Source organism: Drosophila persimilis, unplaced genomic scaffold (assembly GCF_003286085.1).
Source record: "Drosophila persimilis strain 14011-0111.01,24,50 unplaced genomic scaffold, DperRS2 tig00000606-arrow-arrow-pilon, whole genome shotgun sequence".
Lineage (NCBI taxonomy): Eukaryota > Metazoa > Arthropoda > Insecta > Diptera > Drosophilidae > Drosophila > Drosophila persimilis.
Genome location: NW_020825324.1, coordinates 2,581,004 through 2,631,800, shown reverse-complemented (window position 1 = coordinate 2,631,800; position 50,797 = coordinate 2,581,004). Strand labels below are relative to the sequence as shown.

Here is a 50,797-nt window from a genome sequence, read left to right as displayed (position 1 = left end):
TGCCGGCAGGACAATGGCGGTCTCTCTCGCTCTCCCTGTTCCTCTGGCTAAGCAACAACAATGGCCGAGCCGAGAACCTGGCTAATATGCAGCCAGAGGCCAGAGACAATGGCAAAAATGCAAGGCCCCCCCCCAGGGGATTGCCTCCAAAGTGAGCAAAAACAAAACGAAAAGAAGCAATCGAAGAGCCGCCAGATGTTCCTCCTCCTCCTGGCGCTGGAGCGGCCACCGCAGCCCCATTCGCAGCTCCCTCGAAAGGATGGTTAATTAGTTGGCCGCAGATTCGACTGGATCGAAAGGCTTTTAGCCTAATGAGCAGCAGGGAGGCGGCCAGCAAGGACCCATGCGGATCAAAGGATCAATCAAGCAATAACAAATCGAAACGAAATCCCAATTTGCATGCAACGAAAAGGGGTCCCAGGCAGGGACTCCGACTCCCGGCCAAGTGGGAAATGCATCTCAAATCCAAATGCATCTCGAGTGGCCGTCGAACATCAAACAAAAAGGCAGCGCTGCGAGAGAGGGCTTTTAGCCCATGAAGTGGACGCCTTCCATATGGAAGGAATATGGAATCCAAATAGTCGCCCACTCGCCCACTCACGGGCCCTGCCACCGGCAGTGGCAGTGGCAGTGGCAGTCACAGTGGCAGTGGCAGTCGCAGTGGCAGTGGCACGCCTCCATTTGTGTGTGATTTATGCGACGTCTCTTTGAGGATGAAGTGCAGATTACATTATAAATATGAAATAATGCGACGGCCCTTGAGGACAATGCGAAACGGAAACTCCTTTTATCGAACCACAGCCGAAGGGGGCAGGCAGGGCAGGGCAGGGGCAGTGACAGTGTCCCAAGGAAGGCAGTCCATGAAGGAACCAATTAGAACCCATCGGATCCCTCCAGATTCGAAGGAAATCCAAGAAAAGGCCAAGAAATATCACAAGCCTGCTGGATAACCCATCAATAGATAGTCAACCAATTTTGGAGGCCTTTTTTCGAGTCAAAAATGGTGGAAATTGCATCGATAGGGTTTCATACGATCCCTGGTCCCCCACGAATAGAAGACCGTGTGATCCTCCTCTCTACGCAGCGGAATTGTCCTAGAAGGACCCCGATAGGACGGTGCATTTTGGGGCTTGTGTGCGGGAGGGAAAGTGCCTCCAAACAGAAGGAGAACGCCCCAGGCCCTTGAGGAGAAGGTGTTCTGTAGGTAAGCCGTTCTCCTAGATCCCTAGAAGCCCCTACGATCCCCATATAGTCCCCATATATCGGACAAATAAGACTCTGTGGCAGATGGAGGACTCGCAGAAATATGGGAGGGACTTTCCTTTGCAATCCCCTAAGTAAGCCACTAGCAGATCCTCAAATAGAAGACGCCTCTATGGCCACTGGCCATCGTTTTGTCTCCAGATCTAGGGCCATCTCCACCTGCAGGGAAACACCTCTTACATATGGATGACCCTTCCTGCTGGAGCACATATTTACATTTTATGCAAATATTTTAGGAGCTGTAGAAAGTTTTCGGAATATTTGTGCTTTGCTTTCTTTCATCGAGTCCAACGACTGGCCGGTGGGAATGCATTCTGCCACATGTGTGCCCCGTGATTGTGTCTCCCTCCCCGCCCCCAAGGCAGGTCCTTTTGTCAATTAGATTTATTTCATCTGCGACTGCGGCGTGCACGGGGCGTGGGGGCGTGGGGGCGTGAGGGGGGGGACACTTGAGACTGGCTGAGGAGTACAAAGCGGGGAAAATAAGTCATGGATGGATGGAAATCATTGAGAATTTTCAGTTTTAATGTGTTCCCTGTGGAGTGGGTAGAGGGGGGAGGGGGGCTGGGGAGAGGGGAGCAAGATGAAAGCAAAGTGCTAGAGATCCATCAGTAAGGGTTTAATAGGGAAGCATATATCTAAATCTATAGTAATATGGGTAGATTCCAGTGTTATTCGGGGGAAGACCCGATTCCCAACGAAATTTCTGTGAAATTGATGGACAGTGAACCCAAGTCCTGGGCATCGAGGCTCCACTGTAGTTGCGTCTGTAGTTCTGGAGACAAGTGTGCTAATTGAAATGGCATATTGATTATGCAATTGTTATGCAATGCGACTAATTAATGTGTGTGCGAGTGCCGTCAGCCGGGAGAGACGGAGAGGCGGCTAATCGATGGGCGAGAGAGAGAGACAGAGAGAGAGAGAGAGAGAGAGCGCAAAGGAAAAGCTTAATTAACATGACCAACTTTGGCCCGAACAATGCCTGCAATTTGTGGACGGATGGACGGATGGACGGACGGACGGACGGAACGTTTAGGAGCGAGAGGACCTCTCGCCGCCTCCCCTGGATCCTTCCAGGAGAGTGCCGAAAGAGAATTTCCATAAAATTCCAATTCCGAATTCCAATCGAAAGTTCAGTTGAAGCTTTGCTGCCACTTGGAGAAGTCTTTGAATTAAAGTTCCCACCCTCCCCTTCCCCAAGAAACGCATGGAAATTAGTTCTTGGAGGGCAGTCCTTGCTCGCCGTTTCCCTCTATCGGCAAACAGTATGTGTTGACGTTTGCCTTGGCAATGCAACCGATGAAATGTCATAGTTTTGGGCCATTATTGAGCACAAAAAGCCAAGCCAAGGAGCCAAGGAGCAGAGCAAGCACGTAAGACCCATCTGCCGCACACACACACACACACACACACACACACACAGGGACAGAGCGGAGGACACAGGGTAGCCCAGCGGCCAGCCAAATTGGCGGCGGGCGCAAAACAAACTGAAACCGAAACGCCGTCGAGAAAGCACGCAGGGCAGTCGCCGCATAATTGCCGCACACGTACGGGAGGGGCGCACACGGACAGTGTCGGTGAGCGGTCTTCCAGGGGCGAGCGAGAGGGCCAGAGCGGGGCGCGGCGAGTGCGAGCGGGACGGCTGGGCTGGAAGTCGAGCGCTTGCCCCTGCCAGTGGAAGGGCCGTGAGTGCGCGAGGGATGGCAAGCGGTCGACAGTGGTGCCATCCCGTTCGCTCGCAAAGATGGCGTAGCAGCAGCAGCAGCAGCAGCAGCAGCAGCGCAGCGCAGTGCAGAAGCAGCGCCACAGTCGACAGTTGAAGCTGCGCCGAGGTGTCGTCGTCGCGCGCGGCAGCGAGCGAGCCACCACCGAGCGACGGCAAACGAGAAACGAGAAACGACAAACGGATCGGAAATCCCACTCCATGCGTTGGCGTTGGCGTCGCAGCCGGCGCGGGCAGTGACAGCGGCAGAGAGACAGCGACGACGCTTTTGCTCGCGTGCAGCGCCCGCTATGGTTTCAGTTCGTTTTCGCACGCTGTTCGCAACGAACGGCTCATCTCTCACACACACAAACAGCAGGCGACCAGCTTCAGCAGCAAAGAGCCAAAGAGACACACAGGCAGTCGTTTACCGTTAACAGTTAACCGTTGCTCTAGCCCGAACCGAATCGAATCGAATCGAATCGAAAGCCAAAGCCAAAGAGTGAAACAGTTACCATTCGATATCCCGATATCTCGATATCTCGATATCTCGTGCGTGTTTTTTTCTCATCAAATGTCCGAGTGTTCCGATCGCACGGAAATTGTTTTTTATTGTGTCCCCCAGCTGTAACTCTAACTGTGCCGGCCATGACCGTTCCACGAGTGCTATAAGAAGACCCTCCTGCTCTGCCCCTCTCCTCCCACGAACAGTTGCCGCAAGAGCGCGTCCGCCCGGAGAGACAAAGCGAAAAGCCGTCGGCACAATGCAGGCCACCAAAATGCGCACCCCCTTTGCCATCCAGGAGATCCTCGGCCTGGGCGTCGGGGCCGCCGCCTACCAGCAGCAGCAGCAACAACAACAACAACAACAGCAGCAGCAGCATCAGCAGGTGGCCGCCGCTGCAGCCACGCCCAGCTCCACGGAGGCGCCACTATCGCCGGCCGCCACTCCACCGCCCCGCAATGCCAACACGCCAGCCAGCGCGGCCTCAGGCGCCTCCGGACTGCAGCAGCAGCAGCAGCAGCTGCAACAGCAACAACTGCAACAGCAGCAACAGCAGCAGCAGATCTCCCAGGAGGCGGCCGTGCGGGACTCGCGCTCCCTCTCGCCCTGCCCGGACGTGACACGACTATCGGCAGCCGCGGCCGCCGCAGCCGCTGCCGCCGCCCACTGCCAGCTGCCCGTCTTCAATCCGGCCAACTTCTACGCGGCCGCCGGCTATGCGGCCGCCGCGGACCCCTCGAACGCGGCGGCGGCCCACCACCACCACATGACCACCCTGGCGGCGGCGGCCTATCTGCGCGGCTTCCTGCCGCCCGGCTTCAGCACGCCGCACGAGTTCCGGGGCCACTTCCAGCAGCACTTTGGAGCCCAGTTCGCAGGTGAGTGAGTCCGCCGGAGATCTGTTGCACGGCTAATTACGGCGCCTGCCTTTGAACCGAGTGCAGCCAAGTGGCAGACCGTCCGGAGGTCGCGTAGGCCCGCTCTCTAATAAGCTCAAGGCGTGAAAAGGGGGTTGGCAGGCAGGGCAGCCAGGGCAGGGCATTGAAACAAAGGGAACAACGGTAAATTAAGCACTAAGCACGAGTGGCAACGCTCAACAAAGCTTATTAATAACTCACACAGAGAGAGAGAGAGAGAGAGACAGAGAGGGAGAGGGAGAGGGAGAGCGTAAACGAGGGGCAGGGGATGTCAGCAAAGTGTGAAATCTCGCACACACTTCATTCCATGCCCCCCCTTTGCACCGTATTCGTATTCGTATTCCCATCCGCGTGAGTGTATCCCTAATTAAGCGCATAATTTCCATTCAAATTAGCGACGAGCACTCCTCCACTTCGGGACAGGGGACAGGGACAGGGGACAGGGGATCATCACTCCTTGAAATGCGATAGCCCTGGGCCAGTCGGGCCTCCTTTCAGGGTCCTTCCGAGATCGTTCTTGGAGTCTTCCATTTGTATATCCTTTCCTCAACATCTTCGGAATCGTACAACCCATGGGGCTATCCCGAAAAGCTCTTGTTTCCTGAGAGTCTTTTGTTCTCTCTTCTGATTGGATCGTTCCAATGGGATTCCACTCTGATTACCATCTATTCCTGCCGAATCCCTTAGAGTTCTGTATGCTTTTGAGGCCACTCTTCCATTGGGTCGTATCTTGGGTCTGGGATCAGATCTTTCTTGATCTATTGATCTATATCTACTTTGATGCAGATCTGGTTTGCTTTCCCACCCCCCTCTTGGCCGCGTCATGGGGCAGATGGCCACGCCCCTGGCTAGAATCTTCATCGCCATCCCTCTCTGGCCTTCGGGGCAGTGGGCCGTGCGCTCGTGTTTGTCTAGCCATCCCACTCTCACAGCCTCAAAGGTGCGAAGAACGAGACACCAGATACAAATGTATCTGAGAGTTACACGCACTTAATTTGTTAAATTTTCACACTCCACATCTGTTTATTTGCCGTTCCGTTGTGTGGTTTCCGTGCCCGCTTTCACTGTTGACCTTTCCGGGAGCTGTTTTTCCAGCCACTTCTGCATTTTCACCGTCTTCACCGTCTTCTTTATCATCTGCTGGCCCTTACTCCTGTCCCGTCCTCTCCTGTCCTGTTCTTATTCTTATTCTTCCTCCAGTTCTTGTTAGTCATGCCCAAGCCCATGGCAGGGTCCGTCCGTGTCAGCGTCCGTGTACGTCTCCGTGTCCGTGTCCGTGTCCGCTCGCACATTGTTTGCACAACAACAGTTGGAGGGCCTCGGGGCCCCTTTTGGCCTGGTTGAGCTGTAAAGAAGGCAACAGACGGACGACGACCAAGTCCTTTTCAGCTTTCTTCTGCCCAGGAGCAGGACACAGGACACAGGACACGGGGCGTTAGTTTTCGAGGCAAATTGTGTACAAAATAAATCGACTCGAGTGGTTAACCGCAGAGGCAGTGGCAGTGGCAGTGCCAGTGGCAGCATCCTTTCAATTTCTTTTCTATTCCTTTTTGTTGTTGGCTCCGGGAAAATTGCTACTTTGCCAGGATGCTCCAGTGCTGTGCACGTTGTTATCCTTAATTTGAGTGGCCATCGAGGAGGCCATCCAGGCTGCTGCCTCCTCTTCTTCTAATAAATATTTACCCGAAAGTCGTGCAAGTGCGCAGATCCTTTGGGATCGCTGCCAGCTCGCGTATCGCTGTCTGGCTGCTCTTTTGTTGCTCTTTGTGTCCACATGTCTCTCACACACACTCAGGTCTCCCGCCCCACTCTCGTCCCTGAGGCACGGACCTTTCACAAATTGGGGGCTGGCTTTGGGCGCTGGCAGAGCCCGGTGCCTGATAAATCGGATAATTGCCGGGAAGCCTCCGATCTGCCACACGCGTGTCCTCTGACTCAAAATCAAATCAAAACTGCAAAAAATACTGAAAATGAAAACGGAAACCTCTAAAAAGTGCAGCAGCAGCAGCAGCAGCATCGATAGGGATCTCTGGAGGGGCCCTACTTCCGAAACATTTCCTGCCAGGGGTAAGAGGTAACTCGATAGTTTTTCGCACATTTTCCCAAAAACCGACAATGAAAGGAACCCAAAAACCCGGCCGACAAATTGCTGTATCAAGTGTTAATTATGTGACAATGAGTAGGCCGAAAGAGCGGAAAAGAACAGCCCAAAACACGATCACGAGGGGGCGACGGAGGACGGAGGGCCATCGGGCAGTGGCAGGGGGGGGCCCATTATTTTCTTAATAATTTTTTAATTGGAAAAACCTCCGAAAGGCAAACACAGCCAAAACAAAACGAAACGAAACGAAACGAAAACAAATACAGAAGTAGATAATTTTCCCAACAACAAAAAATAGATATATTTCCAACGAAGTGGCATGCAACCGGCCTGTGGGAGAGGCAGAGATGGGGTCTGGATAAACAGCAGGCGAGGAAGAGGTAACCAAGCCACAGAAATTGATGACAACAAGTGGCAGCGGGCATTGAAAGGAGCTCCGAGACTTTTACCAGCTGCCCTGCCCCTGTCCCTGCCCCTGTCCCTGCCCCTTGGCCGGGCTGCATGATCATCCACAAATGCAACAGCCACTTCAGACGTCCGCAGACTGCCACAGACTGCCGCAGACTGCAGGTTGCACTCGCAACGCTCGTCATTTTCTAGGAAGCACTCGAGTGCGCGGCGTGTAAACAACTTGCACAGATTTTCCAGCCTCTCTCGACCAGCCTGGTGCCCCCCCCTGGCCCCATTAAGTGGCTTTGTTCGGCCGTTAATGCGGCTCGAGCTGCTCCTCGAGCTGGAGGCCCCATCTTGAGCAGTTTCTGCATGATTTGGCAGTCGAGCCGCTGGGAAAGTGCATCGGACCTGCGTAAGGAGGCTGCGAATGCCCCGAAAACGGATTCATTAGAACAGGGAGTAGCCCCTACGAGTGGCCCCATCAATGCCGCAATGCCAATCGGTTGTGGCGCTGCGGAAATGCTGCGAATTTCCATTTCATTTCATTTCCCGCAAAGCAATTACCCGGACAGCGAATTTTGCCACTCAAAAATGGCATTAATCGAATCAGAGATGCAGAGTAGAGCCGGTCCCCCCCCCCCCCCTGCCACCCCTGTCCCCCGGGCACTCACATGGCGGACTGCGTGCCCAAATTGAATATTAAACGTGTTAATCCATTTTATGGCCAGGCAAAGAACCCGAAAGTTAGAGCCCACACGGCCCCGCCCACCCCGCCTGGAAGGGAGTCCTGTTTTGCCGATCTTAACGCTTAACCCCCCCCTCCCCCCCTGCCCCTGCCCCCCTACCAGGGCCCTGCCTTGTGGGTAAAAGGCGTTTGACTTTTTATTAATTTCCCTGTTGACAGCAATTTGCAACGCTACACGAATTTGTTACCACCAGAAAACACCCAAAACACACACACGGAGAGCCCCCCCCCCCCCCCACACTCCCGCCCACCAGGATGTGGCAAGTGGGAGGAGTGGGTGTTGAACGTGCCACGAGTGTGTCGGTGTGTCGGTGTGAGTGTAACGAAACGGCCGGAAAAACGAAAACTTCCGCATGTGTTGATGGGTTAATAAATATTTGAGCGCACACAACACAACACTACATGTCCCTCTCTCTCTCTCGCTCTCTCTCTCTGTCTGTGTGTGTGTGTGCTTTTATATTTACCGCTATTTCCGCACAGCATTTACAGTGTTGTAAAACGTTGCTGGCAACCGAAATGGACAGACCACAAAAGGGTTGTAGGTTGCAGCCGTTTTCTGGTTACGAGTTAGTTGCCCATTTAAATGGAACAGCATTGCCGTCCATTCCGTCCGTTCCGTCCTTACGGGCCATTCCGTCCGGTCCATTCGAGATGCGCCCAGGCACGGGTGGGGGTGGGGGGGGGTGTGCTTTTAGGGGGCAGTGCCGTTTTATGGCCCAATGAATTTTACAAAAGTAAAACATACCATTTCGCTTGGTTTCTGATTCGTTCTGTGTGTGTGTGTGTGTGTGTGTGTGCTCGGGGGCATGTTATCGATAATTCAGTGGACGGGGCAGGGGCAGGGGCAGGCACAGGACGAAGGAGCCACCGTTATTGATGGCCAGTAGATAGTCCAGGAGTCCAGGGCAAAAGATAGACAATAAACTGGCTGAAAAATCATCATCAAATTTAATCGAAGCCAAAGCGATAACAAGTCGATAGCACATGCCTTGCAAATAGATACAGATACAGAGCCTGAATCTCATAAGCTAATAGCCACCTGGCCCACAGACGCCGCCGGGCAACTACAAAACGCAATTGAACGCGAAATGATGTCTAATTATAGAGCAGCAAAAGCAGCACCTCTCACTCGAAGAGACGCCAGGGAGAGGGCGAGAGAGAGAGCTCTCTGTACGGACTAACTACCCAATTATTTCATTTAAGCTTCACTGCACTCTCTCTCGCTCTGCCCCTCCCCCACCCCGTGCATAAATGGTTGAATGGCTCGAGGAAACGTCGTCGTCTAACAACGAAAATAACAAAAAGGAAAAGAGATGCCAACAAACAAAGAAACAAGAGGAAAAAGAAAGGAAATTCTGGCATCGATAGCCGACGCATTTGATGCCGCACTTGGGGTCCCATCGGATCCGAATCAGGGCCAACGTCTGGCCAAAATCGTCATACCCTCTTCCGAAGGGGAACGGGAAATCGGCTTCAAAATGGGAATGGAAATAGTCGTGGCACAAGCACTGCCAGGGCCAAGTGGTGGAGTGGGGCGAATAAGCCGGCGAATCAATGGCCTGCCGCCCTGCCACAGCCCCCTCCAGCATCGCCCGCCTTCGGGTACAGTCGCCAAGGCCTGGCTGTGGCTTTGGGAAGGATCGGGGCTGGCGATCCATCCCGCAAGGCCCCTGAAGACTGTGCACTTGTACTCATGGCATCCACTGTACCCCCGAAAAGCTGTCTATCTGTCCCGCTCACACAGAGGTGGGGGCGTGCCGCCATTTTGGAAAAACAACGGGACTGCTCTCCGCCTTTTCGTATTTATTTCCAAAGGGGGAAGGGGGGTGGGAGCAACAAAGGGAAATGCGAGCGCAAATCGAGTTAACGAGCTAACTGCGGGGCGTCCAACCCCTCCCCCCACCCCGCAGGCACTCAGCACCACCCTGCACAGGCAAACACAACCCAGCCACCACCCACCCGCCACCCACCCACAATTTGGGAGACATATCCCGTAAAGCCACCCCCAAACGCCAGAATGAAAAGGTTCTGTGGATTGTACAACAACTAACAACTTAACCACCACCCACCCAGCCCCCACCCAGCCACCCACTCAGGCCGCCCGCCGCCCGCCGCTTGCCTCTTGCCATTTTTCTTTGCCACTTTGCTTCTTCAACTTATTTACGTCTCCATTACAAATAATTGCGCGTCATATTGGCTCCCACCCGCGCCAGACACAAGCCACCCCCCGCACACCCCCCCGCCCTCCACCCCACCCCACCCGCACCATCGTGTGGCCCCATTTTGCCTAGACAACCCTCCCTTCCCCCCCGTTCCCACCACCCACCACCCACCACCCAGCACCGTGCTAGCGTAAGTAGTAAATACGCTCGAGTATTATTAACGTAAATGCAAAATTGCCAATTTCGAGTGTATTTCCTGTCAACAGAAATTTCCTTCACTCTCGAGGCCGCCCCTCAAGGTATTCCAGCAGAAATAAAATTAAGAGGAAAAAGAGAGAGGCAGAGAGAGGGAGAGCCTCCATCGTGGTGGCTGGTGGCACCCTGGAGGCCCATCTCTACGCAGTGCTAGGCAGAATCCCCCCCTCCAGGACACACAGAGAGAGAGTGAGAGAGCTCCCTGCCAAGTGGTTGGTGGTGGGCTTGGCTTTTATTAATATGTCTGGCAATTTCAATTTGAGTTTATTGGTAATTTTACATTTCGTCTGTGGATGGTGCGGGAGGGGGAGGGGGAGGGGGAGGGGGAGTGAACAACTATCGAAAAGTATCGATAGGCCGAATGCCGCCATTCGATCGAAATATTGCTTAATTGAACAATTAAGCAAAGGACAAAGGCAGGACCTGGACAAAGGCACGTATTTATTACCACTTGAGAGCCAGGAGCAGGGCGGAAAACATATCAAATTAATTTAGGCGGAAAACAGGCGAGGAAAATGGATGAAAATGGATATGGAAAAGGGCAGAAAAGGAGCCTGCTGCTGCCGGCCACAAGATATCGCATGACACCGCACTGACCCAGAGGCAGACCTCCTCCATGCCGCAAATCAAATTAGTTGAGACGACATCGATAGCCGCCCAAAGTGGCTGACCATTCGCTGGCATCTACAGAAAGTACACACACACACACACACACACCCAATACCCAGTTTATTGTTCATCATTGTGGCTATTTATAAGTGCGCTGTGCCGGGGCTGGTGCCTTTAAAGCACTTCTGCCGGGGGCCCTGGGCTGGACATTGGTCTGCTGTCGCTGCCCCCCCCCCTCGGGCTCCCCAGCTAATTGTTAATTGATGTGTGTCTAATTGTGCCGCCAAAGTGGCCAGGCAATAACAGACAGACTATGAAAGGCTCTCTCCCTCTCTGGTGGCTAGGAGCAGGTCTGCTCGTTGTTTGTTGCCTAATTCAATGGAAAGTTGAACAGTTTTGCGGGCCCAAACTGTAGACGAAGTGGAGATCTTTGCAGATTCCATCCAATGCCCGTGTCCGACTCTCTGCAGCCCCTCTCCAGCGCTAAGGGATCGAAGGTACCTCCTCCTCCCCTCCTCGAACAAGATAATTTGGTCAGCCCGATAAGTGTGTGGCCGGAAACCGATGTGGGCCCTCGAGAGAAAAGCGAGACGCGCACAATCGTCGATCGGGGGCATCACAATAGAACGCCCCTTGCGACACGCCTAAGCCGATTCCCGTTTAATTTGAGACGGCAAGACGGGGGTAGGAAAGGGCTAAACCACTTAACACCCTAACACCCTAATTGTCAAAACAAAGCCGCAGCCGAAGCCGAAGCCGAGGAGACCTCCTTTCGCCTCCGTCTTTGCGTTTTCCTTTCCTGCCTGCCAAAAAAGAAAATATTTCCATTTCTGGGAATGCCACAGAGGGAAAGGAGGAGGAGGAGGACATGCGCTTAACCCTTCGCTGCCTGACATTTGAATACAAATCCAGGCAACTTGTCAAAATCCGCACGAATCGGGTGCTAGAGGAGTCGGGGGGCAGGGGCATGCAACTATTTTCAGCTGCCGCCCGCCACGGCGTTATCGTGTGCGAAAAATCACTGAATCACGGGGAACGGGGAACGGGGAACGAGGACTCGGCTCGAATGTCTCTTGGGTCCTGCGGCATTTCCATTGTCCTCCGCTCAAAGGGAAAAGGGAAAAGGGAAATGGGAAAATGGAAAATGGAAATGGGTTCTGTGGCAGCGAGACATGCCTCAACATCGACATCCACGACATGTGTAGAGCAAGCGCCTGGAATGCCACTCAACTAATCCCCCCCTCTCTCTGCCACCATCTCTTTGCAGAACAAGCGGCCGCACGTGGTCAGGAGTACGCCAGCAGCCTGGCCAACGCCAGTGGCGATGAGCAGTCGCCCAGCAAGGCCGGCGGCAGTGCAGGCTCGGGCGCCGCCCCGGGCAACGGCAACGGCAACGGCAACGGCAGCAGCAACGGACATCTCGGGTCTCCGCCCAGCAGCAACGGACCCGCCGGCGAGGCCGGATCGGGGGCCTCCGCCTCCGGGTCGGCCCTGGCCAGCGCCTCCGCCTCGGCGGCCGGGGCAGCCTCCGCCAGTCGGTCCTCGCCCGCCGGCGGCGCCGCCAGCCACCATCACGCCGCTCTGGCGGCACATCAGCATGCGGCAGCCGCTGCCGCTGCGGCCCATCACCATGCTGCCGCTGCGGCCGCCGCCCACCATGCCCACCACGCCCATGCCGCCCACCACGGCCACCCCCACCTGCACGCCCACGCCGCCCACCATGCGGAGGCAGCCGCCTTCCTGGGCGCGGCCGGAGGGGCCGGCGGCAACCCCAACAGCCTCCTGGCCGGCCACGGCGCGGACGTCCTGGTGGGCCCCGGCGGCGCCGGGCCCGGCGGCAAGAAGAAGAACAAGCGGCGCCACGGCCGCACGATCTTCACCAGCAGCCAGCTGGAGGAGCTGGAGAAGGCCTTCAAGGAGGCCCACTACCCGGACGTGAGCGCCCGGGAGCTGCTCTCCATGAAGACGGGCCTGGCCGAGGACCGCATACAGGTAAGAGTCGCACTCCCAAATCCCATCATACATACATACATTCAGGCTCTCCGTCCGGTGGTGGGGCAGCTCGCCCTGGAGTCACGTCGCAGTCCTTCGACTGATTGTGGATCCTTTGACTTTAACGGCCTGCTGGCGAGGATTTATAGCGTTGGCGAGAGGGGGGGGCGACTTTTATGGGTGCGCCATCGTAAAGATTGAATGCTTCGATTTGTGGCGGGAGGGGGCTGGGGGCGTGTGCGAGAAGGGGGAGAATGGGACCTGCCACTCGGCAAGTGTTGCCACACTCGGGGGCCGCCGTAATGAGGCCTCCGCTGATTACATAATTACGAGTGCACACAATTGCAATTGCAACAGAAACAGAAGCAGCCACAGAAGCACACAAACGGGGCATGAAGTAAGAAAACGTGGCAAGCGGCACTCGCCGACACTCCAAAAAAAACACGCGAAGAGCCCGAGACGGGGACGAGGACGGGAGGGGACGGGGACGGGACGGGAGGAGAGCACAACAATTGCAAAAATTGCAAATTGGAAGGCGAGACGGAACGGAACGGAACGGAATGGCAACTAAAACAAAGGCGATCAAAAGTCAAAGAGAAACAGCAGCCAAGGAAGAGCCTTGCATCCGTATAACCCACAATTCCATCAAGAAGTGGCACAAAATTGCACTCTCAGAGGTGTGGGATCCTTCATTTTGGAGGAATTTTACTTCTAGGCGAAATAGATCTGCAAAATGGTCTGAAAGGTGCCTTTTACGCCGATCCAATGGATGAAGTGGCTCGAAATTGCACTCTTTGAGAGGCAGGATCCTCCGTTTTGGGGGATTTTTGCATCCAAATGCATCTGCAAAGTGGTCTAAGAGGTAACCTAAGAGGTACCCCGAACCAATCGATGGAAGTCCGAAAAAGCTAGATCCCATCGATTGAAGGTGCTCTTCCTTCGTACAACCGCGGCAGGATCCTCCATTTTGGTGGACGTTTGCTTCTCTTGGGCGACATGGTCTTAAAGGTAACCTCTTACCTTCCATAAATCCCCAAAATGTGGCAAAAATTTTCATTCTTTGAGATGTGGGATCCCATTTTGGAGGAATTTCACTTCTCTTGGGCGAAATGCATCTGCAAAGTGGTCTTCAAAGTAACCTTTCACCTCGATCCAATCGATGGAAGTCCAAAAAAGCTCCATCCTGTCGATTGAAGATGCTCTCCTTGAATATCATTCGTATAATCCGGAATTCCACAAAAAGCGGCACAAAATTTCATATTTTGAGATGCAGGATCCTCCATTTTGGTGGATTTTCTCCAAGAGTGGTCTAAAAGTAACCTTTCACCTCGATCCAATCGATGGAAGTCCAAAAAAGCTCCATCCTGTCGATTGAAGATGCTCTCCTTGAATATCATTCGTATAATCCGGAATTCCACAAAAAGCGGCACAAAATTTCATATTTTGAGATGCAGGATCCTCCATTTTGGTGGATTTTCTCCAAGAGTGGTCTAAAAGTAACCTTTCACCTCGATCCAATCGATGGAAGTCCAAAAAAGCTCCATCCTGTCGATTGAAGATGCTCTCTTCGAATAACTGGCGAATCCAGAAGGTGGAACATTCAGCTAGATCAAAAAACAATCACAGAAAATGATGAATTATTCGGGAATTATTCGAAGAGAAGGGAAATAGAAGTAGCCACACTGGAAGGGGAAATGGAAGCAGAGAAACCCTCAGGGAGACGTAGAACACGGAGTGTTCCAGATGGGTCCCAGGGCTAATCCTCTAAGCCAATAAATAGCGAATTTTTGCCATCGTTCATCTACCATTTTGGTCGTCCTCCCTTGGGGGTTTTGCGTAGCGCACAACTCCCGCTATTTCAATATGCACTTGAGAAGCCGCAAGATGGCGCTTACCCAGGGTGCAGGCCTGGTGCATCTCATGCGCGTGTGTGTGTGCGCGTGTGTGTGTGTTAATGTTCAGAAATCAAATTAACAAACACAATTGGCTGAAAAGTGGAAAGTAAAAGAAGAAGCAGAATCAGAGGCAAAAGCAGAACCAGAAGGCAGTAAAACGCACAAAATAATTCAAAAGCACTCACTCTCACTCACTCACTCACTCACACTCTCTCTCTCCCTCTCCCTCTCCCTCTCTGCATCTCTCTCCAACACACACTTCAATTAAGTGCAAATATGGCGCAGCAGCGCAGCAGCGCAGTCGGCTCACAGCTTGAGTCGGCGAGGGCAATGGGCGGGCAGCGGAGGCAGTGCCGTCGTCGTCGTGGGGTCTCTCTCTTCTGGTGCCGAGGCGAGGCAATCATTAGCAGCACGATAAGAGGCCGAGGACAAAGATGAAGCTCGTCGGCGGCAGAGGCGCAGGCGGAGGCGGAGGCGGAGGAGGGAGTGCCTGTCGTCGGCAGCCATGCAAATTCGTTGAGACAAGAAAACACGGACTCGTGCAAATCGAAGCCACCATTAAAAGTTTTCTCTCGCTCTCTGGCGCTGCCGCTCCCCTCTCTCCGCCCGCTGATTGTTTTCTGCGTGTGTTTTTTTGCCTGCCGTTTTTAATTGCATTCCATTTTGTGTGTGCGAGTGTGTCGTGCATGCTCTCTCTCCCCCCCCCCCCCCCCCCCCCCCCCCCCCCCTCGCTCTTCGGGGCCCCTGCAGCCTGCCCAGCAGCAAACAACAAAAAGAGAAAGAAACATGGCTGGCAAAACATGTTTTCGGCTCGCCGCCTGCCCGCCTGCTCTCTCTCGCAGCAAAGCTTGCTCTCGCCGTTCGGCTGCTCTCCCGAAAATGCTGTGGCCGCTGTCAAAAGTCAACGACCAGGCGACAAAGGCGTCGCTGGCGAAACGTTTCGCATTGAAGTGGCCGCCCCGGCCAATCAGCCTCCAACGGCAGTCCGCGGAATGTTCCGCACCTTCGACACGCGACACACTGGTCGCCTGGGCGAGTGCGACAGGGACAAAGCTAGCAGCTCCGACTCCGACTTGTTGTGGCTGACGGCTCTGCCTAGATAGTGCTCGCAGCCAAATCCGCGAAGATCCCCCTTCAAGGGCATTTGTAATGTCCTTCTCTGAGTCCAATTGAGGACGTGCTCGAAGGCTCTTTGTGCTCTTAAAACAATCGAATTAAGACAATGAAAAGTGCACTGTTTTTTTTGTATTTTCGGTTTTTTTTTTGCCAGTGCATTAAATGCACAATTCCAATTGCACTCCACCGCATGTTCCGATTGCCGATTGTTCCAATTTGCCGAAAAAACCCGTGGCTCAGGAGCTGCCACAAAAGAAACTGCCAAAAGGAAATCGCTGCACTTGCACTTGAGCTGCCAACAGTCGCAAAACACTGCTAGACCCTCGAGCACCATTGAGCAGCATTCCCAAGGCTGGGCCTGGCCCCCACTACCCAACATATAGTAGGGGCTTCAAACAGCTCGTTTCAATTAGTTCCGGCTATCGTACTCTTAGTGGAAATGATCCTTTATCCGCATCCCATCCACGTCAAGTGCTGGCGGAATGGAACTTCATCGAAATTCAAAGTAGTCTTTGAGAGAGAGCCATGGATCTTACTCCTTTTTGCACTTGAAACACAGACCTTATTAGCGGGCACTTACAGTCTCTTTTGCAATCCTCCCTACAAAGGATTTCTCTCCAGACCACTAGAGCGTTTTGATCTCCCTGTAACGAATTTCCCTATATCGAATTGTCCTTGACTACGACTTTTTTCTATGCCCGTAACTCGAGCGTTCTCATGTTTTCTCGATCATAAATCATTATTTTTCCTGTAATTTTCACTGGGGTTTCCCCCCAAAACAAGTCCCGAACTTAAAGGGGGCGATAACAATTTGTATTTATTTATTAAATTAACAATTATCTGCTAATAATGGAAATTGGTTACAAAAGAAGGAAAGGAGCAGAGAAGAGAAGCTAAAAGTTTGTTAAATTTAGGCGATCATAGCTTAGGGATAGCTTAGGGATAGCTTAAGGGATAGTTCAGGGGATAGTTCAGGGCATAAGGTATGACAGGGGGAGTTAGATATGTATGTAGGTTCATGTCGGAATCGATAAACAGAATGCCACCTCCATCTATGCCTTGTGGCGGATGCAGAGCCAGAGGTTGGAATCTCGAAGCCGCTACAGCATTGGGGTACTTGGAGCTAGAGGCAAGTGTGGGATGGTTGAATAAATCAAAAACAATATATTTTGTTTGCTTGCCCAAACATCCCCGAAACATCGTTTGTTTCGAATTATTTTAAAGTAAAACAAACTTCTTTCTACGCATCTTTTTGTTGCTTCCCTTGAGAGTCGCTATAAGGAAGTTCGAGAGAAGAACCCTCAGCGACATTCTGCCTGGTCGGCAGGGAGGCAGACCCTCAAGATTCCCTTTTCGAAGGCTTCCGCGGCGTGTAACAATTTGCTGGCACCATAGTTTATGTTTTTTGGTTTTGCATAATTCTGTTGCTGCATTAATTATACACTTTTGCACTCTCCCTCCCTGGGCTTTCTCCTGCGCTTTTAATGAGCTGTTAACGCGCACACCCACAAAGCAGGTGGACGGAGGGACGGGGAACAAATGGAATTAAAAATGATTATGCATAATTATGTAATTAACATTTAAACAAAAGAGGTTATGGCGGGGAACAAAAGCATTTAAAAAAATTGTTATTTGCATTTTTCGCTCACTCTCCCAGCACAGGAGGGCCTACAAATGTACCCAGTACACCCTGTATACCAAGTACACCCTGTATACCCAGTACACCCTGTATACTCTGTATACCCAGTACACCCTGTATACCCTGTACACCCCTTCCTGCATAAGTAGTAGAGGGTATTCCTCTGCCTGGCTCAGAAAAAGTCATTTATCAACGCATTAGCAACACTGATTGAGTCTACCCATCCACTCTCTAGCACTCTCTCTCTCTCCCTCTCTCGAATAGATAGCACTTGCTGTCGCTGCTGCTGTCTCCCTCTCCCTCCCCCCCCGCGCTCTCTCTCTCTCGCTCCCTGGGGAGGTGGCGGGTGTTAAGTGTTGTCAACTCAAGCAGATTTAATTTGCCATGTTTTTGCTTTGCTTTTTGTTGCTGTTGTTGCAAGTGCAACAATAAACAAGGCAAACAACTGTAAATGCAAATGTTGACATCACACCAAGTGGTGCGGGGGCGGGGGCGGCGGCGGGGTAGGGCTGGGCCCGAGGCCGCGTGGCGCACGAATTTAAAGTGATTTCCACAATTTGATGGCCCCTGGAGAATTGCGGCACATGTTGCAGGAGCGGCAACCCTGGGAAAAGCCCGGCACCAAAATGAAGTTGAACTTTTCACAACAGCAGATTAAGTTGTCCCCCGGGAGGAGGGGAGGAGGGGAGGAGGGGAGGATGGGAGGACAGCAGCCTGTGAAATTGAAAATTGACCGTTTAATGTTGCCGCACACGGGCCTGGGCCACGGCGACGGCTGGCAACATTTTGGCCCGTCTTGTGCCACTAATAAGTACTCGAAATCGGAAGCGCAGGGGCAAGACGGATGCGTGACAAGTGCTGTCTGCCGCGAGCCCATCCTCGAGCCCATCCTCCACCCACTTTTCGGTCTGGCGTTAATTTAATTAGTTTTTGGTCGCTTTGCTGGTCGTGTCGTGTGCCGCCCGCCCTAATCGTGCGCCCTTTGTCCTTGTCCTGACCCCGTCACGATTCGCGCTCTCCCTCTCGCTTGCTTTTGCCACCACTTTTTGTGCAGACTGTACACGGAAGGGATAATCCAAGCCAAGGCCTAGGCCCCAAACGATGCCTGCCAGGATATAGCTTTAGCAGAGATCTTTGCCCCATTCTCCTCGCTGTTCAGTGCTCTCCGAGGGCCTCTCCGAAAGGCATTTTCACACTGGAGCAGCCAGCACTTATTTCTTAACGAATTTCTGCCAAAAATATGTGGAAATCCCATCGGTATTCGGGGGCTCAATTAGCGAGAAGGAGAGAGATGCTCCCTCCACACATGCACTGCGATGCAATCCCTTTGACCCACATCTGGGTCCAGTTCCACTCCATTTCCCCCGACCCAAGGCAGGTTGCGTGCATTTTTAATTGCATATTAAGTTGCATTATCCAGGCCCCCCACAAACCAGAGACTGACCATCCATCCACCCATCCACCCATCCATCCATCCACAGCTGATCCATGCTTTTCCGCTTCTGTTGCAGGTGTGGTACCAGAACCGGCGTGCCAAGTGGCGCAAAACGGAAAAGTGCTGGGGCCACAGCACGAAGATGGCCGAGTACGGGCTGTACGGGGCGATGGTGCGCCACTCGCTGCCGCTGCCGGAGACAATCATCAAGTCGGCGAAGGAGGACGAGTCGGTGGCCCCCTGGCTGCTGGGGATGCACAAGAAGTCGCTGGAGGCCGCCGAGCTGCTGAAGAGCGACGAGAGCGACCGGGAGACGCCCACCTCGGACGACACCAACACCAGCTACTCGGCCGGCAGCACCCACAACTCCCCCATCTCCAGCTTCTCCATCTCGCGGCTCCTCTTCGACGCCCCGCCGCCCGCCGCGGGCAAGCCGAGCAAGCACCATGCCCACGCCCACGCCCAGGCCCAGGCCCAGGCGCACATCGCGGCCGCCAATGCGGCGGCAGCCGCGGCCGCCGCCGCCCACCACCATCACCACCACCACCACCACGGGGGGGAGGCGGCCGCCGCAGCCGCCGCTGCCGCTGCCATGCACGCGGGCATGGCCCAGCAGCACCATGCCCACGCCCACGCCCACGCCCACTCCCACTCCCACTCCCAGCCGGGGGCGCACCACGCGCAGCCAGCCGGAGCGTCGGGCGCGAGCACGGGGGGCCAGCACCAGCACCACCCGTACAACCAGCAGCAGCACCTGCACCACCTGCAGCAGCTGCAGCAGCAGCAGCAGCAGCACCACCAGCAGCAGCAGCAGCATCTGGCCGAGCGGGAGCGCGAAAGGGAGAGGGAGCGAGAGAGGGAACGGGAACGGGAGCGGGAGCGGGAGCGCCAGCAGCAGCAGGCGGTGCAGCACGCGATGCACATGCACCACCACGGCCCCGCCGGCTACGCTGAGGCAGCCGTGGCCGCTGCCGCCGCCGCCGCTGCTGTGGCAGCCGCTGCCAATGCCCGGAACGCGGCCGCCGCAGCCGCTGCCTCCGCGGCCGTGACCGTCGCCGAGTCGGAGGAGGATCCGGACGAGGACGAGGAGATGGACAAGGACTGCGACCCGGAGATCGACGGCGACATGGAGGTCGCGGCCGACGCGGACGGAGACGCCGACGGCGACGGCGACGGCGACGGCGATGCCGACGGGGAGATCGACATCTGCGACGACCACGACGACGAGGTGCACATGCACGAGCAGCTCCTGCTGAAGGTCAAGCAGGAGCAGGCCGCGGGCGGCTCCTCCAGATGAAACATGTACATCGATGTGTTGTTCTAATTCAGCAGACAACCGGCAACGAAGCGCAACGGGAACGCCCCGGAGAGACGCCTCCGGGCGTGGCAATGAACCCTTTTCTAAGCATAATCTAATGACATTATTCATAAACGTAAACGTAAACGTAAACGCAAACCTTAAAACGGAACAAAACATTTTTTTTCATAGACCTAAGAAGCACCCAAGCATAAATTCGCGTAAATCGTATCCTACGGATCGCACGGATCGCACGGATCGCACGGATCGCACGGATCGTATACACCTAGATACTATAGTACCATATTCAATGGAGTTTGTTTGCCCTTTTTTTTGTCTAGAGATTGTAAATATCTAAGAGGTGGAACCCGTTCGGAGCTACGATTTGCAAAAATTTCTAAAATACGCTAAATGTGATTTAATTTAGTTATCGATTCTGAACAAGGCTTTTTATCGTTTAAGATCATTTTTTTTCCTCGAAAATTAAGTTTTAAAAATCCCATATTTTTTTTTTTTTTTGTGTCGCATCCTTCCTGTAAAAATTGTACATACAAGCAAGGTCCCACTTCAAATGGGAGATGCGAGTCCTTAGGCCCTGCTCCGCATTCATCGTATCGTTTGCATCAAAGACCTATCGAATACATGGAGGACGCATCTGTTCTATAAAAGGATCAGCGAACATTCTGTACATACGAGTCCCATTCGAGCGTTGAGCCCCCACCGCCACTCCCGCTTGAGACCCCCCTCCTTATGCTCTTACTTTATCCTTTGCATACTCGTAATTCAAACATTGTACTGGGCCCTTTGGGAGGCCCGAAGCAACCACAAGAACCACATAAGTAAACTCCAAATTGTGTAATTATTGAGCAAGACAAAGCAAATACACAAATACAATATATACTTACGAATATATGAAAGTTAGATGAAATAAAATGGATGATATGAAAAATATTCGATTGCGTTTTTGTTGGGTCTACAGCTACGGATTCAGTCGGTTATGGAAATCTACTTAGAATTATTGCTAAAGCCTTTCGCAGGAGAATAAATTCTTCGTTATTAAAACAACTGGTTTTATATCTAAAAAATATTCAAACATGTTTTTGGGTTCTGTCCCCGCACAAAACTAGAGTTTCGTGGCACGAAAAAAGACACGGGCCTTGTCCATCTCTACTCTACATAACAATCGCCAGAGGCGCCGCCTAGCGGTACTATTTCGATGAGTTCCACAAGCTCAAGTATCTCCTAGTGTCCGAGTAGAGGCGCCACTGCATCAATTTTACATGACTTTCTTTTTTACATGCATTTCATATAACAGTTTTACAAATGTAAAATAAATGTACACACGACACGAAAACGACTGCCAGATGGCGCTAGTGTCATTTTCCGGCCGATCTATGTGTTATATTATATAATTATAGTTATAATAATATAATTAAAAAAATTCATAAAAAAAAAGAAAACAAAAATAAAAATAGTTTATAATTTTTGTCCATCCTCGGTGGGAATCGAACCTGTGCCATTCCGGCTCCCTCCGAACTACCGCGAGCTGTTTGCCATAGCAGAACGAGGTCGGCGTGGCATAGCTCGCTGAGGTGCTGGCATGCACCGCATAGAATGGGGATTTAGTTGTGTGTAGAAGAGTTCGAGGCCCCGGCTTGGTGGAGCCAAGCTTGTGTGTTGTTTTTCTCTCTTTCTGTTCCGTATACCCCTGCACTCGCCACGCGTCACCTGTCATTCTCACGACATTTAGGCGTGCCAAAGTACAGTAAAGGGGAGAATAAAATGCCTCCAAAGGAAGCTGAGCAGTCGTCGAATCTAATTTCAAGACTCTCGGTGTCAATTGTAAAGAGGCACATTTTCACTTTTTATTTTTTTATATTTTAATTGGTAATATTTTTGAGTATTTTCTGGTGGGTTCATTGATCTCCTTCCTGATTTCAGCACGAAAATAGTGCATAAAAGTCGGAAAAGGCTAGGTATAAATCTTTAAAAAATCAGTAAAGATGATATGCTTATTATGCAATTCAGATGATTTCTTTCAGTTCTTGTAATTCCTGGCCTTAAGAGCTCTGTTCCTGAGCCCATAGCTACCCCATAGAGTATCTAAAGGCTGTGTGCCCCAGACAACCCAGATAATAGGAATAAACATGGGAAACGTTTGGAGAGTTTTTGGTGAACTGCCAGCTACCCAAAGGATGCCCAAAGGGAGTGCCTCCTGCTGCAAAGGATCCATTTAGAATTCCGTTAGAGCCATGCCCCTGGCTGCGTAAAACGAAATTTCGGTTGGGAAAAATTTACATAAATTGCTGGGCGAAAATCGCAAAAATGGAGGCAGACCGCAAGGCCGTAGCCAACGGAGGAACAAAAGGATGAGGACAAGGCAACGGCAACGGCAACGGCAACGGCATTTGCCAAAAAAAATCTGCTGTGAATGTATTGCAAAACAATAAGCAAAACAATAAATCAAAATATGAAATAATAATGGCTTCGGCCTCGCTGGATGATACACGAGTCGAGGTCGATGTCGATGTCGATGTCGAGGTCGAGGTCCCTCCAAGGAACAGCTGTAAGTCGGCAGAGCGGGCGCCGATTGTGCAGCGAAGGAAGAACGAAGGATGAAACCCGAGCAGGAGCGCCGTGTCGCGTCTTGCGGCCGCCTCCTGTGCGCGCTCACATTTTGGCAAGCTCTCACTCTCTCACTCTCTCACTCTCTCGCTCACTCTCGCTCTCCCCTGTGCCCCTCCCTCCGCGCGCTGAAATATAAATCTTAATATGTCATAATTCGAAATAATTTCCCAAAACCGCAAGAGCAAGTAGTTCGCCCCGAGGGGCCGAGAGGACCCACAGCAGGACCCGCTGGGCCAACGGAAACTGAACTCTACCTCTGCCGCGACTCTGCCGCGACTCAGCCGCGACTCTGCCGCGACTCTGGGGGTAGCTCTAGGTGCGAGTCCGAGGCCGAGGCCGAGTCCAAGTCCAGCTCCTAATCCCACAAATTATTACCCTAATAGCCGATATTGTCGCGGCTTAGCGACATCGTTTATCATCTCTGGCCCTGGGCTTCGGGGCTTCGGGGCTTCGGTGGCACGGGAGCGTGCGCGCCTTGTGGAAAAATATGGAAAAGCAAACAACAGATGACAAAATATGAAAGCGCGTTTTCCTCTATTTGTTTAATTTATTAAAAAACGAAAAAAAAAACAGACAGCGGCACACGGAATGGAAAATGGTAAACAGAGAGCTCTCTGTTCTGTTTCTGTTTCATTGTTTGCCATTCGGGAAAGTCAGCTGCAGATGCAGATGCAGATGCAGTTGCAGATGCGAGCGTGTCCCCTTTGACCCCAAGCACGCGCTCACAATGCGGTCATCCTTGCGGCCAGCAGGTCCAGCGGCAGCTTAGTGGTGGTGGTGGTGGTGGTGGTGGTGCTGCTGCTGCTGCTGCTGCTGCTCCTGTGACGTTGTTTGCTTAGGTCTGCCAACAATCCACCAAACAGATACAGCAGCAACAACAAATAGAACACCAAACTTAACGGACTTTGGCCGCGGCAGAGAGGCGATCGCCAGAGATGGCGATGTGTGGCGTGTGTCCCCACCGATCCATCGGCCGACTGTCGTATTAGGGCTTCGATTTGAATCACAAAAGCCGAAAGCCAATTCCCAACTAATTCACAATTCAAATTCATATTTAAATTCATATTCATATTCCATAATTATAAAGCCAACCCCTCTGGCAGTGGCAGTGGCAGTGGCAGTGGCAGTGGCAGCGACTGTGGCAGGGGGGCGCACACGCATCGGGGCGGTGAGATTTGGATTATAATTTGATATTTTGTTGGGCAAAGTATTAGCATTTAAATTGCCTCATTAGCAGAGGCTTTCCGAGTGCAATGTTCTTTTTTTTCCAGCGAGAAACTGGAGTGCCCCTGCCCCTGCCCCTGCTCCTGATCCTGCTCCTGCTCCTGCCCCCGATTCTGATTGAGATTCCGATGCCGATTCCCGCAAAGCTCTATATAATTTGATTAATCAAAACAAAAAACAGCAACACGCAAAGGGGGGCCGAGTCCCGGATCCTGGCACCGATCTCGATACCGATTCTCAAGCCAATCCACGCCCATTGCCATGGTCGTGTCGATAATTTAGAAATTAAATGTAGCTCGCAGCAGCATGAACCGAAAAGGGAATAGGTCCTGGAATGGGATCCGGAAATGGGCATCGGTGTGGCAAGGAGTGGGAATGGCTATGGCGATGGCGATGGCGATGGCGATGGCGATGGCGAAAGTGAAATGCCACAAATACACAAATCAAATCTAATCAAGCAAAGAAAGCAGCGCCAGAGCGAAAGACTTTCCCAAGGGGCAGGCCGCGGCAAGAGGCAAGGGGTAGCTGTGCCGCAGCCACAACGGGGGTAGGGGCATGCTCACCCCTCGGCGCTAAAAGAAAAAAAAAAAAAAAAAACACACACCAAGGTCCTGGTCTAGTTTTCTTTTTTCCCATTTTTTATTCTTCTGTTGTTGCAACTGCAATTACATTACATTTTTTGGGATTTCGATTTCGTTTCGTTTTCTTTCGGACCGAAGACCGAGCCGGGGACTCACGCCACGGCCAGGCCGTGGTATGGTATGGGGTGTCCTTTTGCCATGGGTGTCAAGGATTTGTCCGTTTCCTTATTATAGTGATTTCTGTGTTGTGTTCTGTTGTTGTTGTTGACTGGCTGGCAGGCCTTGTAATTATTTAGTTTACGTTTTTTTCTTCTCTCTTCCATTCCTTGCCTTTCCTTTAATTTCCTGCCTTCCTCCCGACCCGACGAGTATTATTTTTGTTTTCTTGCCGCACTTTTTGTTCTCTGATTGAATTGCAGGAATCGCAGGAATCGCAGGAATCGGACCCAGTGGCTTGGAAACTTTCAATTTCATGCTTAGATTTTATTCCCATTTTTGTTGTGAAATTACAAGAACAATGCTTGGAAGTGTACATAAGCCTATATATAGTACAATACTATATGGTATATAGTAGAGCTCCCCATAAAATGCCCCATTTCCAAGCCAACAATCATCGAGGATACATATACGATAGGGGGCGGGGCCATATAACAGGAGTCTGGGCAGCACCAGCTCTAGACGGACAGAGAGACGTGGCTCTATCGACTCGACTATTCGTGGTCGGAAACGCTTCATCCTGCATTCCTTCCACACCCTTTTTCAGTATCGGGTACAAAAATCAAGTGCATATTCCCTTAAAATCATTAAATAAAATTACAATTTCTCTCTCACTTACCAATAATCTTGTTCCGTTGCGTTTTCCGAGCTTGCATATTAGGCATTCGTTTATTAATTTAAGGTGAGGCACAAGAGGGCGGAAGTTCGTGTCAGATCAGCAGCATTGGGAGTGCCTCACCCCTTCATGAACGTCACTTGGAACGAGAGCACTCATTCCTTCTTGATTCTCTTCGCACTGCATCCCACTACTACTCGCGTGTAGTGGGAGGGGGAAAGGGACAAGACTTGACACACACACGCACACACACATTGCTGGAACTCACGTGATCAAACGGAAAAAAACACAAAATAACGAAACAAAAACACATTTTTGGATTTTTACACATGAAAAAAAGAATTTATGCAAAAATAGCATGTCTATCTACAAATGTATATATCAAATAAATCAATAAATCAAATAAATATATGTATATGTATATGTTTATCACACTTTGCCGCACTTTTCCTTCGCCGAGCTGCCTTTTTGTTGCCATTTTGCCTCTTCCCGTACACCCGCCCTTGATCAAACACATTTTCTAGCATTAAAACACACTTTTTTGTATTCAATCACCGAACCAATACACTGAACTTCACTTCCCACACCTGCGCGACATTTTTCCAGTTGGATTTTTCACCATTTTCCCGATTTTCCCGGATAAAAACGCGGAGCGGACTCACGACGCGCCGCCTTGACCGTGGGAAAAAAATTTGAGTGAGAGCGGTGCAAATGCGTCCATTCTTTGATCTACTCCTTCTCTTCCAATTTGCACTCACTCCCACGCTCTCTCGAGTATTTTTGCCCATGATGAGATTAGGCAAGGCCTACTCTCTTTCGAGACTTACGCTCAGCGGTACAGAAGGAGAGAGAAGAACAAAGTTTGCTGGTGTGATGACCAAAACAAGACGGCAGCGGACCACCTTGCACGATTCTATCATGGATTAGCCAAAGCACTCGGAGAGGGAGTGGGAGAGCGACCAAATAGGAAGAGGAGCAGGAGATCAAAGAATGAACGCACTTGCACGGCTCTCACTCAAATTTTTTTGCCGGCCAAGGCGGCGCGTCTGTTAGTCGGCTCCGCGTTTCAATTGGTGAAAATCGGGAAAATGGAGGAAAATTCAACGCGAAAAATATCGCGCGGGAGTGCAGTGAAGATAGGAGGTGTACAAAAAAGGTGTTTTGGTGCAAGAAAATGTGTTTGATCATGGGCGGGGGCGCAGAAATGGGCACGAAGAAAGTGGCGACGAAGAAAAAGTGCCGCAATTTGTGATATGTATATTCTCTTAAATAAATATACATACGTAGAAACACATATTATTTTTGCGTAAATTGTTTCTTTTCATGTGTAAAAATCTAAAAATGTGTTTTTGTTTCGTTATTTTGTGTTTTTTGCGTGCGTGTGTGTGTGCTTGAAAATTCGTCAAGTTTTGTCCCTTTCCCCCTCCCACTACACGCGAGTAGTAGTGGGATGCAGTGCGAAGAGAATCAAGAAAAATGGTCGAAAAGGCAGGAAAATGCAAAGCCATATGTGAGGAGAGCCAGAAGTTTGGGAAAAATTAACAAAAGATCGCAGCAAGTGTGAAAATAGCACAAGAAAACATTTGAGCGAAATACTTGGATGCTACCTTCTAGCTTGTGTTTTTTATTTTGCTTTTTTTCTGCGTGAGTTTGAGCGAAGCAGGTGGTCATCAATACGGCAAGCAGTGCAAGGCGGAAAGCGGTGCCAGGCGACAAGTAGTGCAGGCGATATGCGTAACAAGTGAGTGAGCTCTTGATATCATAGATACATTCATATTTATGTTATATTGAGATCCAATATGATCTTTAAAACACATCTCCATACGAAACTATTATTAAAACACTTTGTATACTTTTCAGGTAAACTCCGACTCCTATTTTCCCTAGATGCATGCATGTATTTCATAATAAGGATCGTCCACAAAATGCTTCAATTTCCATTGACAACCGAGGCATAAGAACACCCAAGAAGTGGGTGCAGCCATCGGAGAAGACCTGTAGCAGGACACGTCTTACCGAAACAACGAAAACTATTTTTAAGTTAAATCTAGTGGAAAATCCTTTATTTTCCTTGTCTTGATCTGAGCTTTTCCTTAGCCTTGCTCATATCTCAATCAAAGTCCTCGGGTTGTTCCACCTCAGGTCTGGTTGCCTTCATTCCACCCTTTTCTAATACATTTGTAAAGGTTTCCTAGTCAAAAGAAAACCCCTTGAGCAATCTCACATCTTAGTTTAAGATCTAAAACTTAATCGAGCACGAATTACATGTGACTTTTGCCATCTGCCAGGATGCCCGATGCCTGCCCCAGATCCAGTCCCAGTCCCAGTGGCAGCTTCCATTCCATTTCCTAAGCAAGTTCCCAGCCCATTCCGCTGGGCTGGCAATTAGTTAATTAAGCGCAACTTCAAGTGTCCCACTCGGAGATATATCACACGAGAATCGTTTCTTGTTGACATTTCTGCAGCATCATCCGGGACATTTGCATATTTAATTGAAGAAGAAACCAGGACAGGACAGGATTCAAAGCGACAAAGCGACAAAACGACAAAAAAAAACCCAAAACTATTTTCATAATAAAACTACGAAAATGTCAGGCGAAATATTAGAAACCGAAGAGGAAAAAATCAAATTAAAATCAAGTAAGAGGCCGGCAAAGAGGAGCGTAGCGGAGCGGATCGGATGAGGAGAAGGAGGAGGAGGAGGAGAACCACGTTCTCCGAGAAGTACGCAGAGTCTCTGGCTGGTGACGACCGAGTGGAAACCCCGCGGCGGCCATCAATGGAAAAGGGTTAAATGCAAATGAAAGGATACGAATACGCTTTTCTTCTTCTTTTTTTTTGGGAACAAAACTGAGTGATTCGGGAACAGGACATGTACGGGAATCTCAACCCTCGAAGCAGTTGTCAAAGGCTCTTGATAGATCAGTCGCCACTGGAAGAACTGGAACTGGTATTGCGGACGGTGGCACATGGGGCTCCGTCACCTGGGACGACCAGAACGATGGTGGTTCAACAAAATAAAGGTTCCCTCAACTTGATGCGAGATCTTCTCTACCTACAAGTAAGGTAAGTACTTACCTATGAGATATTTATTCCTATGTAAGAATGTATACGAATTAAGAGCTACAATCAGTACATGTTTCTGTGCCACCTTTATGGGATTCTCAAAACGAAATCGAATATCAATCAAAAGCCAAACCTGCTGCTCAATAAATAAGAGAGAAGAATGAGTACCTTTCCTACCCAATGAATCTAGAGAAGAATTCAAATGCAAAACCAATCTAAAGGTAAGTAAAACTATGAAGATGTAAAGCCCTTTCTTTGGCTTCAACCTCGAAAAGGTAAGTGGTTTAGTTCTCTTTGTTTTCTCCCATAGATTGGGGACACGACTCTGTCCACCAAAAACTAATCGCCCGGAAGCGGTTTCCCTGGCTGTCATATCGCGGCTTGCCTCGTGATTGATGCTTCAATTGTTGGGTGGAATCAAGGTCCAGGCACTAGCCCGTTGTGGGCTGTGGCCTGTCCTCTGGTTGTTCTGTTTGCTGTCCGCTGTCACAACACAGTTGTCAAAGGGTTGGAACAATGGCTGAGCGGCCACTGGCCAGGAAAAGCGCGTGCCGCTAGCGTCTTGGGAAAATATTGAACTTGCCCGAAAGGGAAAACCTACTCGGCCTGGCAGGCGGTCATTTGCAACCCTTGCCGGCTGCCCGCTGGTCAGCAGAAGGAAAACGAGCCGAGCAGCAGCAGCACCGGAAAATGCAGCGTGAAAAATTCGAAAGGAAACATAAAAATCGACGCATTTGATGAGGGTCGATGAGATGACGACAGACCAACATACAGAGATAGGGAGATGCCCAGCAGAGGAGGGGAGGGGGATATCCACTTAGCATTGTCATGCGGAAGGATCCCGGGGCTATCGTCCTTACGACGAGGATCTAAGGACAGCAGCAGGAGCAGCAGGTTGCTCCTGGAGCCACGCGCCACTTATGTAAATGTCAGGAAAATGCCATTGATGGCACCTGCATTTGGGGAACAGGTGCTGGAGGAGCGGCTGCCACAGAGCGCCATAAAACTGATCTATGATCCTGTCGTATTCCTATCCCCATTTCCATTTCCATTTGCTCTTCCATTCCCATCCCTATTCCGATTCTGCTGCTGCTGCTGCTGCTGCTGCCCAAGAAATGAAAAATCACCGTGCCATATTGCCAGGGCAAACAATTTGAATAGCCATTCCCTTGGCCACTTGGCCCGGGCAAATGTTAGATGTGGAAAACCAACTGGAAATGTTGGTGTCTGGAAAGAAAAACTCTGAAAGATGGAGATGGAGATGGAGGGAGAGGGTGTGCGGCATGTCCTGTTTTAGACGAGGCAGGAACGGGATATGCCGCAATTTATGCGTCAGTTGCAGCGAAGCGGAAAACTGGTTCGCATTCGACACAGGATACAGCGAAGGAATCCTGCCTCGGGATTAGCACTTCAGGCAGGTATAGAGAACCAGAACCACAACCAGAGAGGGAGAAAGAGAGAGAGAGAGAGATGTCTAATGAGCAAATGATGGAACCTCTTTGCTATAGCCCGATGGGAACTGATCTGAATCGGAATCGCAATCGGGATACGTGACCATTTACTTCTAGAATTTATCGAATGCTTCAAGAAACCAGAAATAACGCTTTACACATCTCGAACCGGAGCAATATGGACTGTTAAAGCAAAAGATCAGTAGAACCAGAAAGTATTTCCCTCGCATTTTCCGCCTCCAGCCTGGTCCAGACTTCGGAGACAGCAGCTGGAGATGAATATGGAGCTATAGAGGGACCTGTACCTGCGACAAGTGGCCTGGATTAGGCCCAATCAATATGCAAAAGCCATTGGAATTATGTGTACAGCCCTAAGGGAGCGACTGGCTGGATACAAATTGGAGCAGGCAGCCAACCAGCCAGCCATTTGCACCTGTAGACAAACAGACACTGGCTGACTCCTCGCGTTTCCCTCTATTGATTGCTTATCGAGGGCTCCGAAGGAGAGCAAACTAATGAAGACAGGTGCCACGAGGCAGCAGAAAAGGATACCCAAACAGAGAAGAGAATGAGGGAATGAGGGCAAGGAAACACTCGTTTTCTATACTGTATATTGTATGTTTTCGATGGTACCCCCATAGTCCAGGGCCCAGAGGCAGAGGCAGGTTGATGCGAGTGCGAGTGCGAGTGCGAGTGTGAATGCCTCATAATTTAGGATATTTCATTTGCAACCAGCATAATCAGGCTCTGGCTAATTTCCCCACTGAATACGCTAATTTCCGATTCCAATACCGATTCCTTTTCGCACATGTCCCGACGACTGCACAACGACAAAGCGAATGGGAATTCGAATATGGATATGAGTATGTGAATGCGAATGCGAATGGGAATGGGAATGGTATTGAATGGAGGAAGGGAAGGGTAGGGAGGTACGAGGGACCCGCATCAGCTGCCATCGGACCAAGGTGCAATTTTATGACTCCGTTAGGATGCGATACCGAACCGATCGCTGGCTAATCAAAATTGTAGTCCCTCCTTCCTGCCTTTCTCTCATTGCCACACGCCCCGAAGGTTTTCCCGATTTTAATGACAATTTGATAAAGTCTCTTGCGATTTATGTGTGGATGGATGAAGTGAAGATCCATCCATAAAAATTTCCATCCCGCTCGTAAAAACACCAAATCCATGAAGAGTTCTCGCATCTCCCAGCCTTTGTTCTTTCACTTTTACTGCACTTTTACGTACGGACGTACATATATCGATTGCAGCCCCACCCCACGAATTTTTTGGGGTTTTACGACCCAAATTAAAGGGAGAAACAATTCATTAGGCATACACAAGTACACACTCGTATATTTCGAAACTTTTTACACGTTTTTACGATCCATCTTTGTGGGCAAACATTGCGTGTACCCCAGACCCCAGACCTCAGACAAGGATTATCTGCGGAGCCATAAATGCCGTAATGGAATGGACGGAGAAACGGAGGGGAGGACATTCATTAGAAATATTTCAAGCAATTGTGTTTTGATAACGAAATGTGTACGAGTATGGGTAGCATTCGGCATTGGTTTGGGTCTTATGGGTCCAGTTTATATAGTAAATAATTATATTGCATATTTAAATTAAAGTTAAAAGCTCTGAAGGACTGAAGGTCTTAGGGTACTGCTGCCATGGAAGCTATACCCGTAAGTCGTCACAGGATTGAACATGCAAATGTGGAATAAATAGATCTATGGTCAAAAGGGGATCAAATGCGATGAGCGAAAGTCCATGACCACATCTAAGCCACAAGACAACAGACAAAACAAACAACAAGTTCACTTCAAATTGGCTTAAGTGCTCAAGATCGGGTCCTCGACTCGACTCGACTCGACTCACTCCTTTCATGGCTCTCAGGAGTACTCTCACTCCTTTCCATTGCCTTGGGTACACAACAGAAAAAAGAAAGCAATCTGCGTGCGGCAGCATCCTCCACCTTTGGCCCTTTTGGCTGACCGTAAAGATGTTTAATTACCCCGGTCGGAGAGAGACCCTTTCTAATCCCGCCCAAATCGCTATAAATGTATCTATTAGTTTGCATTTGGCATTGTCTCGAGATAAAGTTTGTCGTGCAAACAACATTTACATACGCAATCGGAATCTCAAACGGAATCTGTAGCCGAATCTTGATCGGGATCAGCAGCAAGGAACAAGGACCAGAGACAACCCTTTCGACTTTACGGGCTATGCAAATCGATTGGATTGTTTGATCTTGCGGTCTACCCCTGGCCGGCTCCTCTGACCCGACGACAACCCTTTCACACAAGCGATGGCGCAGGACACAGACAGAACCGAACCGAGGCACCACCCCAAGCCGAGAGTCGGAGAGAGACCCAACGTGGGGGATATCCAACATTCAAGTTTAAAGCTAAATTGAAATGAGAAATAAAACTAAATTGCTGTCACCGAAACGGATAGAGCAGGGACGCACAGGACAAGAGCGAGGACATTTCTTTGGCGCGAAAAACCAAACACAAGATGTCCCAGAGCCGGAGAGGGAGAGTGCACACACACACACGTCACATTGATTAATCGTCGAGGATCAGACGTGGTCCTGCCCTCGCGACAGTCTTCCTTGAGCCGTGCCTTGAGCTGCCGTGAAATCAGAGCCTTCTGACAAATACAAATAGTTTTAGTTGGCAAAAAAGCGACTACTTTCCACCGATCTTGCTCTGATCCTCCCCTGATCTGCTCTGCTTTTGGGCTCTGGTCTCGGGGGCTACTGTTCCCATTCTGCCACTTATTACTTATTGCTCATGTCAGATGGGATTAGGGAACTACTGTCCCCTCGCCAGTGCTCCATTTATTGACAGTTGCGATTCATTCCCGCTCCCCTCTGACGTTGATTGAGTTGCTCGGAAGGAAGGAAGGCATCTTTCGGCAAGACTTGAACTCTATCTTTCACAGCTCCGCTAATGATCGTTATCAGACTAGTTCTTCCTCCCATTCCTCTCTATTTGAGGGCAGCTGTTATCCTATCCTGTTAAAACAGAGAGAAAGGATGGGATATAGATTGCTCTTTAGATTTCCTTAACTATCTTCTGCCGATCAATCGGTCGTTTCTATGCAGATCTTTGCAGATCTAACGATCGTTAGTCGCTATCTTGTCCTTCTTTTGGCGGATATATGATATAGTTTCAGACTGGAGGAAATTCTTGTACATAAAGACTGGCAAATATTTTGCGCGAATTTCTCTTAACCGAGTATGTACATCCTTTTTGTCGGGGTAATTTCCGGCACTTAACCCTGTTAGGCCGAAAATTGCCCCAATTTGAAGCGGCAACATGTGGCAAGAGGCACTTGAAGCACACAACTCCTCGTGCCACTATGCAGCGACTCCCACTCCTATGCCAAATACTCAAGACGATCCTCGATGCGTTGGCGGAATGAGTGTATCACGTGCCACAGGAGACGACGACAGCTGTCCCCGAGGGCTGGCACTGGCACTGGCACTGCCCCCGCCCTCGCAGGACGCATGCCACGATGCGATTTTGTTTCCTTTTCCTCGCTGCCTCGCTGCCTCATTCTTCATTCCCATTATTCCCATTCTTCCATTGACTTCTTGCAGTCCCTTTTGGCGCAATTTTCGGAAAGGTGTTCCGGCTACCGCCGACGCAACGTTCGGGCTCTTATGTGACATTTAGCACAGCCGAAGGACCGAAGAGCCTCAAATCAGAGCAGAACAGAGCGATCCTCAGATCCTTAGCCTCACATCCACATCCACCTACTGGGCAGCTGGCATGGCCGGGCGGAGGAGCGGGAGCGGGAGCGGGACCGGCTCAATTGAGCGAACAGAAGCCGTGCAACAATGGATGGGATACGATCCGATGCAGACAATGCCCCGTTGCCGTTGCCGTACCATTCAGAGGCATTTACTTAAAGGCATTTAATAGACATTTAAAAACGCAACAGAGCCTCGGGGAGCAACAGCCCACGCCAACAGCCAGTCCTCGGCGGCAGCTGCTGGACCCTGCCAGGATCAGAGCGAACAACTTTCCATATGCCTCCTCCAGAGCTTGCATAACTTGGTCACGGTCTATGTGTTGGATCGTACTCTCTCGAGTACAGCTAACAAGGACCTTGCCGAATCCCGTCCTGGCCACAAAACAAAAACGGAAAAACGGAAAACCAGCAGCGAAACCGAATTTTTGTATATTCTATGCAAATTTATGGTAATGCCAAACCGTTTTGTAGTCCGCTGCCTGGCCATTTCGTGGTGGTGCACAGGTGCGTGATAAGTGCCGTGTCGAAGGACACACAGGATATGCCGTATCACTCAGCCAGTCGCCCAGTGCGCGGGGGGTGGGTCTCTCCCAACCCACACGATGTCTGTGTGCCTTACCGTCCTGCAGCGTTCGACTAATCGGCAATGTCCGATCCGCGTCCTCACGAACTCAGGGGCGGAACGGCTCTGACTCCGACTGCCGTGAGAACTGCACTCTGCGGATAGTCGAGTGCCATGTAGTCCTAGCAGGGAAGTTCCTTTGTGCGAGATGCTCTAAGGAACCCACTGGATAGAGCCTTCAGGGAAGTATATCTGCCACTTCTCATTGGAGATTTGTTTGATTGAAGGAGAGCAATTTGATGTCGATATGTGGCAAGGACAGTGACACTATAAGACTTGGCTAATATATCCATAGGGGATCTATAGGGAATATCTGGAAGATAACAGCCTCGTTCTGAACTTAATATTGTATCTTCAGCCTCTTGGAGGCCATAAAGAACTCGATTTGCATTTAGATGTTCTATGGATCTTCAACTCAACATAGGACTCCTCCTTCGGGGTGGTTCTTTCTTTGTACCCTTTCCACACTCCCCAGTAGAAATACCATATTATTTCCGATGATTATTACCCTAAAAAGTTTTATTTCCAAAAAAAATCTTAATCAATTATAAAATCTGTTTCAACATATCATTATTTTCTGGGGATATACATATATGGTTATGGATACCAAGGCAAGTCTGCGCTTTTAGCCACATTCTTTCTAATGTTTAAACAAAAATACTCCTCCAACCAAAGTGTAACGAAAAAAGTGGGAAAAAGTGGAACAAACGTTATCTGTCGACAGCCAAAGATGAGTCTCCTCCGAGTCGCCCTCCCTCACTTCTCCACGAACAGATCTTCCTGGAAGGAGAAGCTCAGACGCCGCTTGGTGGCTGCCTCCAGACCCATGCCCAGGCCCAGGCCGCCACAGGCGCCCAGCGATGACAGCGAGTCCACTTCCTCCTCGAAGTCGCAGTCGCTGGTCGAGTTGTGGCCGCTGTCGGGGCTGATGTGGCGGATCTTCTGGGCGGAGCGGGCGGCCGCCAGCAGCTTCTGGGCCGACTGCCGTACGCTGGAGGAGATTCTTGTCGCGATCTTCCGTTTGCGCCGCACCACGCGCTGCCTCCGCAGCTGCAGTGATCGCCTCTTCCCCTGGGACTGGGACTGCGACTGCGACTGTCCATCGACGGTAGCCGGCTGGGGGGAGCGCACCTCCCGCTCCTCGTAGCCACTCGCGTGGGGTGACCTCCAGTACTCGCAGAGGTCGCTGGCCGGGTCGAAGGCGGGCCGGTAGGTGGGCGAGTGGGTGGCGGCAGCGGCGGCGGCGGAGGAGGTGGAGCTGCTCAGGGGGTGGTGTCTGTGTCGCTGGCGCAGACGCTGACGCGGCTGCCTGGGGGCCGGCGCCTTGCGGGTGCTCTCCAGAATGGCGTCGATCATCCGCTCCAGGGTCACGTCTCCCATCTGGCTGGAGCTGAGCGTGGTCTGGCCGCTCTTCGTGGCAGGGGCCTGGGGCACGGGCACGGACAGGGGAAGGGGAAGGGGCAGGGGCTTCTGCTCCAGGTAGCGGGGCTTCTCGAAGTAGCTGTCGGGGATGCCCATGCCGCGGAGTGCGAGCAGCGGACCCGGGATGATGGCCGCGCTCGGGGAGTACTCCGCCTCGAAGGTCGGCAGCGTGGAGGCGTAGGCGGGTGGGCGGAGTGTGGGCGTGGGCGTGGGCGTGGGCGTAGTCAGGGGCGAGGACATGATATTGCTGAGGTCCTTGAGCAGCGGGGTCCGTGGGTGCACGGGCAGGGAGCTGGCTGGCAGTGGCGTCGAGGTCAGCTGGTTCTCCTTCCCCTGTCCGTGGGCGAGGGCTAGGCAGAGGGACTTGCGCTTGAGCTTTCCCCGCAGGGCATGGAACTCGCTGTAGCTGCTTGCCCCTGATCCTGCTGCTCCTGTTGCTCCTGTTGCTGCTGCTGATGTCTTGGGGTTGGTGGCAGCTCCCTCTGGCAGCTCCTTGGCCAGGTACGAGGGTCGGGGCTGGTTCACAGCCCACTTGAGCATCTTGACAGCTGCGATATCTCTGGATATAAGTTGTGGATCGGGTTGTGCGTGTCAGGATCTGAAAGTAGCAAAGGAAGATCGGGCTAGTTAGCAATTGTCTGCTGGGGTTCTTCGCATTCGATTTAGAGTGTGGCAGAGTGTGCGAAACCCGAACGAGAGGGACATGTGAGACGGGCAAACCCGACTAACGTGTCGCAGGGAACGGGAACGGGTTTCGGTGGGGTTTCGGCATGGTTTCTGCAAGGATTTCGCACTACTTCGCTGCCGGCAGCCGGCTGCCCCTGATTCCTGCCCCTGCCAACAATGAGAACCGTGGAAACAATGGAAAAGCGCGCAAAAGCTTGCAACTAGGTTCTGGTTCAGGCTCTGGGCTCTGGCTAGGGCAACGGAAACGGCAACGGCAACAGCAACAGCTACTTCCAGCTGCGACTCGTGTTTTGGGTGGTAGGAGCGGCCAAAATGGTGGCACTGCCACACTCTGCCCATCTCGGGCCACTCAAGACCCTGCTCGGAGATGCGGAGATCGGAGAGAGCAGAAATGGAAGGAGGAGGAGGAGGTGGAGGACTCCGATGCGTGCTAGCATTTTGCGCTTTTTGCAGCCGCTCTCTCGTTTTGGTCTGAAGAGCACTTATCTGCCACTCGGGCACTTGGCCCGGGTAGCCCACAAATAGCCCAAAAAACAACAACAAAATAACCCCGATTCCGTACCCCCAAATCGCAATCGCACGCGCGCGAATTTATGAATTTTTATGCGATTTTTATGGGGTGCTTTTAATTAATTTTCTCACAGACCAGAGGCCCACCACTCCGCCACTCCACCACTCCCCTGCTTTAATGCATCTATAATGTTCTTCCGGAAATGGGAGTACGAGTCCGAGCACGAGCACGAGTACGAGTACGAGCACTCGTATTTCCACTCGATTTCTCTTTCACTTCACTTTATCTTTACCTTTTTTCTGCCGTTTCTGCTGATATCCAAAGTTGCAGGAATTTCCTTGGTTTTTCACAGTCAAAAAAAAATTCAAAAAACTTTCGTTTGCTTTTGCCTTTGCGAGAAAAAAAAACAACAGAATTTTCCAAAAAATCTAGAATTTTGGGCAGATCGCGCTGGAGACGGGTAACGAGTACGTCCCGAAGGTGCAAGAGGTGCAAATGTGACTGATTCTGCCACTGCACGCCGCATGTCGTGGTCGCCTCGGATCGGCTTCGGCAGCGGCTCTCCCTGCTTCGGCAGCGACTGTCCCTGCTTCGGCAACAGCTCTCCCTGTGCTCTCCCTGCTTCGGCAGACATCGGCTTGCCTCGGCCAACGACTCTCCCCGCCACCACCTTTGGCTCTCTCTCGCTCTCTGCTCTACCTTTGGATGTGAGATTCTGCATTCCTGTGCACTCTCTGGCGCATTCCCTTGGAAACCCCTTTGCACCGTTTTGAATATTGAAATTTAAGTTCGGATTTCAATCGAATATGCCCTGACAAATAGCCCATCAGCATATTAATGGCTCTCACGGGGTTCTCGCTTGCCATTTGGATATTGAGTGGTAATTGATATACATTTTCCGAATATTGATCGTTTTCTGAAGCAATCATTAGATGACAGTATTTTGTGAAAAATTGGCTCAAATCTCTTTGGAGACATACAGGGGTTCTATCCCTAGGTCTGACTCATCTGAAATTAAAGACATTCGCTTAAGGAGACATTGTGATGATAATCACCCAATATAGGGGGTTATTCCGTTAAGAAAGTATATGGTATCCCCTCCTTTGAGCCTTGAGCCTCGAGCCTTGAAGGCTCGAAACAGAAGGCTTTAAAACAGATACAAAATACTCACCTTAGTAATATTGGAAGCCAGCCAAGGGGGTTTCCAATCCATTTAGTAGCATATCATGCGTTTCATGATTTCTTCCTTAAATTTCCTTAAACGAAAAAGCTCTTATATAACATTCTGTCCAATCATTTCATATGCACGTATGTCCCTCCATCGAAACTTTGCCGTGTCCTTAAGATCCGCATTCCTTAAGTTTCGATTACATCCTTGGATTTCATCTCTCCGCCTGGGGCTCCTGAGTGGCACATTCAATAGTTCAATAAATCCCAGCACTTCACATCGGATCGGGCATCGGGCATCGGCCATCGGGCATCGGGCTACCCAAATCAATCAAAGTAAATTATGAAAGGCGAGCGCCTACAGTCACAGGATCCTGTGGCTGCATCTGGTCTCGGCTTTCTCCCTGCCCCTCTCCCTCCCTCTCTCCCTTTTGGCTGCCTTATCAAATAAGACGCCGGGAGTCGGGAAATGTCGGATATGCCCGAAAGGCAGCAGTACAAATAGCTTGCCGGCTAAGCGGCGGACGGGGGTCCCGTTCAAATTCTGAATTATGGCCCATAATTCAGGGCCGTGTTTTAATAATTTTGCGTGCGAGTCCAGATAGGAGCAGAAGGAGCTGTGTGCTAATCCCCGAACAGCTGTCCGGCCAGGGATTGTGGATTGTGGGTCCCCGATCCCCGATTCCCGATTCCCGATCCTGGCGCTATCAGTGCGGCGTGTGATTCAAGATTAGTTTTCTTCTGTCCCTTACCTACTTTCCACTTTATCTGATGTCCTTGCCGCCGCACGTCCTTCCAGTGTATGCCCTTGTGGAGGGGGGTGGGCGACTGGGAAAGCGACAGCCAATCCCACTCTGAGAGGCAGAGCCTCTAAGAAAAAATAATAGTGATTGGAAAAGGACAGCGAAAAATCGAAAACGGTAGCAAATCCGAGCGTGAAGTCTTAGCGTCAGGGTCGCCCCTGCCGCTGCCCCTGCCGCTGCCTCTGTCGCTGCCGCCTTGCGGATTCTACGTCTATGAAAAATTGCACAATTGTTGGGCAATTTATTAGTGGATCGCGACGCACTGTCTGCCCTTCCTCCTCCTACCCTCCTCTGTCCCTCTGTCCCTGGGTCGGGGCTCGGGTAACGGGGATCGGGCTCTGCCCTAATTTATCTTCCTTGTTCTCCTGGTTCTTCCTGGTCTCAGGACCTGGGCCTCAGCCCGAGCCTGGGCCAGTGACCAATGCGTAAAATTGCCTTTGATTCGATGCAACTGCAAGACAGATAGACGGATTATTGGTAAGATTCCGAAGGAGGGCATAAGCCAAAGGAAAACGCAGCTGGCCATCCTCCACTGCAATATTATTGATTTATTTCCATTTTCTTCGCTTTTTCCGTAGATTTATCGTTGGTCACTCGACATTTCTGGGCAGCTGAACCGTTTCTGGTTTTGTTTTTTGTTTTTTTTGTGAATGGAAGAACAAATTGAGGTCCTGCAAAGCCTCTCGAGTGTCAAATTTGCGAAACGAAGGTTTGAGATTTATTATTTAAATTAGGACTGTGAGAACGACCCAGAAATCATACATAGAGGCATATTCCAGGGCCCAGAACAGCTGGCTGGAAAGTGAATTAAGCATGTTTTTGTATGCCTAAAGATATGGAAATAGATGGTATATTACTAGAATAAATGTTTAAGATGGTGTAAAACTTAAAAAGGAGTCAAATTAAACTACAATCTAGATTCTAGAAGGGGCAAGGTATACAACAAAGAAACCCTTAATGAAATATACCTAATCCAGAAACTTGCATCAATTAAAAGTAAAAATGAATCTATTTCTTCACTCTCAATAATCTATTAAGACTAAGGATAGTTTGAGATGTATTCGGCACCACTTCTCGCCTTACTAGATCGGGGGATATGCTATGAGAGACGTATACAGATTTCTAAGTTATACTTTGTCCAAATTCCCTTGTGTATTTCAGCTTTTAAATTTCAATTCTGAATGAAGAGAGATTCTCTTGAGATTATTCTCCTGGGAACCAACTGAGGGTGGTCCCCCACGGCCTAATAGACTTACATATATCACTTGGAGGTCCTCATCCAATTGTTCGTACAGGTGCCATAGGCCATAAATTGGAACCCATTCGGTGGTCCGGAACTGATCGTGAGATCTAGGCCAGGACCTGACCCGATCCGAACCGCCGGACATTGGCAAGTGATCCGATTGCCATTGAAAGGGAATACAAAACGAATACCATTTCGCACAAAGTGCCAAATAAATTAGGCAAAACAAAACAACAACAAAAAACAGATAGTAGATAGGTTCCAAAAACGGGGATAATTGACGGATCTCGAGAGACTCAGCTGTCCTTTTCTATGGGATGGTTTCTGGTCCTCTTCTTTATGAGTGTCTCGTGTCTCTCGTTTTGGCTATCTCTGTTTTTTCTCTATCTTTCTCTCTCTCTCTGGCTCTCTGCTGAGATTCTCCGCTCAATGGCAAGTACCCGGTATCGAAGCTTTGGATACCCTTGCAATTTGATCGATTGATGGTATGTGATATTTTTTGTTCAATTTCTGCAGAGCCGAAAGAGTTTTCCTAATTGAAATTTTTGGGATATCTTTGTGTGTTTTTTTCTATCTGATATAGCGATAACAGAAGGATCTGTAGGATCAGAAATATATACATATATATGTATATATGTAGGTACTATTTATGCTCCCAGAGATGCTTCCTTTTCTGCCCATCCAGAGGGTATCAGAGTCATCATAAATTTGCGCTTAAAGGAGAAAGGAGATAGGCAGAGAAAGCGGAAGAGGATGGCAATACAGAAGGCGGAAGGAGATGGAAGAACAAAGCGCAAGAAGATGGACAACGAGAGAGAGAAATACGGGGGGGAGGGACAGTGAAAGAGGCTATGGAAGCGACTCTCCTGAACCACGGAGCCCCTTTTCAACCAATAAATTGCAAAACAATTGCACAATTTTCCACAACATTTTCCTGCAGCGACGCTGACGCCGACGCCGACGACGACGACGACGACGACGACTCCTCTGCTTGTCCCATAAACAATGGGCCAAATTGTACAATCCCCCGGTTCCCACTGTAGTGCTATGTGTGCGAGTTGTCCTTTTCTTGGCGAAAATGGGAAAACAGAGACCAAGGGACAGGGGAAGGACAAGCAGCTAGAGAGGGAAAGGGAGATGGAGATGGAGGAGAGCAGAGGTGAAAGGAGCCACACGCTGAGAGAAAGGTAATTGAAAATTATGTTTTGTGGCGTAAGCAGCGCCGAGCCGAGCAGCGAAGAGAACAGCTGGCCCCTCGACAGAGGAGCAGCGATATGTCCATCTCTCTCTCTCTCCCTCTCCCTCTCTCTTTCAATCAGGATTCGCACAGCTGTTGGAACACGATTGTGGGATACGAACCATATAGAATTGGATTCGGAAGACCAGAGAGAAGGTTCTGGCAGTTCCTTTACGAGAACTCTTGCAAACCTCCTGATTCCAATGACAGCTATATGATATAGTCAGCCGATTTTGATCAGATTTGGCTGGGCTTTGCATATATATGTATGTGTATATCAGATGGGAAGGCTTGGGGCTAAACTAGTCGTCTAATAACTTTGCATTATCTACCGCTTTCTTTATAGATTACACCAAAGATGTCCATAGATCTATACACAAGCCACATCTTTTAGATATTGATTGATTGATTGAAATACAATAAAGGGTTCCTGTTCGACCCATATTTTCTTTTGAAGCTTAAGTCTGCATATATCATCTTATTTCAATCTACAAATCAATAATTAAACTCTTCGGAACTAGGAAGCAAACTCTTTTTCCCATGTCAGCCATGATATAGTGATTGAGTTTTGCAGGTTCTACCTCTTATGCATACTGAAACCTGGAAAAATATAGACCTAGATAAGGTTCCAGGCTACTTTGGATGGATTTTCAAAAAAGTAAACATAACAGATACGATTTTCAATACATATAGACCAAATCGACTGATAATGGCTCTGAAGGAAGTCCTAAATAACTTTCCCCTGGAGCTACACACATAACCGATAAATCTTACCGACTCCTGCCTGGAATGGTCTAAGGAAGTAATACATCGACTGCATTCCATAACTTGCCAGCCATGGCCGTTCAAGGCGACATTCCACCCACGTTTCCGATTTGAAGAGAGCTCGAAACTGTTGCAGTGCAACGTCCGGCTCACCCGCTCAACCGCTCTCCTGCTCTCCCGCTCTCAGAAAATGCAACACGTTCTCTGCTCTCTGCTCTCTGCTCTCTCGACGTTCTCGCTCTCCCTCTGCGCGCTCTCTCTGGTCTCTGCCGCTCTCAGCGCCGTTGGCCAAGTCGTGGACGTACCCGAGCAGAGCCGAACAGAGTCACTCTCGAAACGAACTTCGCGGCGCGCAGGCGCACCACTCGTACACTCACTCGCGCCGCGTCCGAAGGAACCCCAGATCGGGCCCTGGAATATCCATCTGCAAATAGAGAAAAAATACACCCATTGAATCCGTGCAATCTGTGCTTTTTTTTGAAGTGGACAGAAATCTGTGAAGAGGTAAATTGAAGTGAAATTAAGAGGCATTTTCTGCGCGGCCAGCGAAGCATGGACTTGCAATTAGGGATATTCGATTAGTATTCCACTGGAGGTCCGTGTCCAGTTCGTGTCCGAATGCAAACGGGGTACGGGGCGGCGACTGCCCGGGGGGAGGCTGATTGCCTGGAATTCTCTCTTTTTGTTTTCTTGATTTCATTTTTGCCGCTTCGCTGATTTGGCAATCGAAAAGGCCACCAGAAAGCGCGCCAAAATTCCCGAACAACTCACCCGGCAACTTTTTGCGGCAAAAGCCGACCAGCTCTGGATTCCAGACAGAACAAACAGAACAGAACCGCACACAGATACAAATAAGTATCTAGATACAGCTCGAGCACGAGACTAAACCGCACTTCTCTCCCCCTCTCCCACACTTGCAGCACCCGCAACCTCACCCACACCGCCAGAGACCACGCCAGAGACCACGCCAGAGAACAAGATGCTCAAGTGGGCCGTCAACCAGCCCCGACCCTCGTACATGGAGGAGACCACAGCCACGCCAATGCGCAGGGGAGCTGGGTCTGCAGCAGAAGCTGGACCTGGACTTGGAGCTGGAGCTGGATCAGGGGCAAGCAGCTACAGCGAGTTCCATGCCCTGCGGGGAAAGCTCAAGCGCAAGTCCCTCTGCCTGGCCCTCGCCCACGGACAGGGGAAGGAGAACCAGCTGACCTCGACGCCACTGCCAGCCAGCTCCCTGCCCGTGCACCCACGGACCCCGCTGCTCAAGGACCTCAGCAATATCATGTCCTCGCCCCTGACTACGCCCACGCCCACGCCCACGCCCACACTCCGCCCACCCGCCTACGCCTCCACGCTGCCGACCTTCGAGGCGGAGTACTCCCCGAGCGCGGCCATAATCCCGGGTCCGCTGCTCGCACTCCGCGGCATGGGCATCCCCGACAGCTACTTCGAGAAGCCCCGCTACCTGGAGCAGAAGCCCCTGCCCCTTCCCCTTCCCCTTCCCCTGCCCATGCCCGTGCCCCAGGCCCCTGCCACGAAGAGCGGCCAGACCACGCTCAGCTCCAGCCAGATGGGAGACGTGACCCTGGAGCGGATGATCGACGCCATTCTGGAGAGCACCCGCAAGGCGCCGGCCCCCAGGCAGCCGCGTCAGCGTCTGCGCCAGCGACACAGACACCACCCCCTGAGCAGCACCACCTCCTCCGCCGCCGCCGCCGCCGCTGCCGCCACCCACTCGCCCACCTACCGGCCCGCCTTCGACCCGGCCAGCGACCTCTGCGAGTACTGGAGGTCACCCCACGCGAGTGGCTACGAGGAGCGGGAGGTGCGCTCCCCCCAGCCGGCTACCGTCGATGGACAGTCGCAGTCGCAGTCCCAGTCCCAGGGGAAGAGGCGATCACTGCAGCTGCGGAGGCAGCGCGTGGTGCGGCGCAAACGGAAGATCGCGACAAGAATCTCCTCCAGCGTACGGCAGTCGGCCCAGAAGCTGCTGGCGGCCGCCCGCTCCGCCCAGAAGATCCGCCACATCAGCCCCGACAGCGGCCACAACTCGACCAGCGACTGCGAGCTGGACGAGGAGCATCCGATTCCCATGCTGGCAATGGGATTGGGATTGGGACTGGGCGGCGAGGAGCTGGAAGCCTCGTGCCAGCTGGATGCCATGTGGATGCAGGCACAGGCGCAGGTCAGGGACGCCACCAAGAGACGCCTCAGCTTCTCGATGTCTGAGGCCAGCTGAGGCTCTTCTCTGGGACACTCGAATTTTGTTTATAACTTTTTTTTATAGCCGTACACACTTTTTTTGTCGTATAATCATTGTAAGGAATAAATCATTTTTAATGCAAGCGCAGCGTTTTCTGACGAACGGAATGAAGGAAGAAAGGTTCCCACATGGCCGGCTCTGGGTCTGGGTCTGGGTCTGGGGTGCCATAATTTCGATGAAGAAACCACAAAGGAGCCAGCAGTTTATGCAAAACACCTCGCTCGACTAGAGGGGGGCAGGGGCACCGGAGCGTGGCGCACGAGTTCTGCGGAAAGTGCACGGAAGAGTGCCAGAGCCGGGCAGAGGCCAGGTCCAAGTGCTTCTCACAGCCACAGCGACAGCTCCTGGTTTAATGAGCGTTTTAATGCTCTGATAGCGAGACATGGCCCATCTGGGCTGACGAGCACGATCACGATCACGATCCCCACTCTGGCACTAGCAATAGTCATCATGTGGGTCCAAGGAATGGTTCGGTTCGGTTCGGTTCGGGAATTTCTGGCTATAATGAGGGCAAGGGGTGGGCCGCATTTGTCACTAAACCTTTGTGGTCGAGTCGGGTTAAGGGAAAGGTACTACATATATGGGGTCTTAAGTCCATAATGATTACTGGGAAACGAGAGACAATCAAGGAGAAAGCAGATCCGTAAAGGATCACCATAAGCAATCCCGCCCAGAGGGTCTCACATGAATCTCTATTCCTAGAGATAATTCATGGGAATACGTAGTCGCAGAACCAGAACTTTCCACTAGAATGAGTTCCCCTTTAGTGACGAAAAGTCTTAAATCTAGGCACAAGACTACAGGCCTCGAACGACTAGGAGGATTACTAACCAAAACTGGAACTAGCGAACCCCCTCAAAGACCGATTGATCACCCGCAGAGCACTAGAACTACGAGCACCAGAAGACAATGCCCACCAGCTGTTCGGGGAAGAGCGAACCGTCAATTATGATAATTGGTTGTCCAAGACTTTGGCCGAAGGATTGTCGCTGTATCGATGGTCAATGCCACTCGAGACTTGGGCGTTAAATGAGCTGTCATAACATTTTGTCCAACCCCAGATCTATGCAAATTCTCATGGGCTAGAAATGGGTTAACACTTTTCCCAGACCCCAAGCCAGACGGACACAACCTTCTTCCCATGGCAATGATCAGTAGAGCGTGAAACTTTCATTGGTCCGCAAGTACATTGCTCGTTCGAGTAGCATGTAGCATCGACTATAAGAAAATGCATGCTCGGACGAGTTCAGCAGGGCACAGCCAGCACAGCCAGCACACCCGACACATGTCCGTCTCTTTGTGTGATATGACAGGAAAAACAAAGTAAAATACTTTATTATGTGATATGAATGGGCAGGATCGACAGGGTGGCCGGGGCTTTCTTCTGTTGGGCAGCGGCGGTCAAGCAGGCCGACCAGCCCACCCGAAATCACGGCGCAACAAAGCACAGGTCCGGTCCTGTCATACCCTTGTCCTTATCTATATGAACTTTCTCCAGGCCCTGGCCCTGGCCCTGGCCAAGTCGCCGAGAGGTTAACATCCGCCTCGTACCCCGTCGCCGTGTGTTGTCGTCGTCGTTGTAGTTGTCATTGTTGTCGCTTGCTGGCGTTTCTTTTTATGGGTTGTTGCCCATTATTATCTGGTTCTGGCTTCTGGCGCGTCCGGCTAATGATGCCCTTTCCCATTCCCGCTCCCGTTTCTATGGATTCCCGTTCTGGACTTCTCGTGTCATTTAACATGCATTTCTTTAATTTCGTTTTGATTGAAAGTGAAACGGATACTTACGCAATGTCGGAAGAATGTCTGCACAGTACGAGTACGTACCTTTTTCAACCGACTGCCATCCTCCTGTTCTGGATGGTTGCCGCGTAATGAGGCCGAGAGTTAGAAGAGTCACAGTTCCATAACCGATCGTCCAGTAAGATAAAGCCATGCACGCGCTTCCTAGAAGTACCCCAAGGAAGGTGGTCACTAAAATTCATTTCTCTTCAGCTTTTCAGGTTAGAAATACTTGAAAACTGTTGCCTCGTGGGTTTTACATCTAAAGTCCCCTTAGACATCCGCCGAACCCCAAAAAGAACTAGTATTCCTCTGTTTTGCTTTTGCTTAATACTGTTCAATTGATTCTCCTGCACTCTAAGCGTCGTACTTCTCTTTCTGTTCATTAGCTTTTGATTTATCCCATGTTCGCTGGTTCTTCTGGTTCAATCGATGATTCTGCACTGCTTTATTCGGTCCATACTGTCTCTGCAACTTTCAATACTTCTTCCTATGTATTTCTATCTCATTCTGCCTCCGCTTTCCGAAAAGTGTGCTTTTGCACTCCTTTTGGTGTTCATTCTCTTCCGCTCTACACGGCATTCGCCTAGATCTGGCAGTTCCGAAAAGAACCAGCGGCAATATGCAAATAAAAAAATCGGTAAGCTGCTCCCAGGGCTGGCCACGCAGTGGAACAGTGGACCAGATGGCCCTCTTTCCAGTTCTATCTAAAATTTAATTGAATTGTTGTCTGCATGAGTGTCATTTTGCAATTGTGGACAAGTTAATGGAGTGCCAGAAATCGGAAATCGGTCGATCGGCGGCTCTCCTCTCAATTCGAAACCCATTTGAGGGCACACTTTTGTTCGCTGAAAATGGGGAAAATTGTGAAAAATCGCCCATTAAAAGCGGGCACACTTCAAAACTCTAATTGCGATTTAAACGGTTTCTCGAGTGGCGAAAATGGAAAAGCGACACACACACAGGCACACACACATATGGCTGGCTGTCGAGGCACCCGCTTATTTTTGGACAGTGACAAAAGTCGACTCGGCATCGGATCGGGATCGGTGTGTGAATGCAGTGGATGTAGCCACTCGATCGGCTACCGGCGTCGATTGACGCTGACGCACCTTTCGACCCGCACTTTGTTGCCCGCTTCAGTGTCCGCTGGCCTTGCAACGCGTGCCCCGTCCCCCGTTAGCCGTTCGCCGTTCGCCGTCCCAGTGCCGGGCTTATCGCGCGGCAATCGATCGAAACAGTTGCGAAAACAGCCCAGACAATGGACTGGCCGGGGAGTGCGGTGCCACGTGAGGGCGGGCGGCAGGCAGGCAGGCATTTGGCTCGTTCCTGCATGTCCTGTCAGGAAGTCGGAGTCAGTCGCTGTCGCGTCAACATGTGCAAAAACAGAATACACACGCAGAAGTGCTAGGACAAAGGACATTTAACAGTTATGTTTCTGCTGCCACATATGTATGTGTGTACGTTCTGCGGGTACTCCACCCCAGAGGCAGTCTAATATCCATTAGACACACGAACACACACACGCCTGGGACTCCTCCTGGGACTCCTCCTGGGACTCCTCCTGGGTCTCCTCCTCCTTTAGCCAGTAGAAGGCGCTAAACAGTTTAGGCGGAGACGAAAACGTAGACGGTCGCTGGCCCAAGACCTTTGGCGAGGCTCTAACAAGCCGTATCCCTCGACAGCGCCGAAAACTCACCTGTTGGCCAGGGCATTGTCCTGCGGCTGCTTTTTTCGGTCCAATTATGCGGCAGACAACATGTTGTTTGCTGCCAAACCGCTCCACATCAAGCACACTCGGCCAGCAGCAGGTGCAAAGGTCACGGAAGGACCTTCAACCGCGGTCACAGCTGAAAATCAAGCCGAGCAATGGGAAAGTAGGTATGTAGAACCCCATTTACAATTACAAACCCATGAAACAAATCAAACTTGATGTTTTATTTGGCTCTACCTTCAGGAAGGATCATTAGGAGGACCCACAGACATGGTCCATCTATCAAATGCTGCTGCCTCGCATGGCAATCCAAGAAGATCAGAGGCCAAGGATCATTAACATATTCACTGCGGCAGATCGCAGCTGAGAAGAGATCTGCTTCGTTTTAATATAAACAATTAAGTATTCCACGACGAACCTCTTCACATAATCAATCTATCAACATTTTGCAGATCTCTGATCCTCGATCCTCCGATCCACGGAAACCCGAAGAGTGTGGCAAGGAAAGAAGGTCACAGAAAGGAGCATCGATGTGGATGAGGATGCGCCTGGCCTAGTCACAGGCCCCGTCGACATAATCAATCTTCTGGGCTCTTAGATCTGGATTATACGCGATCTCTCTCTCTCTCTCTGTCTCTGGAGACACTCCGTCTCTCCAGGACGATCTGCATAATATCCTCATGCATCATCTTACCGACAGCAAGCGACTGGCATAATTGCCAATATTCCTTGGGCGAGGCAACCCAACACCTCGGAGAGGACTTCAACTAAACAAAAAACATAAAAAAACCCATCAAGATGCAGTCACCCAGAGAACGAGACGAGACGAGAGCGAGAGCGAGAGCGAGGCAACCCTTGCCCTGGGAAGGAGAGCAATCTAACAAATGTTGCACATCATCATCGGGCCGCATATCATTAATGCAAATCTATGGGCCACGACCAGGACAGGACTGTCATGTCATTGAAAATATTATTATAACAATTGCCAGCAGACTGGAGACTCGACTCCCTCCCGGGGCGAAGCGCTGTGCGAAACTGTGTGCGATCTTTGTTGCAATCTAAGGAGCAGACGGGAGGATGCACTGCGATCCTTTGCTACTTCATTAAGTGCGGCTCACTTGACAGCGTCGGGATGTGACAAAATCATTGAGGATCGGCGCGGAACCCTTTACACCCTTGAGTGATGGGAGAACGAGACCCGATCCGATCCGATCCGACCCAACCCGTGAGACACCGAATCGTCCTCTCACTTGAAGTGCGCAGAAATTTAAATGATGCCAAAGAATTTCTGAGCGGATTAGAATTGAATCATTTGCAATTTTCCGCATTGCACTAATGAAGAATATGGCATCGGGAAAGCGGCAAATCGGGAAATCGGCAATGGCCCAAGCGCCTTGAGAGAAAAGGGTGACAGGGTGGCCTTGGCCTGTCACTGGAGATCGGAGGGTGACACAATGCCCATTCTGTGGATATTTTCCGCGCGCTCTAGATTTGAATTGATTTGGCAAACAAATTTACAAACGCACTTCAGCAAAGGTCGAACCCTCCTGTCGGACTGTCAGTGCAACTTGCGGAGAGCCAGAGCCAGAGCCGGAGCCAGGTACAGGTAGCGTGCGTCACGCTAGACTGCACCTCGAGGCCCTGCCATATGGGACGACAGACAGGCCCTGACCAAAAGTTGCCCCACACCAACTGCAACTGCAACTGCAACTGCGACTCCTACTCGTATTTTGCATAGAGGTGGCAGCTGTGACTATGCAAAAACAACAAAAAAAAAGGGAAAAGGCAGGGAAAACCTCACCCAGAGAGCCAGCATCATAGCCAGGAAACCATATCCGAGAGCCAGCCCATAACTAGCTTTTGTGCTTGCCATTTGCCATAATTGAAGTTGAAGTTGAAGCCGAAGTCTGAATCAAATATCATATATCAACTTACATATCAAAACAACACGGGAACAAACAACAACAGATCGGAGCGGGAGCCAGGTAGAGTCGTGGCAGGACTTCTATTACATGGCCTCACACCTTTCGCGTCGCGCCAAGGAGCCAAGGAGGCAAAGTCAGGACACGGCAGGGCTGGGACGGGCAGGGCCGGGCAGGGCCCTACCCCTGACAAGACGGGACGAGGCGGCAGCTGCCTTATGCAAATCGCATTTATGCAAATTCCCAGGAGACACATGATAGGCTCCTTGCATTTATGAATTATTGAACTATTGGCAGTCTAAGCAAATATAAATTGAGCAATAAATTGCTCAAGGGTCTGCGACTCTCGACTCCTCGACTTTCCTTCGATCAGGGGCAGAGCCCTTGGTCGCGAAGGGACACTGATGTTTTCCTTGGGGACATCGATACGCGTGAGTATCTTTCCCTGCCGCTGTGCCGGCTTGGTTCCTTGGTTCCTTGGTTCCTTGCAACATGTGACATGACATAGTCAAAATAGCAGAGCAGAGCAGAGCTGAGCAGAGTCCCAGAGTAAAAGCAAGATCCAATTACGATAAGCTGCCGTGGGACGGGGCGGAGGAGAGAGGGCCAATTACAGGAGTTAGTCGCGCGTTTGATGTGCCCAAAATTGAGGTGCCGGTGCCCCCGAGTGGACACACGTGGGCACGTGACCGACGGGCACCGGACACCGGATAGCGGACAGCAGACAGCTGACAGGCGCAGTGGAAGGCTGCGCTGCCCATCATTTGAATACACCCATATAAAGACATAATGGATGTTATGCAAAGGCAAACACAGGCCCAGACGACAAAGATTGGGATACCATTCGTCTCTGGCCGTGTCAATCACTGGCAGGCGGCGGACAGCTGTTTGTGGCAGGACTCTATTCAAAGGAGCTCTGAGCACACAAAGGAGGTCTTAAGATTTGCTCCCTCCTTAAGCCAGATGCAAATGCACGACACTGGCAGCGCCCACGATGCAGCTGCAGTACCGGCAGGATCAGGCGGCGGCAATGGCAATGCTTACGGCATGAAAGGATTCTTGCCCTGGCCGAGATTGTCGCCAAGATTC

General features: G+C 50.9%; 3 protein-coding genes across 3 annotated transcripts; 2 read left to right on the top strand and 1 right to left on the bottom strand.

Moving 5' to 3' along the window:
* The first annotated feature begins 3,367 nt into the window (after nucleotides 1-3,367).
* LOC6597768 (homeobox protein vnd) lies at nucleotides 3,368-20,554 on the top strand. The gene is made up of 5 exons (XM_026990740.1): nucleotides 3,368-3,786; nucleotides 3,844-4,348; nucleotides 11,920-12,644; nucleotides 18,806-19,198; nucleotides 19,625-20,554. The coding sequence occupies exons 1-5, from the start codon at nucleotides 3,730-3,732 to the stop codon at nucleotides 20,024-20,026; spliced, it is 2,082 nt and encodes a 693-aa protein (XP_026846541.1). The 5' UTR covers nucleotides 3,368-3,729; the 3' UTR covers nucleotides 20,027-20,554.
* Nucleotides 20,555-34,892: 14,338 nt separating this feature from the next.
* Nucleotides 34,893-36,157, bottom strand: LOC6597767. The gene has a single exon (XM_026990770.1). It carries the CDS (start codon nucleotides 36,155-36,157, stop codon nucleotides 34,952-34,954), a length of 1,206 nt encoding a protein of 401 aa, XP_026846571.1. The 3' UTR covers nucleotides 34,893-34,951.
* Nucleotides 36,158-43,009: 6,852 nt separating this feature from the next.
* LOC6597765 lies at nucleotides 43,010-44,269 on the top strand. Its single transcript, XM_002022860.2, has 2 exons — nucleotides 43,010-43,089; nucleotides 43,144-44,269. Exons 1-2 carry the CDS (start codon nucleotides 43,010-43,012, stop codon nucleotides 44,267-44,269), a joined length of 1,206 nt encoding a protein of 401 aa, XP_002022896.2.
* Nucleotides 44,270-50,797: the final 6,528 nt, after the last annotated feature.

What these genes read in the sequence shown, in the direction of transcription:
- LOC6597767 (XM_026990770.1), bottom strand. Translation starts at nt 36,157, where the DNA reads ATGCTCAAGTGGGCTGTGAACCAGCCCCGACCCTCGTACCTGGCCAAG.
- LOC6597768 (XM_026990740.1), top strand. Translation starts at nt 3,730, where the DNA reads ATGCAGGCCACCAAAATGCGCACCCCCTTTGCCATCCAGGAGATCCTC. An exon ending in AGGAGATCCTCGGCCTGGGC is followed by an intron (nt 3,787 to 3,843) that starts GTCGGGGCCGCC and finishes CAACAGCAGCAG; the next exon opens with CAGCATCAGCAGGTGGCCGC. An exon ending in TGGCCGAGGACCGCATACAG is followed by an intron (nt 12,645 to 18,805) that starts GTAAGAGTCGCA and finishes CTTCTGTTGCAG; the next exon opens with GTGTGGTACCAGAACCGGCG.
- LOC6597765 (XM_002022860.2), top strand. Translation starts at nt 43,010, where the DNA reads ATGCTCAAGTGGGCCGTCAACCAGCCCCGACCCTCGTACATGGAGGAG. An exon ending in CCAATGCGCAGGGGAGCTGG is followed by an intron (nt 43,090 to 43,143) that starts GTCTGCAGCAGA and finishes ATCAGGGGCAAG; the next exon opens with CAGCTACAGCGAGTTCCATG.